Below are 72089 nucleotides of genomic sequence, written 5' to 3' on the forward strand. Positions count from 1 at the left end.
AGTACTGTGCTCAGTTCTGGTCGCCTCACTACAGGAAGGATGTGGAAACCATAGAAAGGGTGCAGAGGAGATTTACAAGGATGTTGACAACAGGAATTCTGCAGATGCTGGAAATTCAAGCAACACACATCAAAGTTGCTGGTGAACGCAGCAGGCCAGGCAGCATCTCTAGGAAGAGGACAGTCGACCTTTCAGGCTGAGACCCTTCGCCAGGACTAACTGAAGGAAGAGCTAGTAAGAGATTTGAAAGTGCGAGGGGGAGGGGGAGATCCGAAATGATAGGAGAAGGCAGGAGGGGGAGGGTTGGAGCCAAGAACTGGACAGGTGATTGGCAAAAGGGATATGAGAGGATCATGGGACAGGAGGCCCAGGGAGAAGGAAAAGGGGGAGGGGGAACCCAGAGGATGGGCAAGGGGTATAGTGAGAGGGACAGAGAGAGAAGAAGGAGAGTGAGAGAAAGAATGTGTGTATATAAATAAATAATGTATGGGGTACGAGGGAGATGTCCTCCTTTTTTAAAAAAAGGGGCTTCCCTTCCTCCACCATCAACTCTGTTCTCAAACGCATCTCCCGCATTTCACGTACACCTGCTCTCACTCCATCCTCCCGCCACCCCACTAGGAATAGGGTTCCCCCGGTCCTCACCTACCATCCCACCAGCCTCTGGGTCCAACATATTATTCTCCGTAACTTCCGCCACCTCCAACGGGATCCCACCACTAAGCACATCTTTCCCTCCTCCCCTCTCTCTGCTTTCCGCAGGGATCGCTCCCTACACAACTCCCTTGTCCATTTGTCCCGCCCATCCCTCCCCACTGATCTCCCTCCTGGCACTTATCCGTGTAAGCGGAACAAGTGCTACACATGCCCTTACACTTCCTCCCTCACCGCCATTCAGGGCCCCAGACAGTCCTTCCAGGTGAGGTGACACTTCACCTGTGAGTCGGCTGGGGTGACATACTGCGACTGGTGCTCCCGATGTGGCCTTCTATATATTGGCGAGACCCGACGCAGACTGGGAAACGGCTTTGCTGAACACCTATGCTCTGTCCGCCAGAGAAAGCAGGATCTCCCAGTGGCCACACATTTTAATTCCACATCCCATTCCCATTCTGACATGTCTATCCACGGCCTCCTCTACTGTAAAGATGAAGCCACACTCAGGTTGGAGGAACAACACCTTATATTCCGTCTGGGTAGCCTCCAACCTGATGGCATGAACATCGACTTCTCTAACTTCCGCTAATGCCCCACCTCCCCCTCGTACCCCATCTGTTACTTATTTTTATGCTCACATTCTTTCTCTCACTCTCCTTTTTCTCCCTCTGTCCCTCTGACTATACCCCTTGCCCACCCTCTGGGTTTCTCCCCCGCCTTGTCTTTCTCCCCGGACCTCCTGTCCCATGATCCTCTCATATCCCTTTTGCCAATCACCTGTCCAGCTCTTGGCTCCATCCCTCCCGCTCCTGTCTTCTCCTATCATTTTGGATCTCCCCCTCCCCCTCACACTTTCAAATCTCTTACTAACTCTTCCTTCAGTTAGTCCTGACGAAGGGTCTCGGCCTGAAACGTCGACTGTACCTCTTCCTGGAGATGCTGCCTGGCCTGCTGTGTTCACCAGCAACTTTGATGTGTGTTACAAGGACGTTGCCTGGATTGGGGAGCATGCCTTACGAGAATAGGTTGAGTGAACTGGACCTTTTCTCCTTGGAGCGACGGAGGATGAGAGGTGACCTGATAGAGGTGTATAAGATGATGAGAGGCATTGATCGTGTGGATAGTCAGAGGCTTTTACCCAGGGCTGAAATGGCTAACAGGAGAGGGCAGAGTTTTAAGGTGCTTGGAAGTAGGTACAGAGGAGATGTCAGGGGTAAGTTTTTTACGCAGAGAGTGGTGAGTGTGTGGAATGGGCTGCCGGCGATGGTGGTGGAGGCAGAAACGATAGAGTCTTTTAAGAGACTCCTGGACAGGTACGTGGAGTTTAGAAAAATGAAGGGCTATGGGTAAAGCCTAGGTTGTTCTAAGGTAGGGACATGTTCGGCACAGCTTTGTGGGCCGAAGGGTCTGTATTGTGCTGTAGGTTTTCTATGTTTCCACGTACAACAGGACAGTCAATATAACATAGAAATACAGTTGTAATCAGTCTGATGGCCTGGTGGAAGAAGCTGTCCCGGAGCCTGTTGGTCCTGGCTTTTATGCTGCGGTACCGTTTCCCGGACGGTAGCAGCTGGAACAGTTTGTGGTTGGGGTGACTCGCGTCCCCAATGATCCTTCGGGCCCCTTTTACACACCTATCTGTGTAAATGTCCTGAATAGTGGGAAGTTCACATCTACAGATGCGCTGGGCTGTCCGCACCACTCTCTGCAGAGCCCTGCGATTGAGGGAGGTACAGTTCCCAAACCAGGCAGTTAGCCCCTTTCCGCCTCTCACCACGGGGAGGGCTTTGAGAGGCCTCAGGGTTGCCTACGGCGATATAAATGTTCTTTGATAATGAATTGTCTTTGAACTGCGGTAGAATGCCGTGCATGGGGCAGACAGGGTAAGGCCCCATGCCCCCGTGCTTTCGGGACGAGGTCAGGCTGGTGCCTGGGAAAAGCAAACAGAACGCTGGCCGGGCAGTAGACTCTGAGAAGGCCGGGTCGAGCTGCGCCTCGTACTCACGCACGGCAGCGCGCTTGACCCCGATGCAGGTCCGAGAGCAGCCGCCGGAGCTGATGGCGATGACTCACCTGACACCTTCCAGGGTGAAAGTACACGCCTGTAATCTGAGAGGAGACCTGGTCGCCGGCCAGAGGACTGGAAGCAGAACAATCTGCCCTGGGGTGGGGGAGCGACTTCAAACCATTCGATGCGCAAACAATTTAAAGTGAGCGGAGTCGCCTTGATCCCAGCGCGCTGCTGAAAGTTAATGTTTCATCGGCGCCTGCCCTTCGGACGAGTCTCCTGCCCCTGACACCGACCTCAGCCGACGTGGAGCGTTTGATGGCCCTGGGCCCGCACGCACCGGAGTTTAGAGTAAGCGGGGCTCGCGTCGCGCTTTTGGCCCGACCCGCAGCGTCGCCGTCCCGGCGTCCTCTGTAAAGGACCTTTGCATCTCCCACCCGTGGGCGCCTTGGTTATCTTCCAGCTGCTCCCACGGTCCCAAGACCGTACCGGTTCGTAGGTTAGTTGGTCACTGTGTGAATTGACCCGTGATTAGGTTAGAGTGGCGCCGGCTCCAAGGGCTGGGAGAGCCTGTTTTGCACAGAAACTCTAAAATACTCATCACCATCATCATCAAAATAAGGGGATAAGCTCACTGAAAACAATCGATTGTTGAGAGGTCTGGATAGAGTGGATGTGGAGAGGATGTTTCCTATACTGGGGGAGTCTAGGACCAGAGGACACAGATAGAGTGGATGTGGAGAGGATGTTTCCTACAGTGGGGGGAGTCTAGGACCAGAGGACACAGATAGAGGGGATGTGGAGAGGATGTTTCCTATAGTGGGGGAGTCTAGGACCAGAGGACACAGATAGAGTGGATGTAGAGAGGATGTTTCCTATAGTGGGGGAGTCTAGGACCAGAGGACGCAGATAGAGTGGATGTGGAGAGGATGTTTCCTATACTGGGGGAGTCTAGGACCTAACGACACAGATAGAGTGGATGTGGAGAGGATGTTTCCTATACTGGGTGAGTCTAGGACCAGAGGACACAGATAGAGTGGATGTGGAGAGGATGTTTCCTATAGTGGAAGAGTCTAGGACCAGAGGACACAGATAAGTGGATGTGGAGAGGATGTTTCCTATAGTGGGGGAGTCTAGGACCAGAGGACGCAGATAGAGTGGATGTGGAGAGGATGTTTCCTATACTGGGGGAGTCTAGGACCTAACGACACAGATAGAGTGGATGTGGAGAGGATGTTTCCTATAGTGGAAGAGTCTAGGACCAGAGGACACAGATAGAGTGGATGTAGAGAGGATGTTTCCTATAGTGGGGGAGTCTAGGACCAGAGGACGCAGATAGAGTGGATGTGGAGAGGATGTTTCCTATACTGGGGGGAGTCTAGGACCTAACGACACAGATAGAGTGGATGTGGAGAGGATGTTTCCTATACTGGGTGAGTCTAGGACCAGAGGACACAGATAGAGTGGATGTGGAGAGGATGTTTCCTATAGTGGGGGAGTCCAGGACCAGAGGACACAGATAGAGTGGATGTGGAGAGGATGTTTCCTATAGTGGGGGAGTCTAGGACCAGAGGACACAGATAGAGTGGATGTGCAGAGGATGTTTCCTATACTGGGTGAGTCTCGGACCAGAGGGCACAGATAGAGTGGATGTGGAGAGGATGTTTCCTATAGTGCTGAAGAAGAGCAAGGTGGCATGCCTGAATGACTATCGACCTGTGGCTCTGACATCAATTGCTATGAAGTGCTTCGATGATGGTTATGGCACACATCAACCACAGCCTCCGGTCAACTTCGACGCTTTGCAATTCGCCTACCGGAGCAACAGGTCAACGGCAGATGCCATCTCTCTGGCCCTACATTCCTCCTTAGAACATCTGGAGAATAAAGACACATATGTAATGCTCCTTTTCATTGACTACAGCTCTGCCTTTAATACCATCATTCCAAATAAACTGATTCCTAAGCTCCGGAACCTGGGCCTTAGCACTCAGATCTGCAGCTGGGTCTTCAATTTCCTCACAGACAGGACCCCAGGTTGTAAAAATAGGGGACAAGCTCTCCTCTAGAATCACTCTGAGCACCGGTGCCCCACAAGGCTGTGTACTCAGCCCCTGCTGTACTCACCTGCTGTACTCTGGACTAGTTGCTGAGGATTGGAGGGTGGCTAATGTAACCCCGCTTTTTAAAAAAGGAGGGAGAGAGAAACCAGGGAATTTATAGACCGGTTAGCCTGACATCTGTGGTGCAGAAAATGCTGGAGTCAGTTATCAAAGATGTGATAACAGCACATTTGGAAAGCGGTGAAATCATCGGACAAAGTCAGCATGGATTTGTGAAAGGAAAATCAGGTCTGACAAATCTAATAGAATTTTTTGAGGATGTAACTAGTAGAGTGGATAGGGGGAGAACCAGTGGATGTGGTATATTTGGATTTCAAAAGGCTTTTGACAAGGTCCCACACAGGAGATTAGTGTGCAAACTTAAAGCACACGGTATTGGGGGTAAGGTATTGATGTGGATAGAGCATTGGTTGGCAGACAGGAAGCAAAGAGTGGGAATAAACGGGACCTTTTCAGAATGGCAGGCAGTGACCAGTGGGGTACCGCAAGGCTCGGTGCTGGGACCCCAGTTGTTTACAATATATATTAATGACTTAGACGAGGGAATTAAATGCAGCATCTCCAAGTTTGCGGATGACACGAAGCTGGGCGGCAGTGTTAGCTGGGAGGAGGATGCTAAGAGGATGCAGGGTGACTTGGACAGGTTAGGTGAGTGGGGAAATTCATGGCACATGCAATTTAATGTGGATAAATGTGAGGTTATTCACTTTGGTGGCAAGAACAGGAAAACAGATTATTATCTGAATGGTGGCCGATTAGGAAAAGGGGAGGTGCAACGAGACCTGGGTGTCATTATACACCAGTCATTGAAAGTGGGCATGCAGGTACAGCAGGCAGTGAAAAAGGCGAATGGTATGCTGGCATTTATAGCGAGAGGATTCGAGTACAGGAGCAGGGAGGTACTACTGCAGTTGTACAAGGCCTTGGTGAGACCACACCTGGAGTATTGTGTGCAGTTTTGGTCCCCTAATCTGAGGAAAGACATTCTTGCCATAGAGGGAGTACAAAGAAGGTTCACCAGATTGATTGCTGGGATGGCAGGACTTTCATATGATGAAAGACTGGATCGACTAGGCTTATACTCTCTGGAATTTAGAAGATTGAGGGGGGATCTGATTGAAATGTATAAAATCCTAAAGGGATTGGACAGGCTAGATGTAGGAAGCTTGTTCCCGATGTTGGGGAAGTCCAGAACGAGGGGTCAAAGTTTGAGGATAAAGGGGAAGCCTTTTAGGACCGAGATGAGGAAAACCTTCTTCACACAGAGAGTGGTGAATCTGTGGAATTCTCTGCCACAGGAAACAGTTGAGGCCAGTTCATTGGCTATATTTAAGAGGGAGTTAGATATGGCCCTTGTGGCTAAAGGGATCAGGGGGTATGGAGAGAAGGCAGGTACAGGGTTCTGAGTGGGAAGATCAGCCATGATCATACTGAATGGCGGTGCAGGCTCGAAGGGCCGAATGGCCTACTCCTGCACCTATTTTCTATTTTTTAATGTTTCTCACTGTACACCATGATTGTGTAGCCAAGTTTCCTTCGAACTCAATATATAAGTTTGCTGATGACACAACAATTGTAGGCTGTAACTCGGGTAATGATGAGTTTTGAGTACAGAGAGGAAATTAAGAACCTGGTGGCATGGTGCGTAGACAATAACCTATCTCTCAACGTCAGCAAGACGAAGGAATTGGTTGTTGACTTCAGAAGGAGTAGCGGACTGCACGACCCAATTTACATCAGTCCAAGACCAGAAGAAGCTGCAGAAGATCGTGAACACGACGCAGCACATCACACAAACCAATCTTCCATCCCTGGATTCACTTCACACCGCAAGCTGTCGGAGCAGTGCTGCCAGGATAATCAAGGGCACGACCCACCCAGCCAACACACTTTTTGTCCCTTTTCCCTCCGGGAGAAGGCTCAGGGGCTTGAAGACTCGTACAGCCAGATTTGGGAACAGCTTCTTTCCAACTGTGATAAGACTGCTGAACGGATCCTGAACTGGATCTGGGCCGTATCCTCCAAATATCCAGACCTGCCTCTCGGTTTTTTTGCACAACCTTACTTTCCATTTTTCTACTTTCTATTTATGATTTATAATTTAAGTTTTTAATATTTACTATCAATTTGTACTCCAGGGAAGCGGGAAGTGCAGAATCAAATATCGCTGTGATGATTGTACGTTCTAGTATCAATTGTTTGGCAACAATAAAGTATAAAGTAGTAGGAAAGTCTAGGACCAGACGACACAAATAGAGTGGATGTGGAGAGGATGTTTCCTATCATGGGGGGAGTCTAGGACCAGAGGGCACAGATAGAGTGGATGTGGAGAGGATATTTCCTATAGTGGGGGGAGTCTAGGACCAGAGGACACAGAAAGAGTGGATGTGGAGAGGATGTTTCCTATAGTGGGGGAGTCTAGGACCAGAGGACACAGATAGAGTGGATGTGGAGAGGATGTTTCCTGTACTGGGGGAGTTTAGGACCAGAGGACACAGATAGAGTGGACGTGGAGAGGATGTTTCCTATAGTGGGGGGAGTCTAGGACCAGAGAACACAACCTCAGAGTACAAGGATGTCTATCTAGAACAGAGATTAGGAGGAATTTCTTTAGCCAGAGGTGGGTGAACCTGTGGATCTCATTGCCACAGACGGCTGTGGAGACCAAGTCATTGGGTATATTTAAAGCGGGGGTTGATAGGTTCCTGATTAGTCAGGGCGTCAAAGTTTTCGGGGAGAGGGCAGGAGAGCGGGGTTGAGAGGGAGTGTAAATCAGCGATGATGGAAAGACCAGCAGCCGACACTGCAAAATGTTGAGGGAGCGTTGTTGTGGCAACCAGAGCGGGGCGAGTGATGGAGACTACCTGAGCTGCTGGGCTATCCGGACACCATCAGCTGGACACCAGGACATTTAAACCCGGGAGAGAAATCGCAAAGAATATTTCTAAAAGGAAGCCAGCTGGCTTCACCTTTCACCTTCTAACTTTCCTCCTTCCCCAGCTTCCATTTTTACACATCCTGGCCTCTTCCCCCCTTCCTTCCATGTCCTGGATGAAGGGTCTCGGCCCGAAACGTTGACAGTTTTCTGTTTCCCACAGATGCTGCCTGACCTGCTGAGACCCTTCGGAATTCTGTGTGTCTGTGAGCGTGTAGCTCTGCAAGATCCAGCGGTCTCAGATCATCTGCCTTACCTGTCGGAATGTACCGTGTTTTCGGAAACGTCCCGTTATTTGATCAATTAGTGATTATTGATGTGATTTATTGATCAATTGGGATACAGCGAGCCGCTCCACTCCAATTGAATCCCAACCTTATCACGGGACAATTTACAATGACCAACTAACCTACCAATTGGTACGTCTTTCATTTCTGGGAGGAAATCCACGCGGTCACGGGGAGAGAACGTATAAACTCCTTACAAGCAGTGTCGGGAATTTAACCCGGGTCCCCGGTACTGCAAAGCATCGTGCTGACCCCTACGCCGCTGTGCCCCACCATTAGATTAGTTATATTTGTCTGTACGTCAAAGCATCACACAACACACAGTGAAATGCATCATTTGCATCACTGATGCAAAAAAAAAGCGGCCACAAGTATACCACGGAGTTCTGATTTCAATTCCGCCCTGTCTGTAAGGAGTTTCTCCGTTTTCCCAGCACACATTCTTTTCTCCCTACGACCATCAGGAAGGAGGTACAAGAGCCTCAGGTCCCACACCACCAGGTTCAGGAACAGTTATTACCCCTCAACCATCAGGAAGGACATACAGGAGCCTCAGGTCCCACACCACCAGGTTCAGGAACAGTTATTACCCCTCAACCATCAGGAAGGAGGTACAGGAGCCTCAGGACCCACACCACCAGGTGCAGGGACAGTTATTACCCCTCAACCATCAGGAAGGACATACAGGAGCCTCAGGTCCCACACCACCAGGTTCAGGAACAGTTATTACCCCTCAACCATCAGGAAGGAGGTACAGGAGCCTCAGGACCCACACCACCAGGTTCAGGAATAGTTATTACTCACTCAACCATCAGGAAGGAGGTACAGGAGCCTCAGGACCCACACCACCAGGTTCAGGAACATTTATCACCCCTCAACCATCAGGAAGGAGGTGCAGGAGCCTCAGGACCCACACCACCACGTTCAGGATCAGTTATTATCCCTCCACCATCGGGAAGGAGGTACAGGAGCCTCAGGACCCACACCACCAGGTTCAGGAACAGTTATCACCCCTCAACCATCAGGAAGGAGGTACAGGAGCCTCAGGACCTACACCACCAGGTTCAGGAACAGTTATTACCCCTCAACCATCAGGAAGGAGGGTCAGGAGATTGTGAGGTTGACGTAGTTGTGAGTGAACAGCCGGATGGTAGAGGCCCCAGGCCGATGTTGACCTCTCCCCAGCGGGCACTGTGGGACCGAGGAGGGCGGGGAGGAGCTCGGTACCACGGACGTCATCCAAGAGTTGTTGGTGGTGATGAAAGGTTTCTCCTCCTCGACCCAGAGGCACTATCAGAAAGGTTTTCTCGGCAGGAAAGAAATCGTGGGTGTTCAGCGCCACCTACCTGCCTTTGTGTCGTCTTCCTCTCTGCTCCCTATTAGGAGCCGAAGCAGGCCATTCAGCCCATCGAGTCTGCTCCGCCTACCATCATGGCTGAGCTGCTATCCCTCTCAACCCCATTCTCCTGCCTTCTCCCTGTAACCTTTGACACTCTGACTAATCAAGAACCTATAAACCTTCACTTATCATACACCCAGTGTCTTGACCTCCACAGCCGTCTGGGGCAACGAACCGCACAGATTCACCACCCTCTGGCTAAAAAACTCCTCCTCATCTGTTTTAAATGGATGCCCCTCTATTCTGAGCCTGTGCCCTCTCGTCCAAGACTCCCCTCACTTTCGGAAACATACTCACCACATCCATTCTGTCTGGGCCTTTCAATAATCGATAGGTTTCAACACGATTCCCCTGTCATTCTTCTAAACTGCAGTGGGTGTAGGCCCAGAGCTATCAAATGCTCCTCATGCGTTTACCCTTCCGTTCCCGAGAACCTCCTTTAGACCCTCTCCAATGCTAGGTCACTTATTCTTAGGTAACAAGCCAAAAAACTGCTCACAATTCTCCAAGATATTTCTCCACGTTTATAAAATAGTCTATGCTTTTATTCCTTCTACCAGAGTGCATGACCATACACTGTGTTCCATATGCCAATCTGAGTTCAGTTTATTGTCATTCAACCGTACCCATGTATACCACCAAAGGAAACAACGTCCCTCTGGACCAAGGTGCACGACACAGTACATATAGCTCACACACACAACACATAAAGTATACCGTCATATTAAACAACATTCCCCCGGACCAAGGGGCACGACACAGTACATATAACTCACACACACAACACATAAAGTATACCGTCAAGCGAGACAACGTTCCTCTGGACCAAGGTGCACGACACATCACATAACTCACACACAACACATAAAGTATACCATCAAACAAAACAATTTTCCCCTGGACTAAGGTGCACGACACAATGCATATAACTCACACACACAACATATAAAGTATACCGTCAAACGAAACAATGTTCTTCTGGACCAAGGTGCACTACACTGTGCATGTAACTCATGCACAAAACACTTAAAGTAATATTATCACAAGCAAATTAACAAATAATAAGGTGGCGGGGTGGAGATAAGTCTCTACTAAAGGAGGTGTGAGGTGCTCTTTCCCTCCGCCAGCCTGCAGGTCACCCTTGGGCAAGGTGTAGCACCTGCTTAGCCCCCCGATCAGGGTCACATGGGAGCAGGTGGTGGATGGTCGTACGAGCAGCCGGTGCAGATCACAAGTCCTGGTTAACCAACCACTGACGTCAGGCAGACAATCTCTGAAGGGTATTGGTAATGGCTGGAGGGGGTCACCCATCTTGTAAAGTCACTGCCCAGAAGAACGCGATGGCAAACCACTTCTGTAGAAAAATGTGCCAAGAACAACCACGGTCATGGAAAGACCGTGACTGCCCACGTCATGTGGCATGTCACATAACGATGATGTCACACGACACAGTGCATAATAATGATGTCATATGACATGGCACATGACGGTGACGATGGAAAGACACAAGTTGAAAAAGTGAACGGTATAACAATTCTGGTGCATGTGATGCCCATTCTCCTTATCTCCTCAAGCCCTTCTGCAGACTCCCTGCTTCCTCAACACTACCTGACCCTCTACCTTTCTTTGTCTCATCTGCAAACTTGGCCACAAACTCAACTACCACCAGTGGCTGCGACCATTGGGCAGGACGTACAGGAGTCGCCGTCAGGTTTGGGAGCATCCGTTACCCCGCCGGTGTGGAGCTCCTGGAACTGCCTTCACTGGCCTCGGTCCCTGAACTGACTCCACAGCCCCTGGACTCACTTTTGGAGACTTTGCAGCTCACTTTCAGTGTGTTATATCTTTTTTTTTAAATATACTATTTGCATAATTAATCCTGTCTTGCACATTGGATGTTTATCGGTCGTTGTTGTGTGTGGTTTCTCGTGGATTCTATTGTGTTTCTATGTTATACTTTATTGTTGCCAAACAATTGATACTAGAACGTACAATCATCACAGTGATATTTGATTCTGCACTTCACGCTCCCTGGAGTACAAATCGATAGTAAATATTAAACATTTATATTATAAATCATAAATAGAAAATAGAAAATGTAAAGCAAGGTAGTGCAAAAAAACTGAGAGGCAGGTCTGGATATTTGGAGGGTATGGCCCAGATCCGGGTCAGGATCCGTTCAGCAGTCTTATCACAGTTGGAAAGAAGCTGTTCCCAAATCTGGCCGTACGAGTCTTCAAGCTCCTGAGCCTTCTCCCGGAGGGAAGAGGGATGAAAAGTGTGTTGGCTGGGTGGGCCACGTCCTTGATTATCCTGGCAGCACTGCTCCGACAGCGTGCGGTGTAAAGTGAGTCCACGGACGGAAGATTGGTTTGTGTGATGTGCTGGGCCGTGTTCACGATCTTCTGCAGCTTCTTTCGGTCTTGGACAGGACAACTTCCATACCAGGTTGTGATGCACCCTAGAAGAATGCTTTCTACGGTGCATATAAAAATTAGTGAAGGTTTAAGGGGACACGCCAAATTTCTTTAATTTCCTCAGGAAGTAAAGGCGCTGGTGGGCCTTCTTGGCAGTGAACTCTGCTTGGTTGGACCAAGTCAGGTCATTTGTGATATTGACCCCGAGGAACTTAAAGCTTTTGACCTGTTCCACTTGCGCACCACCGATGTAAATGGGGTCGTGCGGTCCGCTACTCCTTCTGAAGTCAACAACCAATTCCTTCGCCTTGCTGACATTGACAGATAGGTTATTGTCTTCACACCATGCCACCAGGTTCTTAATTTCCTCTCTGTACTCAAACTCATCATTACCCGAGATACGGCCTACATATTGTTGTGTCATCAGCAAACTTATATATTGAGTTTGATGGAAACTTGGCTACACAATCATGGGTGTACAGTGAGTACAGCAGGGGGCTGAGTACACAGCCTTGTGGGGGCACCGGTGCTCAGAGTGTTTGTAGAGGAGAGCTTGTCCCCTATTTTTACAGCCCAGGTCCTGTCTGTGAGGAAGTTGAAGATCCAGCTGCAGATCTGAGTGCTAAGGCCCAGGTTCCGGAGCTTAGGAATCAGTTTATTTGGAATGATGGTATTAAAGGCAGAGCTGTAGTCAGTGAAAAGGAGCCTTACGTATGCGTCTTTATTCTCCAGGTGTTCTGAGGAGGAATGTAGGGCCAGGGAGATGGGATCTGCCGTTGACCTGTTGCTCCGGTAGGCGAATTGCAAAGCATCGAGGTTGACCGGTAGGCTGTGGTTGATGTGTGCCATAACCAATCGCTCGAAGCACTTCATAGCAATTGATGTCAGAGCCACAGGTCGATAGTCATTCAGGCATGCCACCTTGCTCTTCTTCGGCACCGGGATTATCATTGCCTTCTTAAAACACGAGGGGACCTTAGACTGAAGCAAGGAGCAGTTGAAGATGTCAGCAAACACTCCAGCTAGCTCGCTTGCACAGGCCCGGAGCCTGCAAGAAAATGTCTTCTGCGGTAAGCTGTGGAGCATTGGGCTTTTTGGTTTCTTAAACACCAGTATTTACTGATTTTTGTCCTAACTAGAACCATTTAGCAGCCCTTCTGCTTTCCGTTCGATCCTGTCAAGTCAATTGTGAGTGTTACGGGTCTTCCCCGTATTGTGATTATTTAAAGCAGACTCCCGTTTCGGGTTCATCCTGGGGTCCTTGCGTTTGGGTAGAATGATTTGTCTCGCGAGTATTGCTCAGTCATGCCTCCGAAGCTCTGTCGAAATAAAATGGACGATCTTGAAATTCGGCTGCAGATTGGCAAGTAGGACGTTGTGGCCATCTCTGAAACTTGGCTAAACGATGGCTGCCATTGGGAGCTGAATATCCCAGGATATACAGTGTATTGGAAAGATAGGTTAGTAGGCAGAGGGGGTGGTGTGGTCCTGTGTATAAGAAATAATGTTAAATCATTAGAAAGGGATGAGATAGGTTCGTAAGGTGTAGAGTCTCTATGGGTTGAGTTAAGAAATGGCAACCGTAAAAGGACCCTAATGGCAGTTGTATACAGGCCTCCAAACAGCAGCCAGGATGTGGATTACAAATTACAGCAGGAGATAGAAAGGGTGTGTCAGAAGGGCAATGTCATGATAATCGTTGGGGATTTTAACATGAAAGTGGATTGGGAAAACCAGGTCAGCACTGGACCTCAAGAGAGACAATTTGTAGAATGTCTAAGGGATGGCTTTTTTAGAACAGCTTCTTGTTGAGCCCACTAGGGGATCGGCTGTGCCGGATTGGGTGTTGTGCAATGATCCGGAGGTGATAAGAGAGCTTAAGGTTAAGGAACCTTTAGGGATCACAATATGATCGAGTTCACTTTGAAATTTGTGAAGGGGAAACTAAATTCCAATGTGTTGGTATTTCAGTGGAATAAAGGAAATTACAATTGCCATGAGAGGGGAACTGACCAAGGTTGACTGGAAAGGGACACTAGCAGGAAGGACAGTAGAGCAGCAATGACGGGAGTTTCTGCAAAAAATCAGGGACGTGCAAGACAGAGATATTGCAAATAACAAGAAATTTTTGAATGGCGGAAGGATGCTACTGTGTCTGAGGGTGGATAAATCTCCTGGACCTGATGGAATGCACCCTCGGGTTCTGAAGGAAGTAGCTGGAGAGATTGCGGAGGCATTAACTATGATTTTTCAAGAATCGATAGACCCTGGCATGGTACCGGATGACTGGAAAATTACAAATGTTACTCCACTACTTAAGAAGAGTGGGAGGCATCAGAAAGGAAACTATAGACCTGATAGCCTGGCATCAGTGGTTGGGAAGTTGTTGAAATCGATTGTTAGGGATGAGATTACGGAGTACCTGGCAAGATAGGGCAAAGCCAGCATGGTTCCCTGAAAGGAAAATCCTGCCTGACAAACCGACTGCAATTCTTTGAGGAAATTATAAGCAGGGTAGACAAAGGAGACGCAGTAGACGTGGTGTACTTGGATTTTCAGAAATGCCTTTGACAAGGTGCCACACATGAGGCTGCTTAGCAAGATAAGAGCCCATGGAATTACAGGGGAGTTACTAGTGTGGGTGGAGCATTGGCTGATCGGCAGAAAACAGAGAGTGGGAATAAAGGGATCCTATTCTGGCTGGCTGCCCGTTACCAGTAGAGTTCCACAGGGGTTGGTGTTGGGACCGCTGCTTTTCACGATGCACGACAATGATTTGGACTAGGGGATTAATGGATTTGTGGCTAAATTTGCCGATGATACAAAGATAGGTGGAGGAGCGGGTAGTGTTGAGGAAACAGAGAGCCTGCAGAGAGACTTAAGTAGTTTAGGGGAACGGGCAAAGAAGTGGCAAATGAAATACAATGTTGGAAAGTGTATGGACATGCACTTTGGTGGAAGAAATAAACAGGTAGACTATTATTTAGATGGGGAGAGAATTCAAAATGCAGAGATGCAAAAGGGACTTGGGAGCCCTTGTGCAACATACCCAAAGGTTAACCTCCAGGTTGAGTCGGTGGTGCAGAAGGTGAATGCAATGTTGGCATTCATTTCTAGAGGTATAGAATATAAGATCAAGGATGTGATGTCGAGGCTCTATAAGGCATTCGTGAGAACACACTTGGAGTATTGTCTGCAGTTTTGGGCTCCTTATTTTAGAAAGGATGTACTGACATTAGAGAGGGTTCGGAGAAGATTCACGAGAATGATTCAGGAATGAGAGGGTTACCGTATGAGGAACGTCTGGCAGCTCTTGGGCTGTATTCCCTGGAGTTCAGGAGAATGAGGGGGATCTCATAGAAACATTCCAACCGTTAAGAGGCCTCAGCAGATTAGATATGGCAAAGTTATTTCCCATGGTAGGGGACTCTAGGACAAGAGGGCACGACTTAAGGATTGAAGGATGTCCTTTTAGAACTGAGATGCAGAGATATTACTTTAGTCAGAGGGTGGTAAATCTGTGCAATTTTTTGCCACGAGTGGCTGTGGGGGCCAAGTCATTGGGTGTATTTAAGGCAGAGATAGATAGGTTCTTGATTAGCCAGGGCATCAAAGGGTGCAGGGGAGAAGGCAGGGGAGTGGGGATGACTGGAAGAATTGGATCAGCCCACGACTGAATGGCGGAGGAGACGCGATGGGCCAAATGACCTACTTTTGTTCCTATATCTTCTGGTACTATAGTGTCCCTATGTCTAACCCCTTGTCTCTTTCTCTATAGACCCTGCTGTTCCTCCGCTCCTGGGTGCAGTTGCTGCCGTTGCTCACTGTGGCAGAATACACCGTTCCGCCACACCTGGGTTCAGACATTGCCAGCATTGACAGAGTCTGCAGCTCCTCTGTACCTGGGCTCAGTCTTTGCCAGCACACTGTGACCCAAGGTCTAATGTGGGATCCGTTGACAGCGAAATTTACTTTGGACTTTGAGAGCGTATCAGGGGTTAAAGGCAAGTTTACTGGCAGCTCTCTGAGAAAGTCAATTATTAACTGAGCTAAACTATTATTACTCTCTCAATAACAGCTGCCTGGTGAAGTGTAAAAACCTCACCTAACTATTAATTTCAGTTTGGTTAGTCTCCAACCTCTGGTGTAAAGGTAGCGATGAGATCATCTTGGCGCAAAAATAAATTTGCCAACAGGAGTTCCAGGGGCAGAGTTTGAGATTGTTTGAGGTCATTTCCAGTACACATGGGTAAAGGAGAACAAAATACTTGTTACTCCAGATCTGATACAGCAGAACAGAAAACTCAATAGGATAAAGAACACAATAATAATAAAAACACAATAATTATAAACACGTAAGATAATTTATTTACATAGGTTGTATGTCCGGAAATTGACGCTAGACACAGGAGTGTCTGTACATGAGGTGACTCTGACAGCAAATGATAAAGTAGTGGTGGTTGGGGGGTGTGTGTGGAGGGGTGGGTCAGTGGGTGATTGGGGGTGTGGAGGGGTGGGTCAGTGGGTGATTGGGGTTTGGAGGGGTGGGTTGGTGGGTGATTGGGGGTGTGGAGGGGTGGGTCAGTGGGTGATTGGGGGTGTGGAGGGGTGGGTCAGTGGGTGACTGGGGGTGTGGAGGAGTGGGTCAGTGGGTGATTGGGGGTGTGGAAGGGTGGGTCAGTGGGTGATTGGGGGTGTGGAGGGGTGGGTCAGTGGGTGATTGGGATTGTGGAGGGGTGGGTCAGTGGGTGATTGGGTGGTGTAGAGGGGTGGGTCAGTGAGTGACTGGGGGTGTGGAGGGGTGGGTCGGTGGGTGATTGGGGTGTGGAGGGGTGGGTCAGTGGGTGATCCGGGGTGTGGAGGGGTGGGTCAGTGGGCGATTGGGGGTGTGTGGAGGGGTGGGTCAGTGGGTGATTGGGTGTGTGGAGGGGTGGGTCGGTGGGTGATCGGGGGTGTGGAGGGGTGGGTCAGTGGGTGATTGAGGGTGTGGTGGGGTGGGTCAGTGGGTGATTGGGAGTGTGGAGGGGTGGGTCAGTGGGTGATTGGGGGTGTGGAGTGGTGGGTCAGTGGGTGATTGAGGGTGTGGAGGGGTGGGTCAGTGGGTGATCGGGGGTGTGGAGGGGTGGGTCGGTGGGTTATTGGGGGTGTGGAGGGGTGGGTCGGTGGGTGATTGGGGGTGTGGAGGGGTGGGTCAGTGGGTGATTGGGGGTGTGGAGGGGTGGGTCAGTGGGTGATTGAGGGTGTGGAGGGGTGGGTCAGTGGGCGATTGGGGGTGTGGAGGGGTGGGTCAGTGGGTGATTGGGGGTGTGGAGGGGTGGGTCGGTGGGTGATTGAGACTGTGGAGGGTTGGGTCAGTGGGTGATTGGGGGTGTGGAGGGGTGGGTCGGTGGGTGATTGAGGGTGTGGAGGGGTGGGTCAGTGAGTGATTGGGGGTGTGGAGGGGTGGGTCAGATGGTGATTGGGGATGTGGAGGGGTGGGTCAGTGGGTGATTGGGGGTGTGGTGGGGTGGGTCAGTGGGTGATTGGGGGTGTGGAGGGGTGGGTCAGTGGGTGATTGGGGGTGTGGAGGGGTGGGTCGGTGGGTGATTGGGGGTGTGGAGGGGTGGGTCAGTGGGTGATCGGGGGTGTGGAGGGGTGGGTCGGTGGGTTATTGGGGGTGTGGAGGGGTGGGTCGGTGGGTGATTGGGGGTGTGGAGGGGTGGGTCAGTGGGTGATTGGGGGTGTGGAGGGGTGGGTCAGTGGGTGATTGAGGGTGTGGAGGGGTGGGTCAGTGGGCGATTGGGGGTGTGGAGGGGTAGGTCAGTGGGTGATTGGGGGTGTGGAGGGGTGGGTCGGTGGGTGATTGAGACTGTGGAGGGGTGGGTCAGTGGGTGATTTGGGGTGTGGAAGGGTAGGTCAGTGGGTGATCGGGGGTGTGGAGGGTTGGGTCAGTGGGTGATTGGGGGTGTGGAGGGGTGGGTCGGTGGGTGATTGAGGGTGTGGAGGGGTGGGTCAGTGGGTGATTGGAGGTAAAGAGGGGTGGGTCAGTGGGTGGAGGTGTTGATCAGCCTCACTGCTTGGGGGAAAGTCACTGTTTTTGAGTCTGGTGGTCCAGGCGTGGATGCTACGTAGCCTCCTCCCCGATGGGAGTGGGACAGACAATCCGTGAGCAGGGTGGGTGAGGTCCTTCATGATGTTACTGGCCCTTTACCGGCACCTTTTCTGTATCTGTGTCCGTGACGGTGAATAGGCTGGTGCCGGTGATGCGTTGGGCAGTTTTGACTCCCCGTTTTGGAGAATTCCTGCCCGCCCCAGAGCAGATTCCGAACCGGGCAGTGATGAAGCGCGTCAGGGCGCCCCCTACTGGGCATCAGTAGAATGACGTGATTAAAGACATGCACAGCCCGGTCACTGGAATAAAAGGTAGAAGATTGTTTAATGTCACTGCAAGTCCAAATGAGAACAAAATGATCATTACTCCGGGTCCGAAGCAGCACCAAAGAATGCAAAAAGGTATAGAACTTATTTTAAAAAAACACGACAAGATAAAGACCACAATAATAAAAAACACAATAAATATATAAGATAGCTTATACTTAAAGGTTTCAAAGGTCCAATTTAATGTCAGAGAAATGTATACAATATACATTCCGAAATTCTTTTTCTTTGCAGCCATCCACAAAAACAGAGGGGTGCCCCAAAGAGTGAACAACTGTCAAATATTGGAACCCCAAAGTCCCCCCCCCCAACTCCCCACTCCTGCACGTAAGCGGCTGCAAAGAAATTATCCCCCCTCCCTACACCGGCAAAAAAACAGCATCTGCACTCACCACCAAGCACTCAAGTGTGAGCAAAGCAGCAGCAAAGACACAGACTTGCAGTTACCCCAAAGACTTCGCGTTTCACCCAGTATTCGACATACCGCAGGCTCTCTCCCCTCCCTAATAAGAGAGAAAGAGATGTCTCCATTTCACAGCGAGCAGGGAGACATAACAAACAAATTTCTGGTTTACGATGTTTATAAAACGCCACGTCACCTAGGTTCTTGAGAACCAATCCAGTTAAAAAATTTTCGGCTATCTGGGATCCATTTCTTGCCTACCTGGACATGTCTGTGGGCGAATGAGCAATTTCCCCCCAGCTGGTTTCTCACGGTGCTCATTTGAGATTTAATGTTTAGTATTTTTGAGCACTTTGTACAATAGGCATCCCTCGAATGTTATGTCTTTTTTTTTTGCTTATTTCTTTTTTATACATGTCTGAGCTGGTATGTTTTTGTTTTTTTTTGTTTTTGGAAAATTTTGAAAATAAAGTATTTAAAAAAAAAAGACCGCCACGTCGCTTTTTTTCAAGCTCTGTGCCCCCAAAAAACTGGGCACACAACCGCAGATATCCAAAAGAGCCCTGAAAGAGGAAAATAAAGGTATTGAAGATGGAACTAGAGTTGTTTCCGAAGATGCAAGAGGGGGAACCATTAACCCTCCTAAGCTCCACCTTCAATATACAGTACATAGATTGATTATATGTCCATAAAGTGACGGTAGGTGCAGGAGAGTGTCCTGTCTGGCTGCATCATTGCGTGGTAGGGATTGGACCGCAGGACCCTACAGAGGATGGTAAAAACTGACTGGAAGTTCAGTGGGGTCTCCCTCCCCCTATTTGTGACACTTACCAGGTGTGTTGTATACAAAGGTTCTGAAGTATTGCTGAGGATCCTGACCTCCCATCCCACAATCTCTCTGACCCACCACCGTCGGGAAGGAAGGACAGGAGCATCAGGACTAGCACTGTCAGACTGGGTAACAGCTTCTTCCCTCAGGATGGGAGACTGATGAATACCCTGTCACCACCGAGGTCTCGTCACTGGGACAGCGAGCTGTTTACTGTCTACCTGCGCTGTGCACTACATGCATTTTGAGTTAATTTTATTGACTTATGTATGGTAATCATTTATTCTGGTGCTGTGTGTGATAGAAACATAGAAAACCTACAGCACAATACAGGCCCTTCGGCCCACAAAGCTGTGCCGAACATGTCCTTACTTTAGAAATTACCCAGGGTTACCCATAGCCCTCTATTTTTCTAAGCTCCATGTACCTGTCCAGGAGTCTCTTAAAAGACCCTATCGTATCCGCCTCCACCACCGTCACCGGCAGCCCATTCCACGCACTCACCACTCTCTGTGTAAAAAACTTACCCCTGACATCTCCTCTGTACCTACTCCCAAGCACCTTAAAACTGTGCCCTCTCGTGCCAGCCATTTCAGCCCTGGGAAAAAGCCTCTGACTATCCACATGATCAATGCCTCTCATAATCTTGTACACCTCTATCAGGTCACCTCTCACCCTCTGTCGCTCCAAGGAGAAAAGGCCAAGTTCACTCAACCTGTTTTCATAAGGCATGCTCCCCAATCCAGGCAACATCCTTGTGAATCTCCTCTGAACCCTTTCTATGGTTTCCAGACCCTTCCTGTAGTGAGGCAAGCAGAACCGAGCACAGTACCCTAAGTGGGGTCTGACCAGGGTCCAATATAGCTGCAACATTACCTCTCGGCTCCTAAACTCAATCCCATGGTTGTTGAAGGCCAACACACCATATGCCTTCTTAACCACAGAGTCAACTGTGCAGTGGCTTTGAGTGTCCTATGGGCCCGGTGGAAGAGAGGACTTAGCATAGAGAAAGTTCAGGATTGTTCCAGGCCATGTACGACGTCCTGCCCAGTCCAGCAAACCTTTTGCTTGGGGCAAAAGCAGAGGGACCCTGGAACTCACCCTCAGCAGCCCTGGGAGAAGGCCATGACTGTTGGCTCCATGACCACCAGGTGCTGAAGGCAGTGACAGAAACTACCCCCTCGGCCTCTAACAAGCAGTAGGCTGCCCGGCCAACCCAGAGAGCCCCTCGCCTTTGTCAAAGCTGAAGACCAGCCACCACCTCAGCCCTGACCACCCAGACTACGGTGTCTTGAATGTCAACTGAAATTCGACCAGGGCAAGCAACTGAAGATCAGACGGTTCAACTTAATATCAAAGAATGTGTACAGTATACACCCTAAAATTCTTACTCGTCTCAGACATCCACAAAACAGTGGAGGGGGGGAACCCAGACAATGAATGACAGTAATGCTAGAACTCCAAGTCCTCCCCCTCTGCCCCCAACTATATCACAGCACCTTCATCCCCGAGGACGGACGTGGTCATCCTGTGAGAAACCTCGGGAGGAGAGAGAGCAGCGCGCCGCGCGTGCACAGCCCTCTGGTGAAAAATGATATCATATCCGTTAAATAGGGGCCGTGAACAACTCTGATTTGATGGAGAATGGACGTGAAAGCACAGAGGAACATCTGGAGAAATTTCTGAAATGCCTGGTTCGCTGCCGCTGCTACTGTGCGGTCGAGAATCTTCCGGAGGGAAGGCCTCAAAATCCCCGGCTTTGCCTGCTGTTGGCCACCGAGGCTGGGGTCGAAGTGTTCGGCAGAGATGGTGCTTGGTACTCGGTGTCGGAGGGCTGGTTGGAGCTCGAAGTTTTCGGACGACTCAGAGTCGGACTGTGGTCGGGCATGGCAGGGAGAGTTTTCTTCCTTCTCCCGTCTGCGTGAGATGTGGGACATTTGAGAGACTTTGAACTTTTTACTGTGCTCATGGACTGTTCTTCATCAAGTTATGGTATTGTTGCACTGTTGTAACTATATGTTATAATTTTGTGGTTTTGTTAGTTTTGTCAGTCTTGGTCTGTCCTGTGTTTTGTGATATCACACCGGAGGAATATTGTATCATTTCTTAATGCATGCATTACTAAATGACAATAAAAGAGGACTGTGTGTCTCCATAATCTAAACCTTGAAGTAGGTGGTCATGGTAGAGTGGATCGAGGAGGCGTTTGAGTGAAAGAAAGCCAAATTTACCAGGAGCTGGAAGAGCAGGGCCAGAAATAAGGGAAGAGGGCATGATGTGAGCCGATGGAGGTTCTGCTGGCTGCTCACTGTGCAGAACCAACTCTCTCCTTGGCGTTACGGGGGGCTGCAGAGAAAAGAGCCGCCAGGAATGTCACAGGGGCTGCTGAGCGAGCCTCCAGATCACGATGTGTGACTCGTGGACCGGTGCTGCCGGAACACAGTTCAGGGCCCGATCACCAGTGTGTTCAGTTCATCTCCATTGGCCATGCCGCTGACTTCTAGGAGCGTGTTGACCATAGACTTGGGAGGGCGCCCAGGGTTCATCCTCCCGTGCTTGGGCTCCCATATGATGACTAGGCTGGCAGGTAGCTCGGGGTGGCGTAGACAGTGCCCCGCTAGCTGCAGTCTTCTCGCCTCGATTTTAGTGGTGAGCGTCGGTAGGTTGTTATAGAGCTCGACGTTCATTATGTGCTGTTGCCAACTCACGTCAAGAGCCATCCGGAGCATTCGTGTATAGCAACCATCTAGAGACTTTCACATCGTCTTGGTGAGTGTCCACGTCTCGCATCCGTACGTGAGAATGGCCTCTATGACTGCTGTGAAAATCCTCTTTTTAAGCCCTCTGGTCAGGTTCGACTTCCAGATTTCCTTCATGTCGTTCATAGCCCTCCACGCCAGCACCTTCCGTATCTTTATGTCCTTCTCCGAACTCATCACTCTTGACCCGAGGTACTTGTAGTCAAAGACTTTCTTAATGGTATCATTCTCTACAGTCTTGAGAGTACCTTCCTCGCAGTTAAACGCCAGGGTTACATCATAGATGACGTGTGCCAGTGCGACGGGAGGATGAGAGGTGACCTGATAGAGGTGTACAAGATGATGAGAGGCATTGATCGTGTGGATAGCCAGAGGCTTTTTCCCCAGAGCTGAAATGGCTAACATGAGAGAGCGCAGTTTTAAGGTGCTTGGAAATAGGTACCCAGGGGGGTATATCAGGGTAAAGTTTTTCACACAGAGGGTGGTGAGTGTGTGGAATGCACTGCCAGTGGCAGTGGTGGACGTGGATACAAGAGGGTCTTTTAAGAGCCTCTTAGACAGGTACATGGAGCTTAGAAAAATAGGGGGCTATGCGCTAGGGAAATTCTAGGCAGTTTCTAGAGTAGGTTAGACGGTTGGCACAACATCGTGGGCCGAATGGCCTGTAATGTGCCGTAGATTTGTACGTTCTATGTGCTATGTCACCAAAGATTCATTTTCTGCATACCTATTTAAGATCATAAACCATGAGACATAGGAGCAGAATTAGGCCATTTGGCCCATCAAATCTGCTCCACCATTCCACCATAGTTGATCCTTTTTACCCCTCCTCAGCTCCACTCCCTGGCCCCCTCCCCCGTAACATTTGATGCTGTGTCCTATCAAGAATGGAGTCAAGTTAGGAAAAGGGGAAGCACAACGAGATCTAGGTGTTCTTGTACATCAGTCACTGAAAGCAAGCATGCAGGTACAGCAGGCAGTGAAGAAAGCTAATGGCATGCTGGCCTTCATAACAAGGGGAATTGAGTATAAGAGCAAAGAGGTCCTTCTGCAGCTGTACAGGGCCCTGGTGAGACCACACCTGGAGTACTGTGTGTGAGGAAGAACATTCTTGCTATTGAAGGAGTGCAGCGTAGGTTCACAAGGTTAATTCTCGGGATGGTGGGACTGTCATATGTTGAAAGATTGGAGCGACTGGGCTTGTATACTCTGGAATTTAGAAGGTTGAGGGGGATCTTATTGAAACATATAAGATTATTAAGGGATTGGACCCACTGCAGGCAGGAAGCATGTTCCCACTGATGGGTGAGTCCAGAACTAGAGGCCACAGTTTAAGAATAAGGGGTAGGCCATTTAGAACGGAGTTGAGGAAAAACTTTTTCACCCAGAGAGTGGTGGATATATGGAATGCACTGCCCCAGGAGGCAGTGGAGGCCAAGTCTCTGGATGCTTTCAAAAAAGAGATGGATAGAGCTCTTAAAGATAGCGGAATCAAAGGTTATGGGGATAAGGCAGGAACTGGATACTGATAGTGGATGATCAGCCATGATCACAGTGAATGGTGGTGTTGGCTCAAAGGACCGAATGGTCTCCTCCTGCACCTATTGTCTGTTGTCTATTGTCTAACCTCTGTCAATGACCTGGCCTCCACAGCTGCCTGTGGTAATAAATTCCCCAAATTCATCGCCCCCTAGTAAAAGGAATTTATCTGCATCTCTGTTTTAAATGGATGCCCCTCTATACTGAGGCTGTGCCCTCTTGTCCTAGACTCTCCCACCATGGGAATCATCCTTTCCACATCTACTCTGTCTAGACCTTTCAACATTCAAAAGGTTTCAATGAGATCCCCCCACCCATCCTTCTGAATTCCAGTGAGTACAGACCCCGAGCCATCAAACGTTCCTCGTATGATAACACTTTCATTCCTGGAATCATCCTTGTGAACCTCCACTGGACCCTCTCCAATGCCTGCACATCTTCTCTAAGATGAGGAGCCCTAAACTGTTCACAATACTCAAGGTGAGGCCTCACCAGTGCTTTATAAAGGCTCAGCATCACATCCCTGCTCTTGTATTCTAGACCTCTTGAAATGAATGCTAACATGGCATTTGCCTTCCTCACCACTGACTCTACCTGTAAGTTAACCTTCAGGGTGTTCTACACAAGGACTCCCAAGTCCCTTTGCACCTCAGATTTTTGGATTTTCTCCCCATTTAGAAAATAGTCTGCAGATTTATTTCTACTACCAAAGTGTGTGACCATGCATTTTCCAACATTGTATTTCATTTGCCACTTCCTTGCCCATTCTCCTAATCTGTCTAAGTCCTCCTGCATCCTACCTATTTCCTCAAGACTACCTGCCCTCCACCAATCTTCATATCATTTGCAAACCTGGCAACAAAATCATCTATTCCATTATCTAAATCATTGATATACAACATAAAAAGAAGTGGTCCCAACACCGACCCCTGCGGAACACAACTAGTCACTGCCAGTCAATCAGAAAAGGATCCTTTTATTTCCACTCATTGCTTCCTACCAATCAGCCAATGCTCTAACTATGCCAGTAACTTTCCTGTAATACCACAGGCTCTTAACTTGGTAAACACAAAATGACGAAGGGTTCCGGCCCAAAGCGTTGACTGATCGTTTCCACGGATGCTGCCCGACCTGCTGAGTTCCTCCAGCGTTTTGTGAGTGTTGTCTTAACTTGGTAAGCGGCTTCATGTATGGCACCTTGTCAAAGGCCTTCTGAAAGTCCAAATATACAACATCCACTGCATCCCCTTTATCTATCTTACTTGTAATCTCCTCGAAGAATTCCAGCAGGTTTGTTAAGCAAGATTTTCCCTTGTCTTGTGTCACCAAATAAGAACCTTATTCTTAACAATATACTCCAACATCTTCCCAACCATGGAGGTCAGGCTAACTGGTCTATAATTTCCTTCCTGCTGCCTTCCTCCTTTCTTAAAGAGTGGAGTGACATTTGTAATTTTCCAGTCCTCTGGCACAATGCCAGACTCCAATAATTTTTGAAAGATCATTACTAATGCCTCCATAATCTCTACAGCTGCCTCTGGTCTGGGTGCTTTATGTAACTTCAGGTCTTTCAGCTTTTTGAGCACCTTCACTCTTGTAGTAGTAACTGCACCCACTTCTCTTCCTTCACACACTACAACATCAGTCACTGCTTGTGTCTTCCACAGTGAAAACTGACACAAAATACTCATTTAGCTCAGCTCCTTGTCCCCCGTTATTATTTCTCCGGCCTCATTTTCTAGTGGTCCTATATCGACTTTCATTTCTCTTTTATTTTTTTACATACTTGAATAAGTTTTTGCTGTCCACTGTGATATCGTTTGCTATCTGGCTTTCAAATTTCATCTTTTCCCTCCTAATGGTTCTTTTAGTTGCTCTCTGTAGGTTTTTAAAAACTTCCCAATTCTCTATCATTCCACTAATTTTTTGCTTTGTTGTATGCTCTCTCTTTTGTTTTCACATTAGCTTTGACTTCCCTTGTCAGCCGCGGTTGTACTATTTTGTCATTTGAGTATTTTTTCATTTTTGGAATACATCTATCCTGCACCTTCCTCATTTTCCCCAGAAGCTCATGGCATTGCTGCTCTGCTGTCATCCCTGCCAGCATCTCCTTCCAATTTATTTTGGCCAACTCCTCTCTCATACCACTGTAATTTCCTTTATTCCACTGAAATACCGCTACATCAGACTTTACTTTCTCCCTATCAAATTTCGAGCTGAACCCAATCATATTGTGATCACTGCTTCCTAAAGGTTCTTTTACTTTAAACTCCCTAATCGCCACTAGTTTGTTACATAACAGCCAATCCAGTATAGCTGATCCCCTATTAGGCTCAACGACAAACTGCTCTGAAAAGTCATCTCGTAGGTATTCAACAAACTCACTCTCTTGAGATCCATTGCCAACCTGATTTTCCCAATTCATCTGCATGTTGAAATCTCCCATGACTACCATAACATTGCCCTTTTGACAATGTTAGATTTCTTCCCTGCAAATCTTGGCACTGTCAATGGCGAGCACGGTGAAAGGTTTCACCAGGACATTGCAGTCATGGAGGAACAGTATCAGGGCAACTGGAATCCATCAATGCTGGCTGATTGTTGTCAGACACTTAAGCGAGAAGCCTCAGACACTGGGTACAAATGAAAATCATCAACAAAACATTTTTAGCTTAGTTGAACTATTGCAAAGCATCAGAACCATTTTAAAATTGAACGCATTATATTCAATAAAGGTTAATTTGTTGTTTCTCCAAATTTCTACGTGATATAAATAGTCTGAAATTATACCGGTGTTCAGCTTCAAGCTGTCTATCATAAACAAAAAAAAAATTTTGAGGAAGCACCACTTTCAAGAAAATTTGATGAGCGGTGTTGAAGTTCTCGAATATTTGGCATGACATCGAACACTGTTATACCGAGACGGGAAGAGAAGATGGCAGCGCGACGCAGCGCGCGCAGCTCTCCGGTGAAGTGATATCGTATCTGTTAAATAGGGGCCGTGGACAATTCTGATTTGATGGAGACAGATGTGAAAGCACAGAGGAACATCTGGAGGAATTTCTGAAACGCCGGTTCGCTGCTGCTCTTACTGGGTGATCGAGAATCTTCCGGAGGGAAGACCCCAAAATCCCCGCTTTGCCTGCTGCTGGCGACCGAGGCTGGGGTTGAATCGTTCGGATAGAGATGGTGCTCGGTACTCGGTGTCGGAGGGCTGATTGGAGGCTCGAAGTTTTCGGACGACTCAGAGTCGGACTGTGGTCAAGTATGGCAGGGAGAGTTTTCTTCCTTCTCCTGTCTGCATGAGATGTGGGACTTTCGAGAGACTTTGAACTTTTTTACTCTGCTCATGGCCTGTTCTTCATTAAGTTATGATATTGTTGCACTGTTGTAACTATATGTTATAATTATGTGGTTTTGTCAGTTTTTCAGTCTTGGTCTGTCCTGTGTTTTGTGATATCACACCGGAGGAAATATTGTATCATTTCTTAATGCATGCATTACTAAATGACAATAAAAGAGGACTGTGTGTCCTCATAATCCAATCTAATCTTCCACACGATATTTTATATATATATATATATATACACACATGTAACACACTGTAAGGTTTCACTGCTGATGTAATGGCCTCTCTGTACTGTTTCACTGCTAAGGTAATAGTTTCTCTGTAGCAGGAATGTTTGGGTTATGACTGGAGATTTGGAATGTTTGCCGTCCAATGAGAGGCATGTTGTTCTTTCCTGTGGGTCTGAGAGAAGGGATTTCGCTGTCATTTGTCAGTGAAGATGAAGAGAGAAGATGCGAGTGGAGAGAGTTGGTAGCCCGCCAGATGGAGTGGACTCTGATCGAGGGTCCGAGGGTCAGCAACGCCTGGAGGAAGTCGATGGGGAACGAATGGACGAATCCGTGACCTCCAACGTGAGCATTACACCGTTTCATTAAAATGGGCCCTTTTTCTTTTTAATTTCCTTACTAACCCTATATTCAGATTAAGATTTATAAAGTTCAATCATGTAATTGCATACGGTGTACTGTCTGATATTTTGCAGTGAGGATTTGTAACTGGACAACACATCACGCAGTATGCACACAAACAAGATTTCTCAGTTTGCCTGGGTGAGAGGCTGTCTTCCCCTAGACAAACGTATGCTGGCCGAACTTGAGGGTTAGATACATATATACACACCTGTAATTTTATATCTTGCACTGTCACAAAGTAACCCCACAAATTTCATGACGTATGCGAGTGATGATAAACCTGAACAACAGGAATTCTGCAGATGCTGGAAATTCAAGCAACACACATCAAAGTTGCTGGTGAACACAGCAGGCCAGGCAGCATCTCTAGGAAGAGGAGTAGTCGACGTTTCAGGCCGAGACCCTTCGTCTAGTCCTGACGAAGGGTCTCGGCCTGAAACGTCGACTGCTCCTCTTCCTAGAGATGCTGCCTGGCCAGCTGCGTCCACCAGCAACTTTGATGATAAACCTGATTCTGTTATGGTTTGAGAAGATTTGACATGGTATCTAATACCCTGACAAACTTTTATACAATATTATAAATAATTAAATAAATATATAATAAACACACACACACACACACACACACACACATACACACACACACACACACCTAGGGTGCCTAAGACTTTTGCACAGTACGATAGCAATTTTATATATTACACTGTACTGCTGCCACAAAAGAAACAAATTTCATGAACTATTTGAGTGATGATAATCCTGATTCTGATACGGGTCTGTTGTGGACTGAGAGTGGGAAGGGGGACAGGGAGAGGGGAATCATGGTTGGGGAAAGGGGGAGGGAGAGGGGAGGGAATGGGAAGAACCAGAGAGACATTCTGTAATGATCAATAAACCAATTGTTTGGAATCAGATGACCTTGCCTGGTGTCTCAGGGCTGGGTGTGTCTGTGCCCACCCCTGGCACTCCTTCTCTGCCACCTGTCCTATACCCCTCCCGTGGCGTTCCTCCCTCACCACTCCCAACGACTTTGCACCCATCAGATTTACAAACTGGCGCTTCGCTCCACGTTGACAAATGCAGCACTGTGTGCAAAAGACTTAGGCACTCCAGCTGCATATTTGTACAATGGAGAGTATACTGACTGGGTACATCACAGCCTGGTATGGGGACACCAATGCTCTTCAATGGAAAATCCTACAATGGATACGGTTCAGTCCATTGGGGTAAAGCCCTCCCCACCAATGAGCACATCTACATGAAACGCTGTCGCAAGAAAGCAGCATCCATCATCGGGGACCCCCACCACCCAGGACATGCTCTCTTCTCACTGCTGCCATCAGGAAGGAGGTACAGGAACCTCAGGACCCACAGCACCAGGTTCAGGAACAGTTATCACCCCTCAACCATCAAGAAGGAGATACAGGAGCCTCAGGACCCACAGCACCAGATTCAGGAACAGTTATTACCCCTCAACCATCAGGAAGGAGGTACAGGAGCCTCAGGTCCCACACCACCAGGTTCAGGAACAGTTATTACCCCTCAACCATCAGGAAGGAGGTACAGGAGCCTCAGGACCCACACCACCAGGTTCAGGAACAGTTATTACTCCTCAACCATCAGGAAGGAGGTACAGGAGCCTCATGACCCACACCACCAGGTTCAGGGACAGTTATTACCCCTCAACCATCAGGAAGGAGGTACAGGAGCCTCAGGACCCACACCACCAGGATCAGGAACAGTTATTACCCCTCAACCATCAGGAAGGAGGTACAGGAGCCTCAGGACCCACACCACCAGGATCAGGAACAGTTATTACACCCTCAACCATCAGGCCCTCGAAGCAGAGGGGATAACTTCACTCACCCCTAACACTGAACTATGCCACAACGTATGGACTCATTTTAAAGGACTTTTCATCTCATATTTTCAATATTTATTGCTTAATTATTTATTTTTTTGGTATTTGTACAGTTTGTTTTGTTTTGTCCTCTGGTTGAACGTCCATACCGTTGGGTTTGGTCTTTTGTTGATTCTGTTATGGATCTTGGATTTACTGTGAATGCCCGCAAGAAAACCAATCTTAGGGCTGTATATGGTGACATATATGCACCTTGATAATAAATTTACTCTGAACTTTGAGATAATACTGAGAACATGAGTCATGTTTGACAAACCTTATTGAATTTTTTGATGAGGTTACTAGGAAAGTTGACGAGGGTAAAGCGGTGGATGTTGTCTATATAGACTTCAGTAAGGCCTTTGACAAGGTCCCACACGGGAGGTTAGTTAGGAAGGTTCAATCGTTAGGCATTAATATCGAAGTAGCAAAATGGATCCAACAGTGGCTGGATGGGAGACGCCAGAGAGTAGTGGTGGATAACTGTTTGTCAGATTGGAGGCCGGTGATTCGTGGTGTGCCTCAGGGATCTGTACTGGGTCCAATGTTGTTTGTCATATATATTAATGATCTGGATGATGGGGTGGTAAATTGGATTAGTAAGTATGCAGATGATACTAAGATAGGTGGAGTTGTGGACAATGAAGTAGGTTTTCAAAGTTTGCAGAGAGATTTAGGCCAGTTAGAAGAGTGGGCTGAAAGATGGCAGATGGAGTTTAAAGCTGATAAATGTGAGGTGCAACATTTTGGTAGGACTAATCAAAATAGGACATACATGGTAAATGGTAGGGCATTGAAGAATGCAGTAGAACAGAGGGATCTAGGAATAATGGTGTGTCATTCCCTGAAGGTGGAATCTCATGTGGATAGGGTGGTGTAGAAAGCTTTTGGTACGCTGGCCTTTATAAATCAGAGCATTGAGTATAGGAGTTGGGATGTAATGTTGAAATTGTATAAGGCATTGTTGAGGCCAAATTTGGAGTATTGTGTACGGTTCTGGTCACCAAATTATATGAAAGATGTCAATAAAATTGAGAGAGTACAGAAAAGATTTACTAAAATGTTGCCTGGGTTTCATCTCCTAAGTTACAGAGAAAGGCTGAACAAGTTAGGTCTTTATTCTTTGGAGTGTAGAAGGTTGAGGGGGGATTTGATAGAGGTGTTTAAAATTATGAGGGGGATAGATAGAGTTGAAGTGGATAGGCTTTTTCCATTGAGAGTGGGGGAGATTCAAACAAGAGGACATGAGTTGAGAGTTAAAGGGCAAAAGTTTAGGGGTAATATGAGGGGGAACTTCTTTACTCAGAGGGTGGTAGCTGTGTGGAACGAGCTTCCAGCAGAAGTGGTTGAGGCAGGTTCGATGTTGTCGTTTAAAGTTAAATTGGATAGATATATGGACAGGAAAGGAATGGAGGGTTATGGGCTGAGTGCAGGTCGGTGGGACTAGGTGAGAGTAAGGATTTGGCATGGACTAGAAGGGCCGAGATGGCCTGTTTCCGTGCTGTAATTGTTATATGGTTATGGTTATAACATAAATTGTAGAGTCCTTGAAAGTGAGTGTGGAGGCTGGGGCTTCAGTTCAAGGTGCAGAAGGAACTCAGCAGGTCAGGCAGCATCTATGGAGGGGAAAAACAGTCAACGTTTCGGACCGAGATCCTTCAACTGGAGCTTTCGATCTGGAGATCTCTCTGCTGAAATCTGCTTAATAGCTAACCCGTTGAATTGCAGAGAGAAAGTTTGGCATTCCAGTGAGGTTGACACACTTTGCCTCACCATGTCAATGGCAGCAATAGATCCCAGAGTGGAAATTCCACCACTGACTGTCCAATGGTCCAGGAAATCCCGAGAAAATTGTATGGAAAAATTTCAGGGGTAATGTTGGAAATTTTCTTGGCAACTGCAGAGCACCAAACTATGTGCAGCTGGTTGACAAGCACACAAAACCATGAAGTGCAATATGTCACTGAAGATTCATTTTCTGCATTCTCATTTAGACTTCTTCCCTGCAAATCTTACCGCTGTCAGTGACGAGCACAGTGAAAGGTTTCTCCAGGACATTGTAGTCCTGGAGAAACGGTATTAGGGCAACTGGAATCCATCGAGCTGGCTGATTATTGTTGGGCACTTAAGCAAGAAGCCTCAGACACTAAGTACAAATAAAAATCACCAACAAAACATTTTTAGCTGAGATAAACCATTGCAAAGTGTCAGCCTCGTTATGCAATTAAACACATTATATTCATTAGAAGTTAACTTCTTGTTTCTCCAATTTCCGATGTGATATAGGTAGTCTGAAGTTATATTTTTGTTCAACTTCAAGCTGTCTATCATAAACAACAAAAATTCTGCGTAGAACATAGAAACATAGGAAACCTACAGCACAATACAGGCCCTTCAGCCCACAATGCTGTGCCAAACATGTCCTTACCTTAGAACTACCAAGACTTTACCCATAGCCCTCTATTTTTCTAAGCTCCATGTACCTGTCCAGGAGTCTCTTAAGAGACCCTTTGTATCCACCTCCACCACCGTCGCCAGCAGCCCATTCCACGCACTCACCACTCTCTGTGTAAAAAACTTATCCCTGACATCTCCTCTGTACCTACTTCCAAGCACCTTAAAACGATGCCCACTTGTGCTAGCCATTTCAGCCCTGGGGAAAAAAAAACCTCTGACTATCCACATGATCATTATCTTGTACACCTCTGTCAGGTCACCTCTCACCCTCCGTCGCTCCAAGGAGAAAAGGCCAAGTTCAGTCAATCTATTCTCATAAGGCATGCTCCCCAATCGAAGCAACATCCTTGTAAATCTCCTCTATGGTTTCCACGTCCTTCCTGTAGTGAGGCGACCAGAACTGAGCACAGTACTCCAAGTGGGGTCTGACCAGGGTCCTATGTAGCTGCAATATTACCTCTTGGCTCCTAAACTCAATCCCACGATTGATGAAGGCCAATGCACCGTAAGCCTACTTAACCACAGAGTAGGGGTCCCAGAACAGATCCCTGATGCACACCATTGGTCGCCGACCTCCATGCAGAATATGAACCTCTCTGCCTTTTGTGGGCAAGCTAGTTCTGAATCCACAAAGCAATGTCCCATTGGATCCCATACCTCCTTGCTTTCTCAATAAGCCTTGCATGGGGTACCTTATCAAATGCCTCGCTGAAATCCATATACACTACATCTACTGCTCTATCTTCATCAATGTGTTTTGTCACATCCTCAAAAAATTCAATCAGTCTCGTAAGGCATGACCTGCCTTTGACAAATCCATGCTGACTATTCCTAATCATATTATGCCTCTCCAAATGTTCATAAACCCTGCCTCTCAGGATCTTCTCCATCAACTTACCAACCACTGAAGTAAGACTCACTGGTCTATAATTTCCTGGGCTATCTCCACTCCCTTTCTTGAATAAGGGAACAACATTTGCAACCCTCCAATTCTCTGGACCCTCTCCTGTCCTCATTGATGATGCTAAGATCATCGCCAGAGGCTCAGCAATCTCCTCCCTAGCTTCCCACAGTAGCCTAGGGTACATCCCGTCTGGTCCCAGTGACTTATCCAACTTGATGCTTTCCAAAAGCTCCAGCATATCCTCTTCCTTAATATCCACATGCTCAAGCTTTTCAGTCCACTGCAAATCGCCAAGATCCTTTTCTGTAGTGAATACTGAAGCAAAATAGTCATTAAGTAACTCTGCTATCTCCTCCGGTTCCGTACACGCTTTTCCACTGTCACACTTGATTGGTCCTATTCTCTCACATCTTATCCTCTTGCTCTTCACATACTTCTAGAATGCCTTGGGGTTTTCCTTTATCCTGCTAGTAAGGCCTTCTCACGGCCCCTTCTGGCTCTCCTAATTTCATTCTTAAGCTCCTTCCTGCTAGCCTTATAATCTTCTAGATCTCTATCATTACCTAGTTTTTTGAACCTTTCGTAAGCTCTTCTCTACTTCTTGACTAGATTTACAATAGCCTTGTTACACTACGGTTCCTGTACCCTACCATCCTTTCCCTGTCTCATTGGAATGTACCTCTGCAGAACCCCATACGAATATCCCCTGAACATTTGCCACATTTCTTCTGTACGTTATCCTGAGAGCATCTGTTTCCAATTTATGCTTCCAAGTTCCTGCCCAATAGCCTCATGTTTCCCTTTACTCTAGTTAAACATTTCTCTAACTTGTCTGTTCCTATCCCTCTCCAATGCTATGGTAAAGGAGATAGAATTGTGATCACTATCTCCAAAATGCTCTCCCACTGAGAGACCTGACACCTGACCAGGTTCGTTTCCCAATACCAGATCAAGTACAGCCTCTCCTCCTGTAGGCTTATCTACATATTGTGTCAGAAAACCTTCCTGAACACACCTAACAAACTCCACCCCATCTAAACCCCTCAGTCTAAGGAGATGCCAATCAATATTTGGGAAATTAAAATCTCCCACCACGACAACCCTGTTTTTATTACACCTTTGCAGAATCTGTCTCCCTATCTGGTCCTCGATCTCCCTATTACTATTGGGTGGTCTATAAAAAACACCCAGTAGAGTTATTGACCCCTTCCTATTCCTAACTTCCACCCACATAGACTCCGTAGACAACCCCTCCATGACTTTCTCCTTTTCTGCAGCCGTGACACTATCTCTGATCAACAATGCCACGCCCCCACCTCTTTTGCCTCCCTCACTGTCCTTTCTGAAACATCTAAAGCCTGGAACTTGAAGTAGCTATTCCTGCCCCTGCACCATCCAAGTCTCTGTAATGGCCTCAACATTATAGCTCCGAGTGCTGATCCACACTCTAAGCTCATCCACTTTGTTCATAAAATAGGCACATCTCAAACCATTGGTCTGAGCACGTCCCTTCTCTATCACCCTCCTGTCCTCCTTTTCGCACTGTCTCCAAGCTGTCTCTATTTGTGAGCCAACCTCCCTTTCCTCCATCACATCAGTTCAGTTCCTACCCCTCAGCAATTCTACTTTAAACTCTCCCCAATAGCCTTAGCCAGGATATTGGTCCCCCTGGGATTCAAGTGTAACCTGTCCTTTTTGTACAGGTCATACCTGCTGCAAAAGAGGTCCCAATGATTCAGAAACCTAAATCCCTGTCCCCCACTCCAATCCCTCAGCCACGTATTTATCCTCCACCTCATTCTATTCCTATACTCACTGTCATGTGGCACAGGCAGTAATCCTGAGATGACTACCTTTGTGGTCTTGCTTCTCAACTTCCTTCCTAACCCCCTGTAGTCTGCTTTCAGGATCTCCTCCTTTTTCCTGCCTATGTCGTTGGTACCAATATGTACCACAATCTCTGGCTGCTCTCCTTCCCACTTCAAGGTATTGTGGACACGATCAGAAACATCCCGGACCCTGGCACCTGGGAGGCAAACTACCATCCGTGTTTCTTTCCTGCGTCCACAGAATCATCTGCCTGACCCCCTAACTATAGAGCCCCCTATCACTAAAGATTCATTTTCTGCATTCCCATTTAGACTTCTTCCCTGCAAATCTTGGCGCTGTCAGTGACGAGCACGGTGAAAGGTTTCACCCATGGAGAAATGGTATCAGGGCAACTGGAATCCATCAATGCTGGCTCATTATTGTCGGACACCTAAGCGAGAAGCCTCAGACACTGAGTACAAACGAAAATCATCAACAAAACATCTTTAGCTAAGTTAAACCATTGCAAAGTGTCTGCCCCGTTATGCATTTTAACCCATTTTGTTCAATAAAAGTTAATTTCTTGTTTCTCCAAATTCCTACGTGATAAATGTAGTTGGAAATTATATTTGTTTTCAGCTTCAAGTGGTTTATCATAGACAAAAAAAAATTCTGAGGAAGCAACACTTTCAATAAAATTAGTTGACCAGTGTAATTAAAAGTTTGTGCAGATTTGGCATGACATCTTATACTTTGACAAATAATTAAATAAATAAACGGAAAATAAATAAATGTGTGTGTGTGTGTATGCGCGTGTGCCTAAGACTTTTTGATAGTAGAAACATAGAAAACCTACAGCAAAATACAGGCCCTTTGGCCCACAAAGCTGTGCTGAACATGTCCTTACCTTAGAAATTACCTAGGGTTACCCACAGCCCTCTATTTTTCTAAGCTCCGTGTACCTATCCAAGAGTCTCTTAAAAGACCCTATCGTATCCGCCTCCACCACCGCTACTGGCAGCTCATTCCACGCACCCACCACTCTCTGAGTAAAGAACTTTTCCTCCTGTGAGTGTAGCTGAGCAGAGAATATAAATCTCACACGATCAGTACTGGAACAGAAATTATTCATCAATCATCTTCATCGCCACCTGAAGAAAAACTCAAGTTGTGTTTGTGAGCCCTTGTCATCCTTTGCGCAAAGCCGTGATGTGCCTCGTCCCAAAGAAATCTGTCCTTCCAGGTGCCACTGGCTAGGGATCCTCTGTAGCGACTTCCCGGGCACCGAAGTACGGCTCGGCAACCTTTAACCCCCTTTCTGGTATTTCTGGAGCCATGGAGTAATAGACAGAAACAGGCCCTTCGGCCAATCTGGTCCCTGCCGGACCATTTAAGCCACCTGCACCCGGACCTCAGCCCTCCAGATCCATTCCCATCCATGTCCCTATCCACACTTCTCTTCAGTGTTGAAATCGATCTTGCATACAGACACTTGGGCTGTTAACTTGTGCCACACTCATGGCCCTCTAGAGAAAATAAGTTCCCCACCCCCCTCATGTTTCCCTTAAACTTTTCAGCTTTAACCCCTCAGGTTGTTGTCCCACCCAACTCTCAGTGGATAAAACCTAGCTTGCCTTTTGTCATGTCTATGCCCTCTCATAACTTTGTGTACCTCTGTCAAATCTCCCCTCAGGGTTTTACATTCCAACCTGTTCAATCTTCCCCTCTCACTCAGCTCCTCCAGTCCAGGAAACATCCCTTGTAAACACAAAATACTCTGCAGGTGCTGGGGTCAAAGCAACACTCACAACACGCTGGAGAAACTCGGCAGGTTGGGCAGCATCCGTGGAAACGATCAGTCGACGTTTCGGGCCGGAACCCTTCGTCAGGACTGTAGAAGGAAGGGGCAGAGGCCCTATAAAGAAGGTGGGGGGAGGGTGGGAAGGAGAAGGCTGGTAGGTTCCAGGTGAAAAACCAGTAAGGGGAAAGATAAAGGGGTGCGGGAAGGGAGGCAGGGACGTGATAGACAGGAAAGGTGAAGAAGGAATAGGGGAATACACAATGGGTAGTAGAAGGAGGCGGAACCATGAGGAAGATAGTAGGCAGCTGAGAGAGGGGGCAGAGTGAAATAGGGATAGAGGAAGGGAGGGGGAGGGAATTACCGGAAGTTGGAGAATTCTATGTTCATACCAAGGGGCTGGAGACTACCTAGACGGTATATGAGATGTTGCTCCTCCAACCTGAGTTTGGCCTCATCGTGGCAGTAGAGGAGGCCATGTATGGACATATCTGAATGGGAGTGGGAAGCAGGATTCAAGTGGGTGGCTACTGGGAGATCCTGTCTGTTGTGGCGGACGGAGCGGAGGTGCTCGATCTCCCGGTAGCCACCCACTAGTAAGCATCCGGGCCCAGCATCCAAGGAAGGGGCCCGGCCCTGAGAAAGCATCCAGCCCTGCATCCTAGAAAGGGTCCCGGCCCTGCGTTCCAAGAAGGAGTTCCTCGTCCTGCCCAGGAGTTCCTCGAAGAATCCAAGCCTTGTCAAGTCCTGTAGCCACATCATGTCTTCGCCTAGTTCTGGAGTCCGAGCCCGAGTCAAGACCCAGGTTCTGGGTCCTTGCCCAGTCTGTGGCTCGGAGTCCATACCCAAGCCTCGAGGAACCCAAGCCATGTCCAGTCCTGTAGTCTCGTCACGTCCTCGCCTAGTTCCAGGGTCCGAGCCCGAGTCAAGACCCAATTTCTGGGTCCTTGTCCAGTCTCTGGCTCGGAGTCCAAATCCAGGCTCCTAGTTCCCAGTTCCTTGTTCTGGTCCCACTTTCTCAGCCAATGTCTCAGCCCAAGTCAGTGTTCCCTTCCCAGCTCCTAGTCTGTTGCCCAGTCCTGTCCCTAATTCTAGCCCAGTCCAGTTCCCAGTACTTCATTGTCCTTGGCTTTTGCCTTTGGGTCCACTACCAACGTCCGCCGTATGACACCTTGACCCTTCACCCAACTCTTGAACGTCTGGACAGGAAAGTTGCATACATCAGGATGTTTTTAATCAGCCACAGCTCGGCATTCAGTTCCACATGGTAGGCTTATTCAGAAAGTTAGAAGGCATGGGATCCAGGGAAGTTTGGCCAGGTGGATTCAGAATTGGCTTGCCTGCAGAAGGCAGAGGGTGGTGGTGGAGGGAGTACATTCAAATTGGAGGATTGTGACTAGTGGTGTCCCACAAGAATCTGTTCTGGGACCTCTACTTTTCGGGATTTTTATTAATGACCTGGATGTGGGGGCAGAAGGGTGGGTTGGCAAGTTTGCAGACGACACAAAGGTTGGTGGTGTTGTAGATAGTGTAGAGGATTGTCAAAGATTGCAGAGAGACATTGATAGGATGCAGAAGTGGGCTGAGAAGTGGCAGATGGAGTTCAACCCGGAGAAGTGTGAGGTGGTACACTTTGGAAGGACAAACTCCAAGGCAGAGTACAAAGTAAATGGCAGGATACTTGGTAGTGTGGAGGAGCAGGGGGATCTGGGGGTACATGTCCACAGATCCCTGAAAGTTACCTCACAGGTGGATAGGGTAGTTAAGAAAGCTTATGGGATGTTGGCTTTCATAAGTCGAGGGATAGAGTTTAAGAGTCGTGATGTAATGATGCAGCTCTATAAAACTCTGGTTAGACCACTCTTGGAGTACTGTCTCCAGTTCTGGTCACCTCACTATAGGAAGGATGTGGAAGCATTGGAAAGGGTACAGAGGAGATTTACCAGGATGCTGCCTGGTTTAGAGAGTATGCATTATGATCAGAGATTAAGGGAGCTAGGGCTTTACTCTTTGGAGAGAAGGGGGATGAGAGGAGACATGATAGAGGTGTACAAGATAATAAGAGGAATAGATAGAGTGGATAGCCAGCACCTCTTCCCCAGGGCACCACTGCTCAGTACAAGAGGACATGGCTTTAAGGTAAGGGGTAGGAAGTTCAAGGGGGATATTAGAGGAAGGTTTTTTACTCAGAGAGTGGTTGGTGTGTGGAATGCACTGCCTGAGTCAGTACTGGAGACAGATACACTAGTGAAGTTTAAGAGACTGCTAGACAGGTACATGGAGGAATTTAAGGTGGGGTCTTATATGGGAGGCAGGGTCTGAGGGTTGGCACAACATTGTGGGCCGAAGGGCCTGTACTGTGCTGTACTATTCTATGCTCTATGTTCTATGTTCTATACCCTCAAAACCTATCCACGCCCTTCAAGACGGTATGCAATTGGATTCTTCATTTCCTCACCTGCAGACTGGGATTGGCAACAAAATGCCCTCAACAATAAACAGCGTAGGTGCATCGCAACGCCGTGTACTTTGCCCCCCGCTCTGCCCGCTTGATGCGAATGACCCCTGAGGCTAATCACAGATCCAATGCCACATTTACATTTGCTCCCGACGCCACCATTGTTGGCTGAATCAAAGCTGGTGATGGACCAGGGGAGATTGAAAATCTGGCCGAGTGGTGTCACAACGCCAGCCTCTCACTCAGAGTCAGCAAGACCATGAAACCGATTATTGACCTCAGGAGGAGGAAACTACAGGTCTGTGAGCCAGTCTTCGTCGGGGGATCAGAGGTGGAGAGCGTCAGCAACTTGAAATTCCTCAGTTTTCATTTCGGGGAATCTGTCCTGGGCCCAGCACGTTAAGTGCAATTACCAAGAAAGCATGGCAGCTCCTCTACTTCCTGAGAAGTTTACAAAGATTTGGCATGACTTCTAAAATTTGACAAACTCCAAAAGATGTGTGGTGGAGAGCATACTGATTGGATGCATCAGAGCCTGGTATGGAAACACCAATCCCCTTGAACTGAAAATCCTACAAGAAGCAGTGAAAATGGCCCAGTCAGTGGTGGTGGGGGGGGATGTGATGAAGCCCTCCCCAGCATTCAGCACATCCAATTGTCGCAGCAAAACAGCATGCATTGTGAAGGGCCTTCAACATCCAGAACATGCTGTCTTCCCACTGCTTCCATCAGGTAGAAGGTACAGGAACCTCGCATCTAACAACATCAGGTTCAGGAACAGTTATTACCCCTTAACCATCAGGGAGGAGGTACAGGAGCCTCAGGACCCACACCACCATGTTCGGGAGCAGTTATTACCCCTCAACCATCAGGAAGGAGGTACAGGAGCCTCAGGTCCCACACCACCAGGTTCAGGAACAGTTATTTCCCCTCAACCACCAGGAAGGAGGTACAGGAGCCTCAGTTCCCACACCACTAGGTTCAGGAACAGTTATTACCCCTCAACCACCAGGAAGGAGGTACAGGAGCCTCAGTTCCCACACCACTAGGTTCAGGAACAGTTATTACCCCTCAACCACCAGGAAGGAGGTACAGGAGCCTCAGTTCCCACACCACTAGGTTCAGGAACAGTTATTACCCCTTCAACCAGCAGGAAGAAGCTGCAGGAGCCTCAGGACCCACACCACCAGGTTCAGGAACAATTATTGCCCTCAACCATCAGGCTCCTGAACTATTGGTGATAACTTCACTCAACTTTACAGAACTGTACTGTTCCCACAACCCATGGGCTCGCTTTCAAAGGCTCTTCATCTCATGATCTCGATATTTTCTATTATTATTTCCTTTTTTCCTTTACATTTGAATTTTTTTTGGCCTTTTCACATTTATTGTTTGTCCGTCCTGTTGGATGCGGTCTTTCACTTATTCTATTATCGTTCTTGGATTTACAGAATATACATGCAAAAGAAAAGAATTTCAGGGTTGTATCTGGGAAGACCAAAAGACCATAAGACAAAGGAGCAGAAGTCAGCCATTCGGCCCATCGAGTCTGCTCCGCCATTTTATCATGAGCTGATCCATTTTCTCCTATTTAGTCCCACTCCCCTGCCTTCTCACCATAACCTTTGATGCCCTAGCTACTCAGATACCTATCAATCTCTGCCTTAAATACACCCAATGACTTGGCCTTCACTACTGCCCATGGCAATAAATTCCATAGATTCACCACCCTCCGACTAAAAAAATTTCTTCGCATCTCTGTTCTGAATGGGCGCCCTTCAATCCTTAAGTCATGCCCTCTCGTACTATACTCCACCATCATGGGAAACAACTTTGCCACATCCACTCTGTCCATGCCTTTCAATATTTGAAATGTTTCTATGAGGTCTCCCCTCATTCTTCTAAACTCCAAGGAATACAGTCCAAGAGCGGACAAACATTCCTTGTATGTTCACCCTCTCATTCCCGGAATCATTCTAGTGAATCTTCTCTGTACTCTCTCCAACGTCAGCACATCCTTTCTTAAATAAGGAGACCAAAACTGCCCACAGTACTCCAAGTGAGGTCTCACCAGCGCCTTATAGAGCCTCAACATCACATCCCTGCTCCTATACTCTATTCCTCTAGAAATGAATGCCAACATTGCATTTGCCTTCTTCACTACTGACTCAACCTGGAGATTAACTTTAAGGGTATCCTATACGAGGACTCCCAATTCCCGTTGCATCTCAGAACTTTGAATTCTTTCCCCATTTAAATAATAGTCTGCCCGTTTATTTTTTCTGCCGAAGTGCATAACCATACACTTTCCAACATTGTACTTCATTTGCCATTTCTCTGCCCATTCTTCCAATCTATCCAAGTCTCTCTGCAGACTCTCCGTTTCCTCAGCACTACCGGCCCCTCCACCCATCTTCGTATCATCAGCAAACTTAGCCACAAAGCCATCTATTCCATAATCCAAATCGTTGATGTGCAATGTAAAAAGAAGCAGCCCCAACACTGATCCCTGTGGAACACCACTGGTAACTGGCAGCCAACCAGAATAGGATCCCTTTATTCCCACTCTCTGTTTCCTGCCCATCAGCCAATGCTCTATCCATGTATGTAACTTTCCCGTAATTCCGTGTATGGAACGCATGAACGTATACGTCCTTTGACAATAAATTTTCCTTGATCTTTAAACTACCCATTAACAACCGCTACCTGAGACATGGAGAGCTTTTCCTACCCAGTGGAGTTTGACACTTCTCAAACAGAGAGAGGAAAGAGCAAGACGGATATGAATATAACCGTACACCTCCCATGCTTCCTGAAATCAACTTAACCCCAGTTTAGCATCTTTTTCTAAATTCCAGATTTAACCTTATCCTAACGATCTGAAAACTCCTGGAAATCTGACCACTGGCTGTCAACTGGTCTCACATTGAAACTCAAATCGCCAGCACAGAAACCTGGTGTTCTGGTGTCACCTCTCACCGAGTTTGATCACCTGCACACAATGATAAGAAACTCTCCCAGCAGCGAGCAACACGTTTTGCTCCAACAAAATATCTTCCAGTCGGGGAGAGCCAGTTAACACTGGTTACTTGATAATAATTTATCTGCAGGGAAATGAGAGTCTGTTTAAATGGTGAAGGTGTGATTACGATGGGAGCTTGTGGAGTAGACCCAGTGGAACAAATAACCTAATACTTCCCCTATTTATTATTAATTGATTATTTTATAATATTTTATTGTGAATCTCACTAGAACATCTTTTTTTCATTCTTGAGTTTTGCAATTATCTAATATAAGACCATAAGACATATGAGCCGGATTAGGCCATCTGGCCCATCGAGTCTGCTCCGCCATTCAATCACGGCCGATCGTTTTTTTCTCCTCTTCAACCCCTGTTCCCGGCCTTCTCCCCATAACCTTTGATGCTGTGTCCAGTCAGAACCTATCACTCTCTCCTTTAAATACATCCAACATCCTGGCCTCCACAGACAACTGTGGCAACAAATTCCACAAATTCATCACCCTCTGGCTAAAGAAATTTCTCCGCATCTCTGCTTTGAAAGAGCGTCCCCCTATCCTGAGGTTGTGCCCTCTTGTCCTCCACTCTCCCACCATGAGAAACATCCTTTCCACATCTACTCTGTCAGGGCCTTTCAACATTGGAAAGGTTTCAATGAGATCCCCCCACCCATCCTTCTGAATTCCAGCAAGTACAGACCCAGAGCCATCAAACGTTCCTCATATGACAACCTTTTCGTTCCTGGAATCATCCTTGTGAACCTCCTCTGGACCCTCTCCAATGCCAGCACATCTTTTCTTAGATGAGGAGCCTAAAACTGTTCACAATACTCAAGGTGAGGCCTCACCGGTGCCTTATAAAGCCTCAGCATCACATCCCTGCTCTTGTATTCTAGACCTCTTGAAATGAATGCTAGCATGGCATTTGCTTTCCTCACCACTGACTCAACCTGCAAGTTAACCTTCAGGGTTTTCTGCACAAGGACTCCCAAGCCCCTCTGCATCTCAGATTCCTGGATTTTCTCCCCGTTTGGAAAATAGTTCGCACATTAATTTCTACAAACAAAGTGCATGACCATGAGTTTATGATTAAATTTAGGTTTTCATCCCCCCCGACGAAAGGACAGCATAAAACTTCAATCCCGTTCGAATTGTCTGTGGAGTTTTCCAGTCTGCTCCTGGGAATGGGAACATGATTATTCTGGATCCACTTCTGTGGTCCAGTCGGGTCTGGGACGGTTCACCTTTACCACAACATTTCAGAAGTAGACGGGTACTTCACATGGGTTTCTTGAACTTCTCATTCTGAGCTTACGGAGTCACAGAATGCAGGAGGGCATTTGGCCCATCACATCTCTGCTAGCTCCTCAGAATGATTTCTCCAATCAGCATTCAATGACTTGGATTATGGAATAGAAGGCTTTGTGGCTAAGTTTGCTGATGATACAAAGATAGGTGGAGGGGCCAGTAGTGCTGAGGAAACAGAGAGTCTGCAGAGAGACTTGGATGGTTTGGGAGAATGGGCAAAGAAGTGGCAAATGAAATACAATGTTGGAAAGTGTATGGTTATGCACTTTGGCGGAAGAAATAAATGGGCAGACTATTATTTAAGTGAGGAGAGAATTCAAAGTTCTGAGATGCAACGGGACTTGGGAGTCCTTGTGCAGGATACCCTTAAGGTTAACCTCCAGGTTGAGTTGGTGGTGAAGAAGGCGAATGCAATGTTGGCATTCATTTCTAGAGGAATAGAGTATAGGAGCAGGGATGTGATGTTGAGGCTCCATAAGGCGCTGGTGAGACCTCACTTGGAGTACTCTGGGCAGTTTTGGGCTCCTTATTTAAGAAAGAACGTGGAGAGGGTTCAGGGAAGATTCACTGGAATGATTCTGGGAATGAGAGAGTTAACATATGAGGAACGTTTGTCTGCTCTTGGACTGTATTCCTTGGCGTTTAAAAGAATGAGAAGGGACCTCATAGAAGCATTTCGAATGTTGAAAGGCATGGATAGAGTGTATGTGGCAAAATTGTTTCCCATGATGGGGGAGTCTAGTACGAGAGGGCATGACTTAAGGATAAAGGGGCACCCATTCAGAACAGAGATGCAAAGAAATTTTTTCAGCCAGAGGGTGGCGAATCTGTGGAATTCGTTGCCACGGGCAGCAGTGGAGGCCAAGTCATTGGGTGTATTCAAGGCAGAGATTGATAGGTATCTGAGCAGCCAGGCCATCAAAGGTTATGGTGAGAAGGCGGGGGAGTGGGACTAAATGGGAGAATGGATTAGCTCATGATAAAATGGCGGAGCAGACTCGATGGGCCGAATGGCCGACTTCTGCTCCTTTGACTTATGGTCTTAAGTTCTTATGGTTCTCCACAACCCTGGGCGTCGTCACCTCTCCATTAATTTGGAACCAGAGTCATGGAGTGCTTTTCCTACCCAGTAGAGATTGACCTTTCTCATACTGAGAGGGGAAAGAGTGAAACGGGAATTACTGTAACCGTAAACCCAACATAATTGATGAAAGCGAATTGATATGAATTGAAACACTTCTCACAAAGAGAGTTCAGAATGTTGTGTTTCCTGGCCCAGGGAAAGGGACATCAGCTCTAGACTAGCAAGGAACTTGGAGTGGTAGGAGAACATCCAGCTTTTACGGTCCCCGAAGGTGCTTATGAATTGATAAAAACTGGATAGCACGGGCCTGAGTCTCCCAAGCATCAAACTCAGCCAACTCAGTCATGAAACTAGGCTTCCCAGCATAAAACTCAGCCAGATCCACCATGGACATGAGGCTCTCTAGCATCAAACTTAACCAAGGAAGTCCTGTTGAAGGATTCTGGCAACTGGGTCAAGGATAAAGTGAGACTTAGACCATATGACCATCAGATATAGGCGCAGAAGTAAACCACTCGGCCCATCAAGTCTGCTCCGCCATTCAGTCATGGGCTGATCCAATTCTTCCAGTCATCCCTATTCCCCTGCCTTCTCCTCCCCCCTCCCCTTTGATGACCTGGCTAATAAATAACCTATCTATCTCTGCCTTCAACACACCCAGTGACTTGGCCTCCACAGCCGCTTGTGGAAAGAAATTCCACTGATTTACCACCCTCTGACTAAAGTAATTTCTCTGTATCTCAGTTCCAAATGGGCGTCTTTCAATCCTGAAGTCATGCCCTTTTGTCCTAGACTCCCCTACCATGAGAAATAACTTTGCCATATCTAATCTGTTCAGGTCTTTTTAACATTAGAAATGTTTCTATGAGATTCTCCCCCCCACTCCACCCTTGCCGCCTCATTCTCCTGAACTCCAGGGAACACAGCCGAAGACATTCCTCATACGGTAATCCTTTCATTCCTGGGATAATTATCTGAGTTATATGCAAGGTGGCAGCAGATAAATAAGGTCGGAGGTGTCTCTGAACCTGGTGTGGGAGAAGTGGGGCAGTGGCTGCAGTAACGGAGGAGATGGTTGTTCCACGGGATCGGTTTCAGAAGAATGGGGTGACTCGTAGATGGTTTATCATCGTCACGCGTGCCGAGGGACGGGGAAAAGCAACTTCCAGTCAGGTCACAGTGCTAGAGTCACGGAGAAAGTGTAGTGCAGGAAAACAATAAGGTGCAAGGTGGAGGTCAAGGGTCCATCTCATCTCTCTAGGCTTTTCCGCCCAACAATATCAGCAGGAAAGATGATGTCATTCCAACTGATGGTCGGTGCTTTCTGCCACCTTTATCTTCCACTAAAAGCCAGGGTGGATGTTGGAATGTTGGAGTGTTCTGGGCAGGTCGGGGTCTTTCATTAGGCTGCCTGGTTTACCAAGGCAGGGAGCAGTGTAGACGGAACTCATTGGGGGTAAGCGGGTGTCTACGATGCCCTGGGCTGTCTGTACAGCTCTCTGCAGTTGCTTACGGTCTCGGCCAGAGCCACTGCCATACCGAGCCATTACACAGATGGGCCGAAGGTTGGGGGTGGATTTGTGAAAGGAAAATCATGTCTGACGAATCTCATAGAATTTTTTGAGGATGTAACTAGTAGAGTGGATAGGGGAGAACCAGTGGATGTGGTATATTTGGATTTTCAGAAGCCTTTTGACAAGGTCTCACACAGGAGATTAGTGTGCAAACTTAAAGCACACAGTATTGGGGGTAAGGTATTGGTGTGGGTGGAGAGTTGGTTAGCAGACAGGAAGCAAAGAGTGGGAATAAACGGGACCTTTTCAGAATGGCAGGCGGTGACTAGTGGGGTACCGCAAGGCTCAGTGCTGGGACCCCAGTTGTTTACAATATATATTAATGACTTGGATGAGGGAATTAAATGCAGCATCTCCAAGTTTGCGGATGACACGAAGCTGGGTGGCAGTGTTAGCTGTGAGGAGGATGCTAAGAGGATGCAGGGTGACTTGGATAGGTTGGGTGAGTGGGCAAATTCATGGCAGATGCAATTTAATGTGGATAAATGTGAAGTTATCCACTTTGGTGGCAAAAATAGGAAAACAGATTATTATCTGAATGATGGGCCGATTAGGAAAAGAGGAGGTGCAACGAGACCTGGGTGTCATTATACACCAGTCATTGAAAGTGGGCATGCAGGTACAGCAGGCAGTGAAAAAGGCGAATGGTATGCTGGCATTTATAGCGAGAGGATTCGAGTACAGGAGCAGGGAGATACTACTGCAGTTGTACAAGGCCTTGGTGAGACCACACCTGGAGTATTGTGTGCAGTTTTGGTCCCCTAATCTGAGGAAAGACATCCTTGCCATAGAGGGAGTACAAAGAAGGTTCACCAGATTGATTCCTGGGATGGCAGGACTTTCATATGAAGAAAGACTGGATGAACTGGGCTTGTACTCATTGGAATTTAGAAGATTGAGGGGTGATCTGATTGAAACATATAAGATCCTAAAGGGATTGGACAGGCTAGATGCAGGAAGATTGTTCCCGATGTTGGGGAAGTCCAGAACGAGGGGCCACAGTTTGAGGATAGAGGGGAAGCCTTTTAGGACCGAGATTAGGAAAAACTTCTTCACACAGAGAGTAGTGAATCTGTGGAATTCTCTGCCACAGGAAACAGTTGAGGCCAGTTCATTGGCTATATTTAAGAGGGAGTTAGATATGGCCCTTGTGGCTACGGGGGTCAGGGGGTATGGAGGGAAGGCTGGGGCAGGGTTCTGAGTTGGATGATCAGCCATGATCATAATAAATGGCGGTGCAGACTCGAAGGGCCGAATGGCCTACTCCTGCACCTATTTTCTATGTTTCTATGTTTCTAAATGGGACATTGTCACAACCACAGACTCAGCAGCACAGCAGATTCGGCAATTGCGCTCATGAATATGCACGTGTCAGCTAATTATTGTTTCATTGCGATGGTATTTAACCCCATTCTCTCTGTCGTAGCACTGGCCGAGACTTGAACACAGCAACACTTCACTGCCTGTTTGCATTCCGCCTTGCCTGAGAAATTGGACTGTCGAGTCAACTGACTCTGAAGACTAGCGGTATTCGTTTTATATTTAGTTATTTTATCAGCTGCAAGCCCTCAAATCGTTTTCCATTTGAGAGTTTTAGTTAACGGCCCTGTTTGGCCGAGAGCTTACTGTATTCTTTTCACTCTAACTCTGTTCGCACTAAAGTCTGTGAACTGTTGACCTGCTTCAGCATCTCTCGCTCCGCACTTGGGCCATATCCGAACCGGATGTAGTGACAGGACATACCAAGTTTGTTTTGCCTCCTGAAGATGTAGGACTCTGCTGTGTTTTCTTAGCAAACAGCTATTACGCGATTGGCCCTTACTGAAACCCCTTCCGGACCCTGAGGGCTCAGGAAAGGAGAGACCTGTTCACGCTCCCCGCCCCCCCCCAACCCCACCCACAAAATGGGAGTGTCAATCCAGAGGACAGAGCTGAAGGGACGGTCACAAGTAACCGAAGCAGGTGGAATGTTCTGGTAGAAGGTGGGAAATCTTGCAGACAGAGGAAGGGTTACTGGGAGGCATGGGGGGAGGATAATTGTTTCAACGCTCGTGGGATTGATGGCAGTGGAAAGCAGAGGGACAGCAGGAGACACGGTCAGTCGGAGATGAGCCGATATTTTGAAATGTCGGTGTAAAATGGAGGGGCTGATTGGCAGACTAGTACTTCTCCTTTATGGCGACCTGCCTTGCTGTTCTCAGTTGGACCTGGGTGCTTTGTTTCCATCTCACAACCATGGACGTACATCACAGAGTGGGGTGCTCTTGATCCCGCAGGCATAGATACAGTTACAGGGGAACGATCATCTGGGGACTCTCTGACATACCCAAGGCTGATCAAATATCACCCATCAATTGTGGATCTGTCACTACAGACACAATATGCAGAATAAATGCAATAGCTGCTTTATATTAATAGGAGAAACGTCCAACAGACAAGAAAACCCTCTGCGGGGCACTCCTCTGTGTTCGTGGATGTTTGCGAAGAAGAAGAATTTCAGGATGTATATTTCTCTGACATTAAATGTACCCATTGAAGCCCACTGGTCCAGCACAATCACCGTCCCAGGAGTGGTTGTAATTCCAAACTTGCTGTCATAATACCAATTTTATATTGTTACTGTCTCCTGCAGTGGCACCTTTTCCTAACTCTTAAAGATAGAAAACCTACAGCACAAAACAGGCCCTTCATGCTGTGCTGAACATGTCCTTACTTTAGAAATTACCTAGGCTTACCTACAGCCCTTTATTTTTCTGAGCTCCATGTACCTCTCTGAGAGTCTCTCAAAACACCCTATCGTATCCGCCTCCACCACCATCGCCAGCAGCCCATTCCACACACTCACCACTCTCCGGGTAAAAAACTTACCCCTGACATCTCCTCTGTGCCCTCCCGTGTCAGCCGTTTCAGCCCTGGGGGGAAAAAAGCCTCTGGCTATCCACACGATCAATGCCTCTCATCATCTGTTTGGCCTCTTCCTTCTCACGGTCTTAACCACCAGTTATTCAAAACTTGGTCCCTGTTGTAGCGTGGATGAAATCAGCAGAGAGACAGAGTCACTGGTAGATACAAAGCAGCTTCTTTATTCGACACAACAAGGTACAGCTGGCATATCGACGGAGATGCTTTCGGTAGAAAGGTCTGCGAGCCCAATGTGGGCTCGATATTTATATGCTAAACACAAAGGCAATTGCTACTTAAAAAAGTTATAGACAATGCATAGACAATGCTTCCTATTGAAGCTACATACAAAATATCACACCGTCCTTTCCTTCCGACACCAACATGTCTGGGTTGGTATCCACAGCCTTTAGGAATGGAAGTTAAAACCACAATACATTTATTCGGCATTTTACATGCTAACATAGAAGACAATTAATATTTATAAAGTGTAGATAATACTGTCTTCGAAACTACAGCATCTGGTTAAACTACAGTGCCAGAAGCATCTGATATTCACACCTTTTTAGGAGGCGCATTGTTGTGGACTCAATCCACAGTACTTTGTCAAATAGAAGTCTGGTGGCCAAAGTCATTTAAGTGTAAACGAATCATCTACTCAAAAAAACTCACTCTAACAGTCCCATGATCCTCTCATATCCCTTTTGCCAATCACCTGTCCAGCTCTTGGCTCCATCCCTCCCCCTCCTGTCTTCTCCCATCATTTTGGGTCTCCCCCTCCCCCTCCCACTTTCAAATCTCTCACTCGCTCTTCCTTCAGTTAGTCCTGACGAAGGGTCTCGGCCCGAAACGTCGACTGCACCTCTTCCTAGAGATGCTGCCTGGCCTGCTGCGTTCACCAGCAACTTTGATGTGTGTCACTCTAACAGTCCCAGCCTTAGCCTTGTAAATAGCTGGAAAGGAAAGATGATCACGATATCAATATTGGCCCACCCCAGAACGATGACAACAGTTACGCAGACCAAAGGAAAGTAATCAAACAAGGAACTCTGAAGGTTAGTCAGGATCTAGGGAAAGCGGTCGACGTTTCAAGCCGAGATCCCTTCTTTGGGGCGAAAGACAAACAGTGGGTGTGGGGGGCGGGAATGACTGAAGAAGGTGGGGCAGGGGGAAGGATGACGATCTAGAGGATGATAGGTGAAGGCCAATGGGGGGGTGGGGGAGGGTTGTAGGAGGGATTGGTGTGAGGGCCCGAGATGAATGAATCTGATCGGAGAAGAGAAGTGGACTGTGGGAGGAAAGGGAAGGAGGAGGGGCCCCGGAGGGAGCTGGTGGGCGGGTAAGAAGAAGAGAGGAGCTGAGAGAGGTGCCGGGATGGGGGGGAAATAGAAAAAGCGAGAGGGGAAGAAACTACCTGAAGTTAGAGACATCTGTATTGGCTGCCAGACGGAACAGGAGGCATTGGCCCTCCGCACTGAGATGGCAGTAGAGGAGGCCACGGGCCGACCTGCCTTGGAGGAGGGCTCTCGGAGGGAAGTTTCGGAGTGCAGGACATTACTGATAGCGGGTCCCTTGTCAAAATAATGGCAAATATGAAGCCGGGGAGAACGAGCTGTTCAGTCCCTATCACTAACGTGAGGGTCCTACGTCCGGATTAGTGATACGACGCCAGGCGCACGGTGGGTTGTGGGGCGAGTCTACAGTGGATGACTCAGGCGTACAGATGGGTATATGAACAGACAAGGTGGAATACAATAGAGAAAAACGTGTGCCTGTTTCCTGCGGCACACAAAAAATATGATCGTAGCATGCCCGAGTATATTCTCAACATCGCGGCAGTTAACATCCAGCTGCCTTTGGAGATCGGGACGGGAACGAGGTTTTCAGCGAATGCTGTTCGTAATGCGCCATTCAAGTCTAGTCCAGAGCTCGGTCAATTACCGTGCACGGTAGCGCCAGCGGTGACGGTCGAATCTGAGCGGGAGAAGGAGATTTAAACGATGCGCCGTCCTGCCATGACTTGTCGGTGTTGGAGCGATTTTTTTTTGTGTGTCTGTCATTGACTTCGACCTGCCAGTCCTCGTGGATTGTAATTTGGGAGTGCAGCTCTGGACAACGGGTTCCTAAAAGCCGTGAATCCCAGACCAGACGATGCTGGTTGAAATTCGTTTGGATGCCTGTGGCGTGGACGGAATCAGGAGGCGCGAAGGTGGTCTGCGGTTTCAAAGGAAGCATTGCCCATACAATGTGTAAATGTGGAGCTGCCCTTTGATGTTTGGCACATAAAATACCGAGCCCCACGTTGGGCCAGTGAGACTGTTCTACCGAAAGCCTGCCATGCCTTGCTTTGTCGGACAATGAAGCTGTTTTGCATCTACCGGTAGATTTCTCCGGCGACGTCGCAGCCACGGCCGGTAGGAATGACTCCAGTTGCCCAGAGCTTCGCTGAAGCCGGCACTGGAATACTGTCCGCTCTTCTGGGTGCCTCGGCTGAGAAGTGATGGGAGTGGGGGGAGATATTAACCAAGGCTGACAGGACTGCTCCCCGGGATGGCGGATAAGCGAGAATAGAAAAGAAGCCGAGGCTCCCCCTCCAACGCCACCTGGTCCACAGTTTGCTGGGAGTTTTGTAAAGTCAGGCCTCATCAGCTCTCAGCTTCAGACACCCCCCCCCCCCCCACCCCCGTGTTCTCTTGCTACGCCCTTGGCTCCTTTAAGCAGGTGCAGCCTCTTCCGTGACAAGAGAGAATCTGCAGACGCTGGAAATCCGAGCACACACACACACACATACACACACACACACACACACACACACACACACACACACACACACACACACACACACACACACACACAGTTACACACACACACACAGAAACACACAATCAGAAACACACACAGAGACACAGAAACACACACACACACGCACACAGACACACACACACACACAGATACACACACACACACACACACACAGAAACACACAAACAGAAACACTCACAGAGACACAGAAACACACACACACACGCACACAGACACACACGCACAGATACACACACACACACAGATACACACACACACACACACACACACACAGAAACACACAAACAGAAACACACACAGACACACACACACTCACACAGACACACACACACACACACTCACAGAAACACACACACACACACACACACACACACACACACACACACACACACAATATTAGAGGAAATCAGCAGGCCAGGCAGCTATCTATGGAAATGAGTAAAACAGTTGTTTGGGTCGAAACCGTTCGGCAGGACTGGAGGAAAAGAAAAGCTGAGGAGTAGATTTAAAAGGTTGGGTCGGGGTAGGGAAACGCCAGGCGACAGGTGAACCTTGGGGGGGGGGGTGGGAGGGGTGAAGCAAAGAGCTAGGATGCTGTCGGGATGAGGCCACACTCAGGTTGGAGGAACAACACCTTCAATTCCGCCTGGGTAGCCTCCAACCTGATGGCATAAACATCGACTTCTCTAACTTCCAGTAATGCCTCCACCCCCGCCCTTCACCGTTTCCTGTCACCCTGTCTCTCTCTCACCTTATCTCCTTGGCCGCCCATCGCTTCCTTCTGGTGCTCCTCCCCCCCCCCCACCCCGATCCTTCCATGGTCTTCTGTCTCTTCCACCAACCGACTTCCCAGCTTTTTGCTTCATCCCTCCCCCTGCAAGTCTCACCTGTCGCCTGGTATTTCTCTTTGTTCCCTCCCCCCCCCCCACCTCTCAAATCTGCCCCTCAGCTTTTTTTTCCCTCCAGTCCTGCCGAAGGGTTTCGGATTGAAACGTCGGCTGTACTCTTTTTTCCATAGACGCTGCCTGGCCTGCTGTGTTCCTCCAGCATTCTCTCTGGGCGTTTCAGCCTCTTCAGAGGGAGGGGACATGGGCCATTTGCCGAATGGCACTGGGCTATTGAGAGTGGAGGGGCTGGAAATGATGCTCCCTTGTCCGGGAGGCAGTGAAACCCTCCCGCAGCGGCGGACCGAAGATGGCCTGCCTCCCTGAACGCCGCTGTTACCTCGAAGCCGCGCGGGGGGTTCGGAGTGTGCTCGGTCGGCCGCGCAGAAAAGGAAATGCTCCCGGCGCAGCTCGTCTCGGTTGCTGCACACTGCTGGGGGGGTTATTCTATGTGACATGAATACCCATCGGCAGTATATTAAAAATAAATCCCAGTTCAAAGTGCCCCCGCGCATGTGGCCTCTGCTCTCGCGTGGGCTCGGGGGGCGCGACGCCGGCTTCTCGCCGAACCTGCTCGCGAACTCCGTGCTAGTCGGGTGGCGTGGCGGAGTAGAATTAGATCGGGGGAGTCGGAAGGAAGGAAGGAAGTTAATTCCTTCCCTTGGGATGTGTACCGGGTGCTCAGGTTTCCTCTCACAGTCCAACGGCCGACGCGGCAGGCTAACTGGTCCCGTGAATTGGCCAGGGTAAAATCGGGTCTGTCGGGGCTTTGCTGAGCGCAGAGAGGGCCGGATGGGCCCATTCCGCGCCGTATCTTTGACATCAGGAACCTCCTTACCTGTAGCTGCTGGCGGGCCCACGCCCCGGGTGGGAAACGTGTGGTGAAAGTCACCGAAAGACAGGTGAGTCCCCCCCAAGTCCAGGGGACTTGGGGCATGACGTGGGGGTGAGTAGCCATTACCGGAGGGAGGAGTTTGCCTTTGGGCTCAGTACTGTTAATAATACCGTGGCGAGCATTTGGTCCATGACGACCGACGAAGAAACTCGTTAACTCCAACAACCGTTTTATTTTTAAATTTCGTTTCCCAAAAATATACTTCATTCGGAAATATTACAAAATAAAGTTATTTACATAAAAATATTCGTTGACTCTGAGTTCTTATTGAATAAATAAAGTTATTAACAATAAATCATGCGTTGACTCTCAGTCCCCATTCAAATCAAACATGTTGACAATAAAGCATTCGTTGGCTCTCAAGTCTTAGTCAAGAATAAAAACTTATTTACAATAGAAGGCCAGGCGTTGACTCTCCTTTCTTTACCGACGTTCCTTTACCGCTCTACGTTTCTAGCCACTCCTGTGGTAAAAACAAAAACATATAAGCAATAATCAGTAATTAAATAGATAGACGGACAAATAAATAAATAATCAAGCAATAACTATTGAGAACATGACATGAGGAGACCTTATAGGTTATGGGAACATTTCAGTGATGGGGGCAAGTGATATGTTCGATTCCAGAGCCTGATGGTTGACAGGTAATAGCTCTTCCAGGACTTGGTGGTGTGAGCCCCTGAGGCTCTTGTACCTTCTTCCTGACGGCAGCAGTGAGAAGAGAGCGTAACCAGAGTGATGGGGGCGGGGGGCGGGCTTCCCTGATGATGGACGCTGCTTTCCTGTGACGACGCTCTGTGTAGATGTGCTAAAGGGTGGGTAGGGCTTTACCCTTGATCGACTGGCCATATCACTTGATAAATTCTTTCTTCTCTCCATTAACCACAAGTGTTAATATGTAATAGAAAGTTTTGTAGCCTTGCAGTGGCTGCTATGTTCTCGGTCTGTCCCAGAGAACACCTCTTCCCAATGAAATGTCTGCTGATGTGCGGATACTGTTGTATTGTGGCAGTCAGTTACTGCGCAGTAAAACCACACTAACATCAATGGGATAATGATCAGATGATGTTTTAGCGATTTAGTGCCTTGGCCTGCTTACTCTTCCTCCTCCCCCAATCTTAAATGGTTTGAAAACAAGGGTACAGTTATTATAGCTCTAAAATGGCAACCCCAACGACAGCTTTATCGTGATAGGCACAAAACTGACCGGCCACCATGGCCCGGAGAGTGAACCCAACCAGTCTCGCACCGACGCGGGAGGTGACCATCACACACCCCGGTTACAGTCAGGGTGACCCGCAAATACACAAGCGGATAACTCTATACCCGAGCTAAAATGTAACAATAAGTGAACCGGAACTTCCCCCCACAATCCCGCAAAAGCATTTCCATACAAGAGCTGGTCATTAGAAATGCAGGGGCGGGCTGTCGACCACGCCCCCCCATAGCATCACAATAATAATAATAATCACTTTATTGATCCCGAGTGGGAAATTAGTTCGTTACAGAAGCAGCATTTTAAAACACACTTAGCAGTAATACTAATAACAAATATAAAAATAATATTAACTGACAATAAAGTACAGAATAAAATACGCACAATAATAATTTAATGATGTGCAAAACTATGCAACAATAATGTACGAAATTATAAAACAGAGACTATTGTACTGTGATGTGTGTTCTCCTGTCGCACGGAGATGAACTGTTGTATGTGCTCATTGCCTTTGGTAGGAAAGATTTTCTGTAACAATCCTTGTGAATGATTCTGTTTGAAAGGGCGCTCCGCTGCTTATTCAGTAGGTCATGGAGAGGATGTGTCTGATTGTCCATAATGGATAACAGTTTGTTTAGTGACCTCCTCTCCACCACCAACTCAAAAGAGTCCGGGTTGTAGCCAAGGACGGATCCAGCTTGTTTGATGAGTTTATTTAGTCTTTTTGCACCACCAGCACCGATGCTGCTCCCTCAAGATAAAGGCGCAAAGAAGACTGCACTCGCTACAACAGACTGGTAACAGATCTCCAGCATCCTGTTACACACATTGAAGGATCTCAGCTTCCTTAGAAAATAGAGCCTGCTCATCCCCTGCTTGTACACAGCCTTGGTGTTGGTTTTCCAGTCAAGTCTGTCGTCGAGGTGAAAGCCCAAGCATTTGTACTCTTCCACCAGAGCACCCTCTTCTCCCAGAATGTATATAGGATTCTTCCTCCAAAATCAAACACCACCCGTCCCGCGTCTCCCCCCCCCCCCGGGTTTTGGCCACATTCAGGAGCAGGTGGTTTTAGATTAGATTAGATTATGAGGACACGCAGTCCTCTTTTATTGTCATTTAGTAATGCATGCATTAAGAAATGATACAATGTTCCTCCAGAATGATATCACAGAAACACAAGACAAGCCAAGGCTAAAAAAACTGACAAAACCACATAATTATAACATATAGTTACAACAGTGCAAAGCAATACCGTAATTTGATAGAAGAACAGACCATGGGCACGGTAAAAAAAAGTCCCAACATCTCACGCAGACGGTAGAAGAAGAGAAACTCTCTCCCTGCCATGAGCTTCCAGCGCCGCAAACTTGCCGATGCAGCACCCTGGAAGCACCCGACCACAGCCGACTCTTGAGTCCGTCCAAAAACTTCAAGCCTCCAACCAGCCTTCTGACACCGAGCACTATCTCTGCCGAGCGTTTCGACCCCGGCCCCGGCAACAGGCAATAGGCAAAGCCGAGGATTTTGGGCCTTCCCCTCCGGAGATTCTCGATCGCACAGTAGCAGCGGCAGCGAAGCGGGCATTTCAGAAGTTTCTCCAGATGTTCCTCCGTGTTTCTCATGTCTGTCTCCATCAAATCAGTATTGTGCACGGCACCTACTTCACAGATACGAAATCAATTCGGAGCGGCCGTGCGCGCTGCGTCGCGCCGCCATCTTCTCCTCCCGCACCCCTGCAAAGCTTGCCCACCGGTCCCCTGTACCCCGACTGCTGCCCATCTCTGTTACACCCAAGCACCGCAAGGTCATCAGAGAACTTCTGCACAGTGGCACGTCTGAAGTGGGAGTTGAGAGAACGTGTTTGCTTGTATCAATGGGGGACGCGGCGGATCTCATTAGCATATCAAAGATATAAATTCACCCGGGCTTTGTATGAACCGACGTAAACCCCAAAGCCCGCCAGAAGCGATTAGGCGGGTGGTGAAGTAACGAGAGCAGATCATCACATTTCACTGTGTCTGGCCTGAAACACTCTCTATCAGGATATGTTGTCCTGTGAAATTGAAAACATATATTTTGCTATTACTTGATGAGGATAGCGATAACAAGGTGGGCAGGTCGAAAACGCTTTTTGTGGACTTCAGGATGAGTGTCGGTCGACCACACGCCTCTGTGCGGAGACACAAAGATCCTCGGTGTGCGCGGACCTGACCATCTAAATCTGGACCCACAGCGCCCCCTCTCGGCTCAGGCAGGTACAGCAGCGCCTGCCTTCCTGAGCCGTTCCGGGCTCCCCGCTCGCATGCTAACAGCTCTCTGCAGGAGCACCACCGAGAGGGCCCATCTTTGTGTGGTAGGGGAAGTTGGAAGACCCTACAGAGGGCCGTAAAGACGGCTGAGAGGATCGCCGGTGCCTCCCCCAACTTGGGACATTCTACCAGAAGCGTTGTATGCAAGCGGCTCCAAGAGCATTGCCCAGAATTTCGCCCACCCATCCCGCAATCTCCGCTGTAGCGAGTGCAGATGCTTTGCGGTGGGACAGCAGCGTCGGCGCTGGTTATGCCAAAAAAAAGACAAAAAAAAAAAACTCGTCAAAAAGGCGGGATTCGTCCTTGGCTGCAGCCCAGACTCTCTTGAGTTAGTGGTGAGAGGAGGTCACTAAACAAACTGTTATCCATTATGGACAATCAGGCACATCCTCTCCATGACCGACTGAATCAGCAGCGGAGCACCCTTTGGAGCAGCCCCGCCGTCACAAGGATTGTTACAGAAAATCTTCCCTACTGAATGCAATAAGCATATACATCTCTGTGCGACAGGAGAACACGCATACAATAGTCTCTGTCTTATTATTTTGTACATTATTATTGCACATTGGTGAATTATTATCGTGTATGTTATTATTCTGTATGTAACCCCCAGTTTCGGCCGGCGGCTTTAGTCAAAGGGAAAGACAGTCTCCGGCTCCGCCAAACTTGTGAAACCTCGTTTGTGTGGATGCTGCCTGATGGGTTCCCAGGTTACAATCAGTACCACGATATAACAAACGTATGCCATTAAACGATTGGGCTTTATAATTCTTAATTTGACTAGAGGTTTCGTAAAGAAAAACAAAAAAGAAAAACGGCCCATTTTAATGAAAACAGTCTAATGCGCAACATTTGAGTTCACGGTTTTCTCATCCGTTCGTTCTCCACCGATTTCCCCTTGGGCGTCGTCGACTCCCGATCCCATTCCAAGTCCACTCCGTACTGCAGTCTACGACCTCCCCGTTCTGGCACCTTCTATCTCCATCATCCGCCGAACAAAAGCCCGCGAGTACCTCGCTCTGGGGTACACAAGAAAGAAGAGCCCTCCTCTCACTGGACGCCGCACATTTCAAAGCCCCCGTTATCTCCAGTCATAACCCAAACACTGCAGCTACAGAGAAACCATTACATTAGCAGTCAAACCTTTTCCCAGGGCGTTACATGTACTTTATTATTAGTTAAGTCTGCACACTGCTAAGTGTGTTTTTAAATGCTGCGACTGTAACGAAATAATTCCCCACTCGGGATCAATAAAGTATAATTTATTATTATTTGATTATCAGGAAGGAGGTACAGGAGCACCATAACTGAGTACCAGGTTCTTCCCTGTGGCTGTGTGACTAATGAATACCCTGCCTCCACCGGGGTATGGTCACTAGGATAGCGAGCTGTTTACTGTTTACCTGCGCCGCGCACGTCTCACGCATTTCAATTTGCATCTTATTCACTAATTCGTTGTAATATTTCGTTTTGTGCGCCGTCTGTGATATTCAGTTCCCCGGGGACCCGAATAACGTCGTTACAATTGGTTGAATATATGATACAGTCATATGAATTGAGATGACTTTATTTCTTACGTCCTTCATATATGTGAGGAGTAAAAATCTTAACGTATCGTCTCCGTCTACATGTGCGATTTATAGTAACTTATAATAAATGTTATGTACAACAGGATAGTCAGGGTTTTTTTTTAACGCAGAGTGGTGAGTGTGTGAAATGGGCTGGCGGCGACCGTGGTGGAGGTGATAGGGTCTTTTAAGAGACTCCTGGACAGGTACACGGAGCTCAGTGCCTGCTATAGGTAACCGGAGGTAATTTCCAAAATAAGTACATGTTCGGTACAGCATTGTGGGCCGAAGGGCCTGTATTCTGCTGTAGGTTTCTATGTTTCGATGTTTCTAATATAACACAGAAATACAGTTGTATCAGCTTGAATTAATCATTCTGATGGCCTGGTGGAGGAAGCTGTCCCGGAGCCTGTTGGTCCTGGCTTTTATGCTGCGGTACCGTTTCCCGGATGGGAGCAGCTGGAATAGTTTGTGGTTGGGGTGACTCGGGTCCCCAGTGATCCTTCGGGCCCTTTTTACACACCTGTCTCTGTAAATAAAATTGACCCTGAGCGTGAGCTGGTAACGGCAGAACGGTATAAAGGTCCGATCTCCCGGACAGGAACCCGAAATCCCCGCGACCTGCTAAAGGGCGGGAAGTGTGAGTACCGGTGACGTGGGGAACTGTTTGAATCCAATAGTTACATTTCAGTGCCCGACCGGGAGTGGGGCGTACAGATGATCCAGTTTTCTACAGTGACGCAGGCTCCTGGGCGAAACACCCAGAACCTGGCCCGTCCTACACTTCATCCTGTCACCTCAGGGCCTGCGAATATCCGTACGCAATGGGCCCCCGCTGATGAAACGTGCAGCGTGTTTTCTTTACCGCCATATCCGCTTGCGGTGCCCCTCGGGGAGGTACGGACTCGCAGACAAGATCGCTCTGAGCATCAAGGCTCGTTGAGAAACTGCTACTCACTTTCCCAACAAAGAGCAAGAACAGAGGTTCGTCGGTCGTTGCTCTGACCCGCATATCCAACTGATCAGTGCCCCGCGCAATCACTTGACAACCTAACTATCCAGAACCCCAAAAACTTGTGCGCTATCTCCAAAAACCCAAATCGGACCGTCCATATTTTCGCTCCAAATCAAATGGAAAAGCCGGAAACGACGGGGCCCCAGCACTGATCCCTGTAGAACAGGCGTGCGCAGCCCTTCGGTGAAAATGATACCGTGTCCGTTAAATAGGGGCCGTGGACAATTCTGAGTTGATGGAGACGGACGTGAAAGCACAGAGGAAGATCTGGACAAATTTCTGAAACGCCAGTTCGCTGCTGTTGTTACTGCGCGATCGGGAATCTTCCGGAGGGAAGACCTCAAAATCCCCGGCTTTGCCTGCTGCTGGCGACCGAGATTGATGTCGAATCGTTGGGATAGAGATGGTGCTCGGTACTCGGTGTCGGAGGCTCGAAGTTTTCGGACGACTCAGAGTCGGACTGTGGTCGGGTATGGCAGGGAGAGTTTTCTTCCTTCTCCCGTCTCCGTGAGATGTGGGACTTTTGAGAGACTTTGAACTTTTTACTGTACCATGGCCTGTTCTTCATCAAGTTATGGTATTGTTGCACTGTTGTAACTATATGTTATAATTATGTGGTTTTGTTAGTTTTTTTCAGTCTTGGTCTGTCCTGCTTTTTGTGATATCACACCGGAGGAAATATTGCATCATTTCTTAATGCGTGCATTACTAAATTACAATAAAAGGGGACGGTGTGTCTTCATAATCTAATCGCTCTTTGACCTCTGATGATAATAAAACACTGTGGCGCCGCTGTCCTATCTTCTGTGTCCAAGTCAGTTTAGAACCCAATTCAGAGCACCCTACATCCCATGCACCCAACTCTTCTGGGCTGAACGCATACCGTGAAGGGGCCTTGTTGAATGCTTTGCAGAAGTATAGGACACCAATTGGACTACCGTTGTCAATGACTTTCGACATCTCCTTAAATACTTGAGACGGTCCCGGAGGTCACTAAGATCTCAACAGTCATCTCCTCTCTTGAGTTGATTCAATAACCTGGGTTTCATCCCCCCCCCCCCCCCGCAATCCGGCTATTCGGACACCCGCCTTACGAGACCCAACGATTCATAAATTTTACCAACGTGAACTAGAGTACCGGCATGCCATTCCTAGATCTCTCCGACCCTCATGTCCCCATCACTGGTGCAGACAAATTTAGAAAGCCAACTACTTCCTGCGGCGCTAGGGATATAATTCACGCTTTGTGCTTTAGTCATGGAACATTGCCGCACAAAAATATGCCCTGCGGTCCATCTAATCCGTGCCAAACTATTAATAAGCCTCGTTCCATTGATCCGCGCCTGGACCCCTCCATACCCCTGAAATGCACGTACCTATCCGTATTTTTCTTAGCGGTTGAAATCGAGCTCGCACCCGCCAACTTCCACCGGCAGCTCGCTCCGCACTCTCACCACCCTCGGCGTGAAGGGCGTTTCCCCTCATTTTCCCCCTGAACTTCTCACCTTTCACCCTTGACCCACGACCCCCAGTTCCAGTCTCAGCCCACCTCAATGGAAAAGGGCCCGCCTTGCATTCAAACCTATCCCCGCCCCTCATAATTTTGTACGCCTATATCAAATTTCCCCTCAATTTTTTTTTACGCTCTGGGGAATAAAGTTCCCAAGTCTTGTGAACATCTTTGTAAAATTTGTCTGGTTCTTTCAAGCAACACAGAACGCTGGAGGAACTCAGCAGGCCAGGCAGCACGCGTGGGAAAGAATACCGCCGACATTTCGGGCGAAGCCCTTCGGCAGGGCTGGTGAAGAAAAGGACGAGAAGTCAGGGGTAGGGGTGGACGGGGAGGGGGAAACACAAGGTGAGAGGTGAAACCGGGGGAGGGGGAGAGGGTGAAGTAAAGAGGTGGGAAGTTGATTGGTGAGAGAGATACAGGACTGGAGAAAGGGGAATCTGATAGCAGAGGACAGAAGGCCATGGAAGAGAAAAGGTGGGTGGGGAGCACCAGAGGGAGGTGAGGGGGTGACAAGGAGATAAGGTGAGAGGGAAAGAGGGTATGGGGAATGACGAAGCGTCGGGGGGGGGCATTACCGGAAGGAATATGTGATGTTGTTTCTTTAACCTGAATGTGGCATCGTCACGGCAGTGGAGGGGGCCATGGATCGACGTATTCCAATTGGAATGGGAGGTGGAATTAAACTGGAAGGTACCGCTTTTTTCAAGTGGATAGAATGTAGTTACTCGGGGAAGCGGTCTCCCAAACTACGAGGGGTGATTTTCGTGGCCTAAAGTAGAAGGAGTCAATTCTAGAAAACCGAGCACATTTATTTTTCAACATAGTCCTCTCCTACTCGTACCAAAGTTGCTGGTGAACGCAACAGGCCAGGCAGCATCTGTAGGAAGAGGTACAGTCGACGTTTCAGGCCGAGACCCTTCGTCAGGACTAACCTTAGTCCTGACGAAGGGTCTGGGCCTGAAACGTCGACTGCACCTCTTCCTACAGATGCTGCCTGGCCTGCTGCGTTCACCAGCAACTTTGATGTGTGTTGCTTGAATTTCCAGCATCTGCAGAATTCCTGTTGTTCCCCTCCTACTCGTACACACTTAGTCCAGCGGTCGTGGGGCATACGGATCTTGGACCTCCAGAAAGTGTCCGCAGCAGGGGCGATTGATAAGTTCGTGGCCCAAGGTAGAAGGAGATGAGTTATACGGCTCTCGTTACAGGCACATGCAGGTCAACTCTTTGAATGACTACGCAGAAAGTTTGAAGTTAATAACTTATCTCCTTCTACCTTAGGCCACGAACTTATCAATCGCCCCTCGTACATCACGGGTCTCACCGATATACAGGAGGCCACACGGAGAACCGGACACAGTAAATTACACCAACAGACTCACGGGTGAAGTGTCGCCTCACCTGGAAGGACTGTTTGGGGTTCTGAATGGTAGCGAGAGAGGAGGTGGAGGCCAGGTGTCGCACTTGTTCCACTTGCAAGGATAAGTGGAAGGAGGGAGATCAGTGAGGGGGGACGAACGGACAAGGGAGTCGTGTAGGGAGCGATCCCTGCGGAAAGCAGGAAGTTGGGAGGGGGGGAGGGAATGATGCGTTTGGTGGTGGGATCCTGATGGAGGTGGAGGAAGTTTCGGAGAAGTATGTTCTGAACGCGGAGGCTGGTGGGGTGGTAGGTGGGGGCGAGAGGAACCCTATCCCTGGTAGGGTGGCCGGAGGATGGGGTGAGAGCAGACGTGCGCGAAATGGAAGAGATGCGGCTGAGGGCAGCGTTGAGGGCCTCTTTCAGAGTTAGTTACATTGGTTAGTTGAGCCAAACCAGGCGCAATACTCCAAAGCAGGTCTCACCAACGTCCTAAACAACTTCAGGACAATATCGCAACTCCTGCAGTCAATGCTTTGATTCATGAAGGACAATACACAAAAGCTTTCTTTGCGAATAGAAGATAGTTTTTTTTTTGGTGTGACATCACCTCCGTTCTAGTTTCAACCATTCGTCCGGGTCCAGAGTCTCTTCCCAGGACACGCACGGTAACTCACCAAAGGACCCCATTCTGTTTAAAATAGCGTGACCCCGCCACCCGCCACCACGGTCAGTGCACCGGCTGGGATTTTCAGCAATGAATCGGGGGTTGAGAGGGTGAACAGCTTCAAGTTTCACGGCGTGCACTTCGCCGAGGATGTCACATAGTCTGTACATACCGGCTGTGTGGTGAAAAAAGCACAACAGCGCCTCTTTCACCTCAGGCGGTTGAGGAAGTCTGGTATGGGCCCCCAGATTTTAAGGACTTTCTACAGGGGCACAACTGAGAGCATCCTGACTGGCTGCATCACTGCCTGCTCTGGGAACTGTACCTCCCTCAGTCGCAGGACTCTGCAGAGAGTGGTGCGGACAGCCCAGCGCATCTGTAGATGTGAACTTCCCACTACTCAGGACGTTTACAGAGACAGGTGTGTAAAGAGGGCCCGAAGGATCATTGGGGACCCGAGTCACCCCAACCAGAAAATGCTCCAGCTGCTACCATCTGGGAAACGGTACCGCAGCATAAAAGCCAGGACCAACAGGCTCTGGGACAGCTTCTTCCACCGGGCCATCATACTGATTAATTCACGCTGACACAATTGTGTTTCTACGTTATAATGACTATCTTGTTTTACATACTATTTATTATAAATTACTATAAATTGCACATTGCACATTCAGACGGAGATGTAACGGAAAATTTTATCTCCTCGTGTATGTGAAGGATGTAAGAAATAAAGTCAATTCCATTCAATTAGATTCTATCATTGAGAGCACAATGGATAGAAGAGGAGGTGATTGGAGTGTGAGAGCCTCCCCTCCGCATCTCTCCCACCTCCTCTCACACCGTGGCTCGGCTCTGAGTGCCCAAAACATAATAGGTGGAGATGATTGTTTTCACCCTCTGCTGGAGCCCAGCCGGAGTCCATTCAAACCGTTCACTGCATCTGCTCTGGAACACCCTCTGAGTCAGACAACCGACCGCCCTCTTGTTGTTTCCTTGTGAGAATAGGTTGAGTGAACTCGGCATTGATCGTGCGGATAGTCAGAGGGTTTTTCCCAGGGCTGAAATAGCTAACACGAGAGGACACAGTTTTAAGGTGCTGGGAAATAGGTACCGAGGGGATGTCAGGGGTAAGTTTGTTTTTTTTTACGCAGAGAGCGGTAGCTGCGTGGAATACAATGCTGGCGACGGTCGTGGAAGCGGATACAGCAGGGTCTTTGAATAGACTCTTAGATAGATGGAGCAAAGAGAGCTATGCGGCAGGGAAATTCTAGGCAGTGTCTAGAGTGGGTCACATGGTCGGCACAGTATTGTGGGCCGAAGGTCCTGTAATGCGCTGTCGATGTCTATGTCCTACGTCACGCGAACCCTGACGTAAAGAACCTAAGATGCGCACAGAGAGAAACAAAACGGTGGCTGGCACTCCCGGAAAAGGGACCTCAGTATCAGAATGAAGATATAAACTCTCCGGCGTTCGCTTGTGAAAAAAAATACCTCCCCCCACCACGCCAAAAACCTGCTGGAGAACAGAGACGGAGGCCCGACGCCGGCAGATCGTGTCTAACAAGCCTGATAGAATTCTTTGAGGAGGTGACCAGGCATATAGATGAGGGTAGTGCAGTGGATGTGATCTATATGGATTTTAGTAAGGCATTTGACAAGGTTCCACACGGTAGGCTTATTCAGAAAGTCAGAAGGTATGGGATCCAGGAAAGTTTGGCCAGGTGGATTCAGAATTGGCTTGCCTGCAGAAGGCAGAGGGTGGTGGTGGAGGGTGTACATTCAGATTGGAGGATTGTGACTAGTGATGTCCCACAAGGATTTGTTCTGAGGCCTCTACTTTCCGTGATTTTTATTAACGACCTGGATGTGGGGGTAGAAGGGTGGGTTGGCAAGTTTGCAGTCGACGCAATGGTTGGTGGTGTTGTAGATAGTGTAGAGGATTGTCAAAGATTGCAGGGAGACATTGATAGGATGCAGAAGTGGGCTGAGAAGTGGTAGATGGAGTTCAACCCGGAGAAGTGTGAGGTGGTACACTTTGGAAGGACAGACTCCAAGGCAGAGTACAAAGTAAATGACAGGATACTTGGTAGTGTGGAGGAGCAGAGGGATCTGGGGGTACATGTCCACAGATCCCTGAAAGTTGCCTCACAGGTAGATAGTGCTACATACCTCAAGGAAATCTTGTGACTGTCTTGTGAGAATGATGTAATCGTCTTTTGGAGGTCACCTGATGTAATTTTCCCGCCGATGTGAGGTCACGTGATGACATGTTCACCACGGGTGTAAAAGGGAAGACCTCTGGTGACGCAGTTAGTTTTAGTTTTCCAGCTAGAACGTTCGACAGTGTCTCCGTTCCGTTGCGTATTTGTTTTATGACGCAGTTTCATTTTTAAAACGGAGTTTTACGTTCTGTTGCAAGGTACAATAGCGCTCGACTGGCAATTTCTGCTAGATTTGTTGATGTACCTTTTCAGTAGTATTGGAGAGTGAAGACTTTATCGAAGTACAGGACCTGAAGGATTAAGAGAAGTTGCTATGGTTCGGCAGTTTAATAAAGAATTGACGTTCTTGAGTCTTCGTTGAAGAAGTAGTGACCTGTATTGTAGATAACTCCTGCCGAAAGAGCAAGGTAGTTCATGCGGGATTTGCTCTCCAGAATTTAAGTCGTTTATGTCCTTCATCGTGAATCCTTTGGACAAAACCAGCAGGGAAGTCGCGTCTATGAAGAAATCCTTCTCCAGAGAAGTCTCTCCCATTTGAATGTATAAATCTGTTGGACTTTCAAATTTACCATTTTAAGAACTGTATTTGACTTTACCACTTTAAGAACTGTTTTCGAATTTATCGCTTTAAGAACCAGTACCGAGAGACGGTTTGTTGAACGGCCGCACAGCGGTTAACTTACGGTTAAGGTTTTCGTTTGTTTTTTTTAATTGTTTATCCATTTTAATAATTTTTTTTTATATATAACCTGACTCGATTGATATTCATTGTTGCCGGATACGTAAAAATAGGGTAGTTAAGAAAGCTTATGGGGTGTTAACTTTCAAAAGTCGAGGGATAGAGTTTAAGAGTTGCGAGGTAATGATGCAGATCTATAAAACTCTGGTTAGGCCACACTTGGAGTACTGTGTCCAATTCTGGTCGCCTCACTATAGGAAGGATGTGGAAGCATTGGAAAGCGTACAGAGGAGATTTACCAGGATGCTGCCTGGTTTAGAGAGTATGCGTTATGATCAGAGATTAAGGGAGCTAGGGCTTTACTCTTTGGAGAGAAGAAGGATGAGAGGAGACATGATAGAGGTGTGCAAAATAATAAGAGGAATCGATAGAGTGGATAGCCAGCGCCTCTTCCTCAGGGCACCACTGCTCAATACAAGAGGACATGGCTTTAAGGTATGGGGTGGGAAGTTCAAGGGGGATATCAGAGGAAGGTTTTTTACTCAGAGAGTGGTTGGTGCGTGGAATGCACTGCCTGAGTCAGTGGTGGAGGCAGATACACTAGTGAAGTTTAAGAGACGACTAGACAGGTATATGGAGGAATTTAAGGTGGGGACTTATATGGGAGGCAGGGTTTGAGGGTCAGGACAACATTGTGAGCCGAGGGGCCGGTAATGCTCTATGTACTATGAGAGAAATAGCTGGAAGTGGTCGTCGTAATTCTTTGCGTCAGGTCAGGGGCTCACTCTCGGATTGACTCCACCTGCCAGTGATTTCAATTCGCAGCGACACCAGCGTCCTCCGGCAATTAAAGTTGAAAACTCACATTTCTCTCTTACGGGACCCAGATAACAGTACTAACAGGAAGGTGTAACCTGCCCGAGCCTCCGCTGTGAATTCTGAGGTTCTCACAGACGAAGGCAGGACATCGGTGACATAGAAACATAGAAAACCTACAGCACAATACAGGCCCTTCAGCCCACAATGCCGTGCCGGACACGTCCTTACCTTAGAAATACCTAGACTTTACCCACAGCCCTCTATTTTTCTAAGCTCCACGTAGCCTTCCAGGAGTCTCTTAAAAGACCATATCATATCCGCCTCCACCACCGTCACGGGCAGCCCATTCCACGCTCTCACCACTCTCTGCGTAAAAAACTTAGCCCTGACATCCCCTCTGTACCTACTTCCCAGCACCTTAAAACTGTGCCCTCTCGTGCTAGCCATTTCAGCCCTGGGGAAAAGCCTCTGACTATCCATACGATCAATACCTCTCGTCATCTTGCACACCTCTATCAGGTCACCTCTCATCCTCCGTCGCTCCAAGGAGAAAAGGCCGAGTTCACTCAACCTATTCTCATAAGGCATGCTCCCCAATCCAGGCAACATCCTTGTAAACCTCCTCTGCACCCTTTCTATGGCTTCCACGTCCTTCCTGTAGTGAGGTGACCAGAACTGAGCACAGTACTCTAAGTGGGGTCTGACCAGGGTCCTATGTAGCTGACGCGATATTAAACTGCGCTATTCTGCAGCACAGCGGTTAACGCGACAATATCCCCCAGCTTGGCAAAGAAACCCGGAGTTCAATTCCAGCGCCCCCTGTCGGAATTCTCCCCATAACCGTGTGTGCTTCTTCCGGGTGCTGCGGTCCAAAGACCTACTGAATAGTAAGTTAATTGGTGATTGTAAATTTTCCTGTAATGAGGGCAGAGTTGAAGAGGTGGGCGTTTGGGCGGGGCAGCCCGTTGGGTCGGAGGCTCCTGCTCCACGATGTACCTTTAAATATTGTTACCTGTCCCGCGAGTATCTCGTGAGCATGATATAATTGTCCCGTGATATTGGCATGACGTAAGTGTCACGATAGTGGGGTGATGTGATGTCAAGTGATGGCGTGTTCCAACCGGAATAAAAGGGGAGACCGCAGTCTGTTGCATAGTTATTTTAGTTGGGGAGTCACAGTCGGTGGTTACGTAATCGTGGAAGGAGAGAGAGAGTGAAGAACCGCCAGCTTCATGCTGACCCAAGAAATCAACGCCGTTCTGTGATTGGCATTTGATATGGACCATATTTGTATTGTGGCACACACTTTTGGCTAACCCCTGCATGGTCTCGGGTGTTGTGTGGTGACCACCTCCGGCGAAAGGTCAGTTACTGCGAGAAATCTTATTCTTCGTGATCTCTTCGGGCAAGGCATTTCCCGGCTGGGATCTGCGTCAGCAGTTTCGTCTTTTCTTCAGGAATCGCGTCATCGCTGGTTCGGAAAAGTCCCCCCTCTCACTTATCTCATAAATCACCTGGACTTTTCGAACCAACCCCTTAAGACTGTGCTTGAGTAAGATCTGTTAAGAATTGTCTTTAAATTCGACTGTTTGATAACTAAAGATGCATAACACTGTTAACTTCCGTTTAAGTTAGTCGTTTGTTTACTTTTCTATGTTTTTGAGTAGAGATTAATCAATTTCGTTGTTTATTTATAAAAATCCGACTCAATTTCATATCTATTGCTGCTGGTACATAACAATATATACAATAGAATGCTTCAATTAAATGTTCGCATTTTAGTGTCCGATCGGGAAAACATCGCCAGTACGGGGAGGGGACAGGTGATCCAATTTTGTGCGGTGATCACAACTGCTCAAAGTATTCAGACACACAAACTACTCCTGTCCGATACTTGCCACAGCTCTCAAAGGTCCCGAAATTGTCTACGGAGTGAACTTGGGGTAGGTTAACAAAGTGAGGGAAGAACAGAAGAACAGGAATTCTGCAGATGGTGGAAATTCAAGCAACACACATAAAAGTTGTTGGTGAACGCAGCAGGCCAGGCAGCATCTGTAGGAAGAGGTACAGTCGACGTTTCAGGCCGAGACCCTTCGTCAGGACACTTCGTCTCGGCCTGAAACGTCGACTGCACCTCTTCCTAGAGATGCTGCCTGGCCTGCTGCGTTCACCAGCAACTTTTATGTGTGCTGAAGAACAGAAGAATTGTGTGTGTATGTTTTTTTTCTTCTATGACATCACCTTTCTGCGCGCCTTTTTCTGTTGGTCCGGACCCAGTGCCTCTAACCAGGAGGTACCCGCCCTCGCAGGACCCAAATTCCGTCTAAAATACCATCCAGGGACTAATATTTTCATCTGAATTGGGGGCACAATGGATGGAAGAGGGAGATGTTTGGCGTGTAAGCTTCCCCGCACTGCACCTCCTCCCCTCCCTGTTTCTAACACCCCGGCTAAGCTATGAGTTCCCAGACCATCGGAGAAAATCCTTCTTCACCCCTGGCGTTCAGGCTGTTAAACGTCCATTCGGACCGTTTCACTAAACCTGCCTGAGACCGCTGGCTTGATGTTTCGTGTGAACCCCCCTGGTTTCCTTGGCTGCGTAAGTCTCGGGAGGACAACCCCCGGGCCCCGCCAAACTCGTGAGGTTGAGGCGCCCTCCCACCCCGAACCCCGACTTGTGTGGCTGCTGTGTAACTTGCTACCCTGTTAAAAAATTAGTGCCCAGAAATCACAGACGGCACGCTGCATACGATTAAAGGAATTATATTTACGAATCTTAACTTGACTATAGGGTTAGTAAAGAAAAGAACAGGGAAAAAGGGCCCATTTTTAATGAAACAGTCAAATGTGCACGAGTTGGAGCTCAAAGTTTCTCCATAGTCACTGATCCTCAATGGATCTCGTGCCTGGCTTCCTCGAATCTCGGTTCCGCTCCAGGTCGAACCCTATGATCTCTTCTCCCCTACGTCTTCCCTCTTCATCTCCTCTCGAACCAAAACCTCAAGCCCACCCTTGGCGTCCCTCATCAAAGAAATCTCCCCTTAATCCGGCCAACCTAATTGGATGGCGCACATTTCTCCTCATCTCTTATCTTCAGCAGTAGCCCAAACCAGCTGAAAACAGAACAGGCTGCTCTCACAGAACTGCCAAAATTAAATACATACAGCATAACCACAAAGATATGAACCAGGGCATTACACATGTTACCAAAGACTTCATGTGAAGAACCTCGAGCAAGAATTAAGAGAAACAACACGTCCGCTTCCATCACGAAAGGGTTGGGGGTAGGGTGTGGTCTGAGTCACAGACTAAAGACAAAATCCCACCGGCATGTTGTTCTGAACTGCAATATCCACCCCCTTCCCAAAAACAAAGCACCCAGAGATCAGGGAGGGAGCCACTGGGCCGGCGAGTGAGAGAGTTGGAAATGATCGTCACATTTCTCTGTGGGGTGCACTTCGCCAGACACCAGCCTACCCGTCACTTGAGGTGGAAGCGCCCCTTGTAGAAATTGGGAAAACAAAAAGGAAATTGCTACAGCAACATTTTACGCTTTGCTAATCGGGGAGAGATTTCCAAACCCACACCCTTGGGGAGGGGTCAGCAGCCGCTGCGAGACAGCCTCGGCACCCGTCACCAGGTTGTGGGAACACATCGAGATTTTCGAGGTTCACCCTCTGCGGTTAATGAAGGCAACGCTGTGAACGTTACCCAGACGAAACTCAGTAAAGCGTTTAAGCAGGCCAGTCTTGGGGAGGCACAATCGGAGCATTAAGTCGCACGCGATCCACAGTGGCAATCCGATTTGGATTCGGGATTGGCTTCTCCATAGAAGAGAGACGCAGTGATCGATGGGGACATATTCTGGCTGATCCTGGAATCCTGGGATATCGGGATCTCTATTCTTTGTGATAGGCTGGTAAGTTCGCGGAAGCTAGAAATTCGGGCTAGTGTAGAAGGCGGGAGGAGAAGATGGCAGCGCGACGCAGCTCGCAGCGGCCACTCCGGTGGCCATATCTGTTATTTGTCAAGTAGGGTGCCGTGCACAATCCTGATTTGACGGAGACGGACGTGACAGCACGGAGGAACATCTGGTGAGACTTCTGAAATGCCTGCTTCACTGCCGCTGCTACTGTGTGGTCCGGATTCTCCGGAGGGGAAGGCCCCAAATCCTCGGCCTCGCTTGTTGCTCGGTGTCCGGGGCTGGGTCGAAGCGCTCGGCAGAGGATTGTGCTCGGTGCTCCGTGTCGGAGGGCTGGTAGGAGGCTCGAAGTTTTTGGACGGACTCAGAGTCCGCTGCGGTCAGGTGCTTCCAATAGTGCTGCATCGGCAGGTTTGCGGCGCTTGGAGGTTCATGGCAGGGAGAGTTTCTCCCTTCTGCCGCCTGCGTGAGATGATGGGGTTATCGGGACTTGAGACTTTTTTTTACCGTGCCCATGGTCTGCTCTTTATCAAATTACGGTATTGCTTTGCACTGTTGTAACTATATGTTATAATTATATGGTTTTGTCCGCTTTTCAGTCTTGGTTTGTCCTGTGTTTCTGTGATATCATTCTGGAGGAACATTGTATCATTTCTTAATGCATGCATTTCTAAATGACACTAAACGAGGACTGAGTGTCCTCATAATCTAAGGCTCCCTAGGATGTAGATCTTTCGGGGGACTCCACGTAGAGCGATCAAGTATAACGGGGGCAGCACACTGTGGAAGGGACGAGCCTCAGCAGTGCCGGTGTGCCCAGACGTCCCCTGGGGTCTAGGCCCGCTGCTCCCTGATGGCAGCGGCGTATGGTGGTATGGAAGGCGTCTGCCTTGCTGGCCCGTTTATCGGTCAGTTGAATTCAAGAGTTGGGAGGTCCTATTGCAACTTTGTGAAACTCTGGTTAGGGCCCCATCTGCGGCCTGGCGTACAATGCTGGCCACCTCATTACAGAACGGACGTCTTGCCGAAGGGTCTCGGCCCGAAACGTCGACGAATGTTTTTTTCCACGGATGCTGCCTGGCCTGCTGAGATCCTCCAGCATTGTCTCTCTGCGTGTCACTTGGCTTTCTAGTGTAAGGCTTTGGTTCACATCTCTACTATTATAGTATTTCAGTCAGCAGCTTTCAGCCTGTTCGGGTTATTGTTGAAGATAAGGGATGGTGTGGAATGTGTGC

General features: G+C 48.2%; 1 long non-coding RNA gene across 2 annotated transcripts; it reads right to left on the minus strand.

Moving 5' to 3' along the window:
* Positions 1–18689: 18689 nt before the first annotated feature.
* LOC140191799 (uncharacterized) lies at positions 18690–54254 on the minus strand. 2 transcript variants are annotated; one of them, XR_011883931.1, is made up of 3 exons: positions 54139–54254; positions 53960–54030; positions 18690–18746 (listed from the first exon to the last, which is right to left on the minus strand). It is a non-coding gene; the product is annotated as an uncharacterized lncRNA (long non-coding RNA). The 2 variants fall into 2 exon arrangements; XR_011883930.1 differs by lacking the exon at positions 18690–18746 and adding an exon at positions 48940–49083.
* Positions 54255–72089: the final 17835 nt, after the last annotated feature.

Source organism: Mobula birostris, chromosome X, assembly GCF_030028105.1.
Source record: "Mobula birostris isolate sMobBir1 chromosome X, sMobBir1.hap1, whole genome shotgun sequence".
Taxonomy (NCBI): domain Eukaryota; kingdom Metazoa; phylum Chordata; class Chondrichthyes; order Myliobatiformes; family Myliobatidae; genus Mobula; species Mobula birostris.